At 39.9% G+C, this 72,089-nt stretch overlaps 2 protein-coding genes across 2 annotated transcripts; both read left to right on the forward strand.

The window, feature by feature from the left end:
* The first annotated feature begins 4,320 nt into the window (after positions 1-4,320).
* NLRP14 (NLR family pyrin domain containing 14) lies at positions 4,321-42,048 on the forward strand. Its single transcript, XM_063095618.1, has 11 exons — positions 4,321-4,609; positions 6,067-6,138; positions 7,291-8,890; positions 20,406-20,570; positions 23,441-23,608; positions 31,140-31,310; positions 31,737-31,907; positions 33,353-33,523; positions 35,484-35,654; positions 41,068-41,238; positions 41,913-42,048. Exons 1-11 carry the CDS (start codon positions 4,321-4,323, stop codon positions 42,046-42,048), a joined length of 3,285 nt encoding a protein of 1,094 aa, XP_062951688.1.
* Positions 42,049-62,219: 20,171 nt separating this feature from the next.
* Positions 62,220-63,419, forward strand: RBMXL2 (RBMX like 2). Its single transcript, XM_063092447.1, has one exon. It carries the CDS (start codon positions 62,220-62,222, stop codon positions 63,417-63,419), a length of 1,200 nt encoding a protein of 399 aa, XP_062948517.1.
* Positions 63,420-72,089: the final 8,670 nt, after the last annotated feature.

Genomic DNA, 72,089 nt, shown 5'->3' on the forward strand with positions numbered 1-72,089 from the left:
TTCTTATCACATCACATCAATGACACTATCAACAGTGACATGACTGGTGATATTAACCTTGTTCATAGGACTGAGGCAGTGTTTTTCATGGTTCTCACAGTAAAGTTACTCTTTTCCTCCCCACCCAACTCCTTACTCTACTATTTGGAAGCAAACCACTAAGCAGAGTCCACACTAGGGGGTCGGAGGGGGTTAAAATCTACCTCCTGGAGGAGGGAGTATCTACTTATTTGGAATTCTTCTGTATGGGAGATTTATCTTCTTTCTCTTATTTATTCAGTCATTTATATCAATATGGACTCATGGATATTTACTTTATACTTCCGGTTATAATCCAGTACTGTGTCATTTACTTTGGCTATTGGGAGCTCTTTCCATTTGGACCCATTTTTGACTTGCCCCATCCTGTTCTTTTCCTTAATTTCTGGCATTTCAAGATGCTGTGACTCATCTTGTATATTTCCTGTCCCAGCCCTAGAACCAGCAATTTCCTGAGGAGCCCTGATTCCTCTTATTGGAGAATGACACACAGTATTAGAGACCAAGAATGGGTAGTGGGTGCATATCTCCAATTTTAGCAGTTAATACCAACAGTTTTAAAGTGGTTTTATTAATTTACACTTAAGCTCTTTATTTGCCTTATTTCCTGTAAAGATTCTTGCTGTTTTTGGTTAATGTTTGTCTTTGAGTTCTTAAGAGGTTTTAATTTCAACAAAGTTAACAATGTGTCTCCTAGTATTCAACCCAATTCTTGGTTATTTCCCTTATTGTGTCCAAACTGGTAGGTCCCTCCTCTCCAAAGGTGTGGTAAATATTCTCTGCTATTTTCCCCCCTCTGGTTTGAAGTATAAATGATTTACTGACTTACTATATCTGATTTATTCTGTGAGGATATGAATTAATTTTTGTCTAAATGGTTTACAAGGTGTACTAATAAACTTCACTGAATGTTTCCTTTCCCAGTTATGATATCTCTTCTCTTATATATTAAAATCTCACGGCAAGGTCTTTTTCTGGGCTGTCTACTCCGTTTCTTTGATTTGTTTATTATGGTAGTAGTTGTACACTCAGCAGTAGAGGGTAAGGCTTTTGGAAGTGATTTCAGCTGAGGGCAATTTGCTCCCCTGGGGATATTTGGCAATGTCTGAAGACCTTTTTGTTTGTTACAACTGTAAAAGATTGATGGTTCTAATGGCATGGAGTTGATAGAGGCCAGGAATGCTGCTAAATATCATATCACACACATACAGTATCTTCCAGACAAACAAAATTACCTAGCCAAAATTGTCAGTAATGCTGAGGTTGAGAAACTGTTATAGGAGATTCCATTAGACCAACCGAGACAGGAAGTTAGGCAGGAGTGTATGAAAAGCAGGAATACCTTGTTTCCTAGGTTAAATGTCACTTTCTCAAGACCTTCTCATCTCAGCCCTCCATAGTGAGGAATCCTTTCTTCCTATGTGTTCTCCTAGAACTTCTGTAGCTCTGATAATTGCCATTATATATTTAGAGCTCTTCCTCTTCCCCCAGCCTGGTGTTTAGCACAGGGTCTGGTATCACAGAGCATGGCCACATGCATTTCATACACGTAACTCAGAATTCCCAATGCCTAGGAAGATGAAGTGAAGTTAAAAGGCAGTGCCACATAGTAGAAAGAGAATGACCTTTGTACTTTGACAGGCCATTTGTCAACTCTGTGACCTGAGCAAGTTTCTTAATTTCCAAGTCTCTATCTGTAAAATGTGGATAAAACTAAACTTTTGGGACTATTTTAAAGACTAGAGAAAATTTTTATAGAGAATTTATACACAGTAGGTCCTGAACAAATAGTCATTGTTAATATGAACTCAATGAATAACTTATTTTGAACAAATATGCTTTAATTATGATAGCTGGTAATAATTCACGTCCAAATTCACAAATTGAAATCCCCTTTCACTATGGATTCCCATTTTAGTTCAGAACATTTTGGAATGAACGAATACCTTCATATAAGAGAAACAGCACAAAACACCTGTTTTCCTCTTTCTAAAAATGTAAGTATGAGGGTACTTCAAACAGTACATGGAAAAATAGAATTAAAAGATAATATGAATCTTTCCATAAACTTTTTGAAGACTCCTCATAAAAGAAGACCACAGAATAAAACAAATTCCTTCCAGAACAGCATAAAACCTTTGGGAAGGAGGCTAAAATATATTGTACTCCATCAGAATTGTTGATATCATGTAGTAGAAACCCAACCAGATTTAGGTATAGATTGCTGGCTCAAGGGCACACCTAGAAACAAAGGAGGAAAATGAAGAAAGTGTGGGATTATGAGAGCAAAGAGGGGAGAGAATATCAAGATGTAAGGCACTGTTATACGTATGACACCTTGTAAGTTGGGTGCATGCATTAGCTTTTTAATATTTGCAGAGGTAGCTACTCTTGTGTATTCCTGCTTACAGATGTGAAAATTGAATCCCAAAATGGTTTTTGCAACAGGGTGGTAAATGTATGAGTTATCTCAGTGGAATTGTGGTGACAAAAGTTAGGTTGCAGTGGATTGAGGAGGTATAAATAGTAGGTAAAATATAGACGACTCTGAAGAAGTTTGACTATGAAGATTAAGGGGATGTGGAGTAAGGGGAATGTCTGTAAAATACTAAATTGGATTTGGGCATGTTTAAATGCTAATGGGAAGGACACAGAGGACAGGGAGAAGTTGAAGACAGGGAAGAGAACACACTAATGGATGAAATCCCTTGAACGAGTGTTGATGCTGATGAGATTCAGATCACAGATAAAGGGATGATCCTTCCTTTGTTTCAGGAAAGAAGAAAAAGACCCACATATAGTGATGTCTGTAAATTTCTAGACAGGAAGTTCAGGGTGTTGTGTTCTATGCCTTGCTTTCCCTCAACTACCATATTCTGTATGTCTTGGAGAAATATCAGTGTTCCTTTGAGTTTCCCCAAATTTCTTCCTTTTGGCTTCTTTAAAAAAAATACTATAGAACTTTGTGTCAAATTTATCTGTAATCTAGACTATTTCTCTGTGTCATTAAAAACAACCAACCTTAAAATAGCTGATAGAGCACCAATTACTGCAGGATAAAGTCCAGATTTACTATGTAATGTTTGAGGTAATTTACCTTCCATTTAAGAATTAAGCTCTCTCTTCTGCACATTTTTATTTCCCCTATTCATCTTTTTTTTTTTTCCAATCCCACTAGCAAGAATAGTGGGAGTGTTATAAAAGACTGGAAAAGGCAGGAGTTTAGAGAAAGATCTAAGTCGAGTTCCAGCTGTACCATTTACTAGTTTTGTCTCCAGTCAAATCACTGAAGAGGAGATGAGGATCTGGAGGGTACTGGGGAGAGTCTGGTTTAAGTGATTAACTGGAGTGTCCATGCTGAAGAAGAAATTGAATAACGCTTTTAAGATGGCCGATAAGGAAGAGGAAAATGCAGGACTCAAAAAGACTAGCTAGCATTTGATGGTGTTTGAAGAACTGTTACAGTGGGAGTGAGGGTATGAAACTGCTCAATTAACTGGAAGATATTAGAAAAATGGCTTATGGGAGTTTGCAATTTAAGGTTGAGTAGTTGTTGACAAATCCTGGGATGAGAGCATCAGAGTGAAATGCTGAAGTGTAATAAGGTCATGGGTGTGAGAGAATGGCATTTGGGTGAGTTTTAACGCCAAACTCACCCAGAATAACTATGGTGTTGGGGAGTGGATGTGAAGGAACAGACTCTCAATGACTATGTATGGATTTGTGAAACCAGAGATGACATGACAAGAAGAGGTAGATGGTGGCATATTCCAATTGCATGTGCTTTAAGAGTAATAATATGTTGGCAGGGATGCAATAACAATGTTTTATAGGCTGAGATATATGTTAGGTGTGGGTGGGGGTGAGAAGGGGTGAGAAAAGTTAACCAGAACTCGGTGGGAGCCTGTTCTGTTCCACGTGATACATGAACCCTACCTCATATGATCCATACCACAGTCCTCTGAGGTTAGCACTAGTATTTCCATTTTGCAGAAGAGTGAACTGAGTCTCAGAGAGATGAATTGTCTTTATTTTTTATAACTCATAAGTGGTGGGGCTGGGAATAAGTCCTGGGAAGGTGGAAGAAATATGCAGTACTGTGGTATACTAGAGGACACTAGGTCAGTTCTGAGCCTAATTTAGTTGGCTTCAAATGCTTGTTGAATTAATCCATATTTTTATAGGTATTTTTCTTTCTAATCTTTTCTATAGGTCCCATTTATTTCGTGTTCTTTTGATTATTTTCCCACACTGATGCCTAAATACTGATCCATGGACAAGATGACAGATTCATCATCGTCTTCCTTCTTTTCTGATTTTGGGCTGCTGTTATATTTGGAAGAGCTAAACAAAGAGGAATTAAATAAGTTCAAGTTATTTCTAAAGGAGACCATGGAACCTTGGCACTGCCTAATACCCTGGACTGAAGTGAAGAGGGCCAGGCTGGAGGATCTGGCTAACTTGATGCAGAAATATTATCCAGGAGAGCAGGCCTGGGATGTGACTCTCCAAATCTTCGGCAAAATGAACCTGAAGGGTCTGTGTGAGAGAGCAAAAGCAGAAATCAATTGTGAGTGAATCTGGGGACAGATGTGGGGGTAGGGAGAAGGAAATGTTTCCTAGAGCCACTGGAATTATTATGTAAGAAGGACTTAGGGATGAAACTATTCTGTGGGACACAAGCTCCATGGTGGTCTTGTACCTGGGGAGCTTTTTGGATCATTTGAAGAATACTGAAGGGGCAGAAGTATTTTGAGTACTGTTACTCAGCCTGGCTCCTTTCCATCTTGCACCAATCAAAATGATTAAAGAAATTGAGTGATAGGAATTGTCACATACAGTGTGCCTTTGCCTAAACTACAAATAAAGTCATAGGTTAGGCTAAATTTCTAGGAATCTCAAATATGATTTAAAATATTTGAAATATGAGGAATAGGCTAAAATTTATTAAAGGATATAAGCCAACCAGTAATTTTAGTCATCCCAGGTATGAAATATTATAGACATCTAAAATTCCTTACTAATATAGAAGGCTTTACAGCTACAAATTGTATATCTGTTATCTTCTTTGAGCCTTATCATATATCCCTGTGTGTCACCTCTCCCAGGGTGATGGAGACACAAAGAATTACCCAAAGCCCATTTCTCCAGAGCGATGAGAGGGCAAAGGGGTTAATCCCAGGAGGAATTCCTTCAAGGGAGAAGGATTCCTAGGAGTAACCCTGAATCAGGTTTTCTCCCAGTTTTTATTGTCCAGGCAAAAAGTTACAGAAAAGAATACAGGCAGTTCATCAGTCATAGTAGGAGTCAAAAAACTAAGCTATGTGAAGTACAAAAAGAAACAATGAGATGATCACCATGGAAACACTTAGTTCCCCAAGAAACTTAAAGAAACAACTGAAGGCGAGACGTGGAACATCCCCCAACCATTAACCTTGAAGCTTTTAGCTCACATACTTTCCCATCATAAGGTTTAGCTGCACCAAGGATGACTGCCCTTAGAGCAAGCACTTTTGCTGTATTACAATTTTTTTTTTATCTACAACAGAATTTAGTCCTGAGAAAGTTTTGTTTTTTCCCAAACTTAGCATTTCTATGTGTAAATCTAAAAAGTTAGGCTATTCCTTAAACTACAGGGCTTTGGCCCTTCTAAAACTAAGGGCTGTGGCCCTACTAAGCTAAAGGTTAAGCCCCTGTGAAATACACGTGCTTTATTAATGTTAGTATCCTCCCCAGCTGTGAACTCAGGTATAGACAAGGAAACTGAAGCTTACACTACACCAGTTGCCCTAGAGTTACAGAGTGGAGGGCATAGCAAGAGGTCTCCTACTTCAGTGCTCTTTGTACCACATCACTTCTTCCCTCAGCTAAGCTGGCATAGTCTGAGGCTCTGTTGCCTCTAGTTTTCTTAAACCCAAATGGTCACAGAATTGGACCACTGAGGAGAACATTGGCCCCTGTTTTGGCCATCACCAAAGCTCTCCATGCTTTTGGTAAGTCTCATGATCCTGCCGGAACCTGTTGTAGGGGTGGCCCAGACCATGGAACCAGAGGATGTCAAGGCTGGAGAGGCACAAGGAGGTCAGGAGGCAGTGCTGGGTGAGTAGAAAGGCTTTTTGTCAGATTTCAGAGGCTTTTGAATCATAACTGTTATTCAACTCTTGTTAATAACTTCTTCTAATATCTGTTCCCTGAATATTATTCAAAAAGAGTCAACAAAACTGGGTGTCTGGCTGAAGTCAGAATCAAGGTCATGTTAATTCAGGGCCTCGAGAGCAGTGTTTGGAAATGCCCAGTTAAAGGTTGACAACCTGATGAACAAAGGTATATTCATATTTGTGTGTTATCTTGGTGGGGACCATAAGGCCTATCACATCTATTCCCTTCCTTTAGAGACGTAAATAAGTTCCAGGACTGGTGACCAACTAGTCCACATAAAATCTAATTTCTAGAACCAGGTCTTCTTAGTCTTAGTTCAACATCATTTCCATTTCCCCCCATTTTGTTTTGAATTCTACATAGTTGAATTCCAGTTTATATAAATGGAATTACAGTAGAAAGAAAACTGGACCAGGTGAGAAACCTTTATTCTTAACACAGCTATACTGCTTTCTAACAAACCACATTATTTCATTCAATAAATAATTGGAATGAAGATTCCAATCACTAATAAATATTGCTTATTATATTAAATGACCTTAATTTCCGATTCAGTATAAGGAAATTTATTCTTATGGTATGAGGGAAAACTAATGGTTATTTTTATTTTATTATTTCAAATCTAATGGCTGTTTTCCTAATATGGGTGGATATTTGCACACAGCTAACTAAATATCTCCAAATTATTCTTTGGTCATTTGTGGTCAAATAAAACTGTACTTATTATGGAAACTTTATCCAGAGCTCTGTTCTTCATATCTATCATCTTTTTTCTTGGTAGAGGAAAAATATAAAGAAGATAAAATATTTTTAGTGAATCTACTTTTTATTCTCCGTTACAATTTTTGTTTTGCATTATCAGTTCTGTGTGAGGGTGGTTTTTGTGTGTGGTTTTGGGGTTTTTTTTTTTTACAGTTTATAACACAGTTTTAGATCTACAGGATTTGTTTTTATTCTAAATCAGCTTTGATGTTAGCCTAAATTATTTCTTGTTCCTAACTCAAAGTCCAATATTATTAACATTGCAATTCACAGAATTTGTTTTGATCATGTGTGTCTTTTTTTTTTTCTGCTCTATTCTAACTGACTTAGATGATAGAACAGAATACTTGTACAAAATTCGAATAAAGGAAAAATTTTGCATTATATTGGATAAGAACTCTTTGCTTAGCGAATCTGAAGATTTCCATCATGAAATTGCTCAGGAAGATCGAAAACTTTTGGAACATTTGTTCGATGTGGATGTCAGAACTGGTAAGCAGCCACAGACAGTGGTGCTTCAGGGAGCTGCTGGAGTTGGGAAAACAACCTTGGTGAGAAAGGCGATGTTATATTGGGCAGAGGGCAATCTCTATCAGCAGAAGTTTACCTATGTCTTTTTTCTCAATGGGAAAGAAATTAACCAGCTGAAAGAGAGAAGCTTTGTTCAATTGATATCAAAGGACTGGCCCACCACAGAAAGCCCCATTGAAAGGATCATGTCCCAGCCAAGTAGTCTCCTTTTTATTATTGATAGTTTTGATGATCTGAACTTCGCCTTTGAGGAACCAGAGTTCGCACTATGCAAAGACTGGACCCAGCAACACCCAGTGTCCTTCCTCATGAGTAGTTTGCTGAGGAAAGTGATGCTCCCCAACTCGTGCTTATTGGTGACAACAAGACTCACAGCTTCCAAGAGACTAAAGCCTTTGTTGAAGAGTCAGCATTATGTAGAGTTGCGAGGAATGTCTGAGGTTGCAAGAGAGAAGTATATTTACCAGTTTTTTGAAGACAAGAAGTGGGCCATGAAAGCAATCAGTTCACTTAGAAACAATGAGACGCTTTTTAGCATGTGCCAAGTCCCCCTAGTGTGCCGGGTCATTTGTACTTGTCTGAAGCAGCAAATGAAGAAGGGTGGTGATGTCACATTGACTTGCCAAACGACCACAGCTCTGTATACCTGCTATATCTCTAGCTTGCTCACATCGAAAGATGGACGCTGCCCTAGTCTACCTAACCAAGCCCAACTGAGGAGCCTGTGTCATTTGGCTGCCATAGGAGTATGGACTATGACATATGTGTTTTACAGGGAAAATCTCAGAAAGCATGGGTTAACTAAATCTGATGTCTCAATTTTTCTGGACATGAATATACTTCAGAAGGACATAGAGTATGAAAACTGCTATGTATTCACCCACCTACATGTTCAGGAGTTCTTTGCAGCTATGTTCTATATGTTGAAAGGCAAATGGGAAGCCAGGGGTGATTCTTTCCAGTCTTTTGAAGACGTGAAGCTGTTACTTGAAAGCAAAAGTTATAAAGACACCCATTTGATGCAGATGAAATGCTTTTTGTTTGGTCTTTTGAATGAAGATCGAGCAAAACAACTGGAGAAAGCATTTAACTGTGAAATGTCACTGGAGATAAAATGGAATTTACTTCAGTGGATGGAAGTATTAGGAAACAGTGAATATTCTCTATCACAACCAGGATTTCTAGAGTTGTTTCACTATCTGTATGAGACTCAAGATGAAACATTTATAAGCCAGGCAATGAGATGTTTCCCAAGGGTTGTCATTAATATTTGTAGGAAAATCCATCTGCTTGTATCTTCGTTCTGTCTTAAGCACTACCAGTGTTTGCAGACCATTAAACTGTCTATAACTGTGGCATTTGAGAAGATGTTAAACACAAGCCCAACAGCTGAAACTTGGTAAGTGTGTTAGTTCAGTTCCCTGGAAGTGACCTGTTGGGAGGGTGAAGGAAGTAGATTTTTGTCAGAGAGGAGTTGTTTAGTTGAGGTCGCAGAATCAGGATAACTCTTCAGAGTTATCCCATCTTGAGGCAAGGAGGCCAGGCATTTGAACCCCTTATTTTCTAGTCATGGCTGCTGGTGAGGAATGGGCGAAAACTTGTCTGAGATGGCTTTCTTGGCAGAAAGGCAATCCCAGGAGAGGGACTGGGCTGAGAGCTCTGAGTTGTCAGCACTCCCAACAACTCAGGAGAATGTGTGCTTCAGTTCTCAAAGACAGATGTAGTGTTATGCAAACCTGCATTCATTATAGTGAGTATACTTAATTTTTAAAAATACTGCCCTCCAGAAAAATAAGGAACCGTAAATTTCTTGCTCAACCAGTGTACATAGGTCATCTATTTGTACTGTGTCCCTCTGTACACTACTGACCTAGCTCACCTTCCCTATTGCTTAGATGTAGATTGGCGTTTGTTTTGTAGTTTATGAAAGTTCTCTCAGCTCTTTAACGCCTATTTGGAGACTGTCAGAGCTTATTAAGAAATAATAAGTGCTGAATGAATATTTTTGGAAGAAGAAATGAACCTTCAGCATTTTATTCATATTAATTTACCCTGTCCCCTTCCTCAGGTTGTCTTTTATGTCTCTATCTAAATCTGGGGAAAAAATTGAACTATGGAATTCAGTTTCATATTTAACTAAAATTAATTAAGCGTTTACTATGTGGTATACAGTTGTATAGTGAATCAGATATTTAACATATTATCCAATTTAACATTGGTGGCAACCATATCTATATTTTTAAGATTACAAAACTGAGATTCAGAGAGGCTTACCTAGAAAGTAAGTATACAATTCTTGATTTAACATATCAAATAATAGCTAACATTTGCTGAGTGCTTACCATATACCTGACAGGTCTTCTAGGTCATTTAACTTATTTAGTCTTCAAACAGTCCTATGAAGTAGGTGCTATTATTTCTGTTTTAATAATGAAAAAGTTGAGGTCAAGAAGCCATGTGACTTGACTGAAGTCACACATTTTATTGTAAGGACGTGATTTTCCAACTTTACCCAAGCTGTTTCATTGCCATTACATACAATCTCAGAAGGATTCTTATCTTCTAAGAATGTATATTTCATTTGTCTCTGAAATGTGGGAGTAGAAATTATAACTGGGATGCTATGACCATTACCCTCCTTGAGGAGTTCTGAAAAATTTTCAGTCAGTTTTCTTAATTCTGACTTCATAGTTATATTTAAAGAAGATGTGAATGAACCCAGGGCATGAGAATGCCTTTTATGCCTAATAATAATGTTAGAAAGGTATTCTGGCCACTAGATTGCCAGTCTTTGTGCTAACTTCCCTCACTGATGTTGTAGAGTTAATATTAGCATTGTTGCTAAAATAAAAAAGGAGTCTAAAAAAAAATCCTGGTATTTTAAAAGGAACATTATCTGTGACCTCAGTCTCTTCTGCAACATAACTGCATTGTAAACTTCATGAGGGCAGGATCTCTGTCTTCTTCACCACTTTATAGTGTTTGTACATAGAAGCACTCAAATGTTTGAATGCATAATTTATTATGTTGTTTTCATAAATTTAAGACCTCAAGTGATAGACCATCACTAGGCAGTGTCATTTATTCCAATTTAAGTAAGGTATGGGAACTAATACTTATTGAGTATCTATTATGTACAAGGCAACATGATAGAATTTTATATTTTTTAATATAAGTAATAGCTACCAAGTTTAAGAGGTCTTACATGAGACATTTGCTATAGGATTTTCTATGGATTGCCTTACTAAACCTTCATGGTAATCCTAAGAAATTAGATACTATTATTTTCACTTTTTTTAAGATAATGAAATTGAGGCTTACATTGGTTAGCAAACTTGCCAGAATCACCCAGTTTAGTGAATGGCAAAGCTGGATTATGACTCAGGATTTCTTCATTCTAGAGTTTATGCTTATACTCAATAGGCTATTATATATTTTATTCCTTGTTACCTTTTATTTGTTTATAATGAGTCTACCGATAATGTATCTAATAACTGAATCATACAGCAATTCAGAGTTTCCAAAGTGCTTTTGTGTCCCCACTAAAATTGACGTTAAATCTTCACAACTCTGTGAAGAGAGATGACATTTCCATTTAATTGATGAAGACAACTTGGATCTTACAGAATTGATATGATTGCCTAAAATATTATAGCTAGTAAGTGGTAGACCGAGGGCTCAAAGCCTGTGGTTGTTAATCTATACCACATTATACCTAATGTCTACCCACTAATCCTAGTCTTACTCTTTGAGGTCATATGTTATTTTTCTTCTTGATATTGGCTCTTTAGGTATTTGAAGACATCACTGTTGCCCCTCCTGAGTCTCTTCTCCCAATATGAATTCTCTCTAGTTTTTATTTTGTGTGTGTTGAGATGAAAGACTCCCAAAGTGGGTAGTCAGTCAGTTCAGGGAGACCCTCCCAAGGAACAGCGAGACCACGAAGACGGATGCAAACAGCAAGAGGTTTATTTGAACACACGGGTACCCGGGCGACACAGTCTTTTGGAAGACTGGCGCGCCGAGTGAAGCTCCTGGGTCCTTTTTATAGCAAAAAGCGCGGGTACAGAAGCGAGAAGCGAGTTTAATTGGTCAGTTCAAATAAGCGCGGGTACAGAAGCGAGAAGCGAGTTTAATTGGTCAGTTCAAATAAGGCCTGGGGTGAGCTTCGGTTATGTGGGAGTCCTTGAAACAGCTGAGGGGCACCCTGGAAACTGGTGGGAGTCCTTGAAACAGCTGAGGGGCACCCTGGAAACTGTTGGGAGTCCTTGAAACAGCTGAGGGGCACCCTGGAAACTGTTGGGAGTCCTTGAAACAGCTGAGGGGCACCCTGGAAACTGTTGGGAGTCCTTGAAACAGCTGAGGGGCACTCTTGAAACTTTAACTGACTTGTCTATTTCTGGGAACTATCCGCCCTTTGCCTCGGGCCGGGGCCCAGGTGCATAACCACAGATATCCTGTTCGTTATCTGGTCTCAACCTCAGGCTGTACTTTTCCTATGCTAGGGACTTTTAACCAGGGTAATGTTTTGTGCCTTGCAAAATGGCGTTACTACGGCTAGCTTAAAAAGTTCTTTCTTCATTCCCCCATTTCTTTTGTGGATAGCTCTAATCTTAGAGCGGAGTTAAAAGTTATTTTCATTATCTATAGTCTGATATTTTTGTCTAAGAACCAGGACTTTAATTGTACTTATTCTATCATTGATGAATTGGACTAACCTGTTGATGACACAGGGCCCCAGAATGAGCAACAGAAGAAGGAGTACTAGGGGCCCGGCGATGGTTGATAGTAGGGTAGTGAACCAAGGGGAGCTATTGAACCAACCTTCAAACCAGTTTTGATCTTTTTGGCGCTCTAACTGTCTTTTATCTAGTCTTTGTTTGAGTTTGGCCATGGTGTCTCGTATCACACCTGAATGGTCTACATAAAAACAGCACTCCTCTCTGAGGGCCGCGCAGAGGCCTCCCTCTCTTAAAAACAGTAAGTCAAGGCCTCGCCTATTTTGGAGTACTACCTCAGATAGAGAAGTCAATGAGTCCTCTAACTTGCTGACTGAATCCTGGAGGGCCCGGAGGTCAGTGTCCATGGCAGTCTGGAGCTCGGTTAGGCCCCGCTGGAGGTCTATAGGTCCTTTAATCAGAGCAGCCGAGCCGGTACCTATACCTGCCACAATTCCCAGTAGGACAGCTAGGGTAAGTGTGAGAGGTTCTCTCTTAAACCTGGGATGAGGGTTGTCATAGGCCTGCAACAAAGTTTCTTCAGGATGGTAATAGATGCGAGGAATCAGCTGAACCTGGACACAGAAATCCTTAGACTGATTAAAAACTGAGAGGGAAACGCAAGGGGTGAGACCGGTGCTGCAAGCCCACCAGCTATGGTTGGAGGGGAGAAGGTACTGATGGTCCCCGGAGGAATTGATGGATAGGGTCTGGTTGCAAAGATGTTGATGGGTAGAAGGTATTGTTCCTATACATAACCCTTGTCCTGTGACCTCTGTGAGAGTAAGCTTTCCCTGGGTCCCCCAACGGCAACTCTCGGCGCTGGTATAATTGGCCTCTCCCAAAAAGGCTATTCCTTCATAGTAGGGGGGGCTTATGGCCAGACAGAGCCAGCAATGCTCTGTGGCGTTCGGGTTGGTGGCATTTAGAGCTAGGAAGGCCCCCTGTACAAGACCAAAGAGCCTGTCACCCGTGGTGGGGGGTAGAGTGCCTGGTGATAGGAGGCTCTGTGTAGCAGTGCTCCTTTGTGCCGCGGGGGGTTGCCTGCTAGTCATTGGGTACAGCTTGTTGCTAGGAGGTCCCTGTTCTGCAAGGACGGGGTCGGGGCCCACTGCCACAGTTGGCATATTGGTGATATCTAGGCGAATGGTGAACAGTACACCTGGATCGTTTCCCGTCAAATAGAACCTTAGTCCCCAGGTTCTTCCTTGTGCCCAATCTCTGGAATTTTTTCCTTTCTCTGTGAATTTTATTTTAAGGGGGTTACACCAGCCGGTGTTGTCACAGTTTTTACTGCTATCGTTACGTTCTACAGTTATGAGGTCCCATGAGGAACTAGGTCCCCAGTAGACTGTCCCCGTGGTTTCACAACCCCATTCTTTGCAATATAGGGATTCCAGCCCTCCGCACCTTCTAGCTTCTGAAAGGGTCCGGCCATCCCGGGGGCACACGTAGAAGGGGGAAGCGGCAAGCCTGTTTCTAGCTCGGGGATAGCTGCACCCTGGGACCCCCCAGGTGATCTGATTATAAGCTTTTGTGTAGTCTGAATCAGGGGGTCTGATCTGGGCCTAGCCCGATGCTATGTATCCCGGGATATCCCAGGTCTCAATACCCGCCGCCAGGGCACATACATCAGGTTTAAGATCGGGCCACCAAGTCCAAGGCGGCTGGGTAGCCTGTTTGGTCCAGACAACTTCTCCAGTTTGGGACAGTACCTTCCAGGTGAGGATCACAGGCCGGTGGGGGTTCTTACCCGGTGGACTCATTTTTCCGCCGCCGAATACGCAGCTTAAGAGGATGATCAGTCCTTTCCAGCTCCCAGGTCTCGTTTGGTGCCGGGGGTGGTGCAGGCTTGAGATGGGAAGCATGGACCCAGGCAGCGATGCCATCAACTTTTACTGCGGTCGGGGTGGTCAGCAATACCAGATACGGGCCTTTCCACCGAGGCTCAAGGTTGCTGGGTCGATGGCGTCTGACCAGCACTCGGTCTCCGACCTGGAACGGGTGGGGGACAGCTATGGTACCGGGCTGATATGTCTCTTTGATCTGGTCCCAAATCTGGGTCTTCACAACTTCTAGAGCCTTTAAGTGGGTAAATAAGACAGGGAGAAAATTATCATCGGGACCCAGTGTTTCTCCCAACTCAAGTATGGGGGGGGGTCCCCCGTAGAGGATTTCATAGGGAGTTAGACCGAACTGGCCAGGGGTATTCCTGGCTCTGAACAGCGCTAAGGGAAGGAGGGCCACCCAGTCTTTTCCACCGGTCTCTAAGGCCAATTTAGTTAAGGTCTCTTTGATGGTTCTATTCATTCTCTCTACTTGACCTGAGCTCTGGGGCCTATACGCACAATGTAATTTCCAATTTATCCCCAGTTGTGTGGCTAGTCCCTGGCTTACCTGAGCAACAAAGGCTGGGCCATTATCTGACCCGATCACCTTAGGGATCCCGAAACGGGGCAGGATTTCTTCTAGTATCTTTTTACATACAGTCAGGGCCGTTTCCGTTTTGGTAGGAAAAGCTTCTACCCATCCAGAGAAAGTATCTACAAATACTAGCAGATACTTGTTTCTATACCGGCCAGGCTTTACCTCTGTAAAGTCTACTTCCCAGTATACGCCGGGTCGATCTCCCCGTTGTCTTTTTCCGGTCTCTCGGTAGGTGGTAGCCGCATTAGTCATGGCGCAAGCTGGACACCGATTGGCGACTTCTTGAACAGTGGACCGGAGGTTCGGGATGGAGAGGCTGGTGCGGCTTGCCAGTTGAAGGAGCTTTTCTGGTCCTAAGTGTGTTAGCTGATGTAACCGCTGAATGAATTCTTTTCCCTGGTCAGGAGTGAGCTCTCTTGGCTTGGTCCTAGCTTGAGCAGGCTCGATTGGCTCTTGAAGCTTTGTAGTTTTTGTTAGCACCTTGACCGACAGGGCGGCTTGTTTTGCAGCCTCGTCGGCCCTCCGGTTCCCGGCCGCCACAGGGTTATTTCCTCTCTGGTGGCCTGGGCAGTGGATAATGGCGACCTGCTTAGGGAGGTAAATGGCCTCTAGCAGAGCCAGAATTTCTTGTTTATTTTTAATGTCTTTTCCAGCAGAAGTGAGCAGTCCCCTCTGTTTATATATTGCCCCATGAATGTGAGCAGTGGCAAAAGCATACCTGCTGTCCGTGTAGATGTTGATGTTTTTTCCTTCGGCTAGGCGTAATGCCTGCGTCAAGGCTATTAGCTCGGCCTTCTGGGCTGATGTCCCTTCTGGCAGGCTGCTTGCCCATACCGTCCGTTTGCCATCTACGATGGCGGCCCCTGCTTTCTTCTTACCTTCCGCAATGAAGCTGCTACCGTCTGTATACCAGGCAGGCACTCCGGGCAATGGCTGGTCCTTCAGGTCCCGTCGAGTCCCAGCTTCTTCAGCAAGGATTTCTGAGCATTGGTGTACTGGGGTGGATTCTGACTCGACTGGTAGTAGGGTAGCTGGGTTCAGGACAGCAGGGGGCGCGAAAGATATTCTTTCGTTTAGCAGCAAACTCTGGTAATGAGTCATTCTGGCATTGGTCATCCACCGATTGGGGGGCTGCCGCACGATACTTTCGAGGCTGTGGGAAGCAATCACAGTCACATTTTGCCCCAAGGTTAACTTATCAGCGTCTTTGAGGAGGAGTGCCACTGCAGCAACCGCTTTTAGGCAGGTTGGCCACCCACTGGCCACTGGATCCAGTTTTTTTGATAGATAAGCTACTGGCCGTCGCCATGGTCCTAGGGTCTGAGTAAGCACTCCTCGGGCTACACCGGCTCTTTCATCTACGTACAGAGTAAATGATTTGGTGAGGTCTGGGAGAGCCAAGGCGGGGGCAGACAGCAAGGCTTTTTTTATGTGGTCAAAAGCCTTTTGATGCTCCTCGGTCCAGGTAAAAGGAATGTTTTCCCTTGTCAGGGGGTACAAGGGTGCAGCCAGGGAAGCAAACCCAGGAATCCAGAGCCTGCAGAATCCGGCAGTACCCAGAAATTCGCGGACCTGCCTGGGGGTTGTGGGAGTAGGGATCTTCATAACTGTAGCTTTCCGGGCCGGGGTCAGCCATCTTTTTCCCCCTTTGAGCAGGTACCCCAAATAGGTGACCTCTTTCTGGCATAACTGGGCCTTTTTAGCTGATACCCGGTACCCCAACTTACTCAGTTCCTGCAAGAGCTTTTGTGTCCCTCTTTTGCAGCCTTCATATGTGGGAGCTGCCACTAGGAGGTCGTCCACATATTGGAGTAATATGACCTGGGGGTTGAGAGCCCTAAAAGGAGCTAAATCTCGGTGGAGGGCCTCGTCGAAGAGAGTGGGAGAATTTTTGAACCCCTGTGGCAGCCGTGTCCAGGTCAGCTGACCTGTGTTACCTTTTTCTGGGTCTCTCCACTCGAACGCGAACAGTGGCTGGCTGTTGGGGTGTAGTCTGAGGCAAAAAAAGGCATCCTTGAGATCCAGGACTGAGTACCAAGTGTGACTAGGCGGAAGGGAACTCAGGAGGCTGTATGGATTTGGGACCGTGGGATGAATGTCTTGCACCCTTTTGTTAATTTCTCTCAAGTCTTGGACTGGCCGATAGTCATTGGTCCCTGGCTTTTTTACTGGTAGCAGAGGGGTGTTCCAGGGCGATTGGCAGGGCACTAAGACCCCTAGGTCTAAGAACCTTTGGATGTGGGGTCTGATGCCTTCCCGGGCTTCTTTAGTCATTGGATACTGTCGGACGGCCACCGGTGAGGCACCTGATTTCAGCTCTACTACTACTGGTGGGACGTTATTGGCCAGTCCCATACCTGTCTTTTCTGCCCATACGGTGGGAAAAAGTTGGAGCCAGGATGGGTCGATGGAGGGAGAGGCCGGCTTTTCATACAGCCGGTATTCTTCTTCTAGGTTTAGGACCAGGCACATGGTAGAGTGATCTCCCCATGTTACTTGTGGGCCCTCTGTGGAAAACTGGATTTGAGCCTTTAGTTTGGTCAGGATGTCCCGGCCCAACAGAGGAGCAGGGCACTCAGGTATGACCAAAAAGGAATGGGTCACTTGCCTATGTCCGACCCTTAAAAGTCTCTGAGTGGTCCAGGGGTAGACTTTGCTGCCGGTCGCTCCTACTACGACTGTCCGCCTGGACCCTACCTTCCCCATGGGTTGGGTCAGCACCGAATGTTCAGCCCCGGTATCGACCAGAAACTCGATGGGGGTCCCCTCCACTGTCAATGTTACCCTAGGTTCGGGGAGGGGGTCCGAACCCCGACTCCCCTAGTCATCTAGGGATAGAACCTTGGCTTCTCTGATGTTCTTTTTCCGGGGACATTCTCTTGCCCAGTGACCCTTCTCTTTACAGTACGCGCATTGGTCTTTGTCTAGAGGGGGTCTTCCATCCCTAGGTGTTTTCTTTGCCCGGTTGCTCAGGTTCCCTGTCTGCCTATCTCTAGACCCTCTTTCACCTACCACTGCGGCCAAAATCCTAGTTAAATTTTTTTCTTGGCGTTTATCACGCCGCCTCTCTCTCTCTTCTGTCTCTTTTTTTTCTCTTTCCTGTCTTTCTTCTTCTGTTTCTCTCTTGTGGTACACCTTTTCTGCCTCCTTTACTAAGTCTTGTAAGGAAAGGTCTTGGAGCCCCTCTAGTCTTTGTAACCTTTTTTTAATGTCTGGGGCTGACTGGCCGATGAAGGCCATTGTGACCGCAGCCTGCTGCCCCTCAGAAGAGGGTTCAAACGGAGTGTACCTTCTATAGGCCTCCATTAGGCGTTCTAAGAAAACCGAAGGGGGTTCTGCCGGTCCCTGCAAGACCTCTCTTACCTTGGCCAAATTGGTGGGGCGCCGGGCTGCCCCTTTGAGACCTGCCACTAGAGTCCGGCGGTAGACCAGAAGACGCTCCCTACCTTCGGCCGTGTTGTAATCCCATTGAGGTCGATTGAGGGGGAAAGCCTCATTAATGAGGTTCTCGAGTTGTGTAGGGGCCCCGTTATCCCCGAGAACGTTCTTGCGGGCCTCCAGAAGAATCCTTTCTCGCTCTTCAGTGGTGAAGAGGATCTGGAGTAGCTGTTGGCAATCGTCCCAAGTGGGCTGGTGAGAGAACATAAGGGACTCAAGAAGTCCCGTGAGACCTGCTGGTTTTTCAGAAAAAGAAGGATGGTTAGACTTCCAATTGTAAAGATCTGCTGAGGAAAAAGGCCAATACTGCAAAGGGACCAAGCCATTTGGCTCAGCTGGGGGCCCTATGGCTCGGAGGGGCAAAGCTACGGTGGAGTCAGGACCGGAGCCGTCTCTCGGACTGCGAGGTTGGCGGCTCCTAGTCCCCGCAGCCGGTCCCTCAGGGCTAGGATCACCGGGCGCTCGGCCTGGTGCCGATCTGTTTCCCTGAGGGGCCAGAGGGGGCAGCGGAGCCGCCGGGTAAGGTGGGGGTTCAGAGAGAGAAAATAGGTCATCTGGTGTCGGGAGGACGGGGGGTTGGGGAGGGGCGGAAGGCTTCCTTGTAGGTGGCCTTTGAGTATTTTCTGATCCCGAAACAACAGCGACTTTGCTGGAGGGTGGCACCCAGGGAGGGGGATTCTGGGCGAGGTCTTGCCATACCACGACATAGGCAACCTGGTCCGGGTGTCCTCCGGTCTCCTGAAAAACAATCTTTTTAACTGCAAAAATGACAGAAAGGTCAAAGGTTCCCTCTGGCGGCCAACCTACGCCGAATGTGGGCCACTCAGACGAACAGAAAGTCTGCCATTTTCCTTTTTTGATCTCCATGGACAGATTGTGAGCCCTGGCTTTGACATCTTTCCAATGATCTAGAGTAAGGGAGAGAGGCGTAAGGGCACCTTGCCCCATCTCGAAAATTTCCAATAGGGGAACGACGACGCAAAGACCTATCACAACTAAGACAAAAAGAAACCAGAAACGGCGACGAGACCGAGTGCCGTAGAAATAGAAGAAAGAGTCCGATGGCAGAACGCGCCTCCCGAGACGCGGTGAGACCAAAACACAATAATCCTCTGCCAAGGGGTCCACCAGGCGTCCCTGGTCCTCCCCTGATCCTGGGACGTCTCCCAGGATTGCCGGGTGGCGAGCCCCCGAACACGTCTGTTCGCTACCCGCACTTCGCTCCCAGAGCGACTAACCCGGAACAAACTGAAACCAAAATGCGCGCACTCAGAAAGACAGTCAGAGTCACAGGATTAGACACAGAAACGAGACACAGAAACGAGACACAGAACGACTGCTGGCCAGCTTACCTCCCGTTGGTGGGTCGGTGGTCCCTGGGTGGGGGTCTCCGATCCCGGACGAGCCCCCAAATGAAAGACTCCCAAAGTGGGTAGTCAGTCAGTTCAGGGAGACCCTCCCAAGGAACAGCGAGACCACGAAGACGGATGCAAACAGCAAGAGGTTTATTTGAACACACGGGTACCCGGGCGACACAGTCTTTTGGAAGACTGGCGCGCCGAGTGAAGCTCCTGGGTCCTTTTTATAGCAAAAAGCGCGGGTACAGAAGCGAGAAGCGAGTTTAATTGGTCAGTTCAAATAAGCGCGGGTACAGAAGCGAGAAGCGAGTTTAATTGGTCAGTTCAAATAAGGCCTGGGGTGAGCTTCGGTTATGTGGGAGTCCTTGAAACAGCTGAGGGGCACCCTGGAAACTGGTGGGAGTCCTTGAAACAGCTGAGGGGCACCCTGGAAACTGTTGGGAGTCCTTGAAACAGCTGAGGGGCACCCTGGAAACTGTTGGGAGTCCTTGAAACAGCTGAGGGGCACCCTGGAAACTGTTGGGAGTCCTTGAAACAGCTGAGGGGCACTCTTGAAACTTTAACTGACTTGTCTATTTCTGGGAACTATCCGCCCTTTGCCTCGGGCCGGGGCCCAGGTGCATAACCACAGATATCCTGTTCGTTATCTGGTCTCAACCTCAGGCTGTACTTTTCCTATGCTAGGGACTTTTAACCAGGGTAATGTTTTGTGCCTTGCAAAATGGCGTTACTACGGCTAGCTTAAAAAGTTCTTTCTTCAGAGAGAGTAGATAGGAAGTGGGGGAGCTATTGGGTAAATAAACCCTCCGGATTGCCCGGAAGGAAACTTCCTGGTGGACAGTGCCCACGGCAGAGCTGCACTGGATGCCCTTGTCATTTGCGAAGTATTACTTACTTTTACCTCAGTACCATTTTCTGAGAGTTTTCTGGGCTGAAATAGATTCACTGTTCTTTTCTAATTATTTAGGCAAAGGGATGAGGATCTTATGACTCATTGCTGGCAAGATCTCTGTTCTGTGTTTCATACCAATGAACACTTGAGGGAATTGGACCTGTGCCATAGTAACCTTGACGAAACAGCAATGAAGATTTTTTTCCAAGAACTAAGGCACCCAAACTGTAAACTACAAAAACTACTGTAAGTCTGGCATGAGAAGATTTAATGGAGTTATTCCAATTTTTCTTTTTTTTTTTTTTGGTTCCACTTTCTACTCCTACTACTTAGGGGAAACTAGTAGTAAACACATACTTAAAATCCATTGTGTAAAAGACTTTAATAATATGACCAATGGAAACCTCTGGGAACATGGAAGTATAACTAACTTGTTCTGGGAAAGATTTTACAGAACGTAATAGCCATTGACGTGGGTTTTCAAGGCCTAATTAGGAATTTTTAGATGAAGAGCACAGAGCTAAGACATTCTAGGCAGGTCAACAAAGCACTTATAAAAACACACTCTGGAACTTACTGTTTTTCCTTCTTAAGTTTTTTTTTATTGAGGAATAATTTACATCTAATGTCCACATATTATATGTACAGTTTGAGTTTTGATATGTGTAATAAACACCTGTGTATGTAACCAACACCCAAAACAAAATATTTTTGTCACCTCAGAAAATTCTTATTCCTCTTTCTGTTCAATCCTCTCACCCCACCCAATTCCAGAGGCAATAATTTTCTAATCTGTATCGCCACAGATCAGCTTTGTCTCTTTTTAGATTGATTCATACAGTATGTATTTTTTGTCCGTCTTTTGCTCAACAAAATGTTTTTAAAAATTTATCCATGTTGTATATTTCAATAGTTTGTTTCTTTTTTATGCTGATTAGCATCCCATTGTATGAATATATTACAGTATGTTCATTCTCTTGATTATAGATCCCTGGGAGTTTCCAGTTTTTAGCTATTGTAAATAAGACTTTACAAGTCTTTGTGACATATGTTTTTATCTCTTGAGCTAATGCCTGGAAATGGAATTGCTAGTTCATAGATGTATGTTTTACTTTTTAAGAAATTGCTAAACAGTTCTCTTGTACTATGTCATTTTATAGTTCCACCAACAATATGTGAAGGTTCCAACTGCTCATCTTTGCCAGCATTTGCTGTTGTCAGTATTTTAAAATCTTATCTTGATTTGATTCTCAGTACTATGTTAATTTTTAAAATTTGCTTGTTTGCATCTCTTTCCCTCTTATCTATTGGCACTACAAGAAGCTGGAACTGATTCGACTTTCCTCTGTAGTTAGTGCCTGTCAATGTGCCCAAGATCCATTTTATCCTAGTAGTATGTACTGAATGCTGAACAAATCATAAAACCTCATTTTCATTAACACTGAAAATAGATGTTCTCTTTGAGGAAATAGACTTCCCACCAAGTATTTTTCTCAGAATTTTAGTGTTTTAGTGAATTCTGACCTTAGATTTCAAGCAACTAAAGTAGGTCTGGTTTTGCATGTAGATGTAGTAAGCCAATTGGATATGTGTGATAATTAAGGGGTTCCTGGAAGTCCTTTTCACTCATCCCTAAATATTTCCCTCATATTGTTCCTTCACTAAATGTCACCAATCCAAATCTTAACAACTGCCAAGGCCTTCTTTTGGGTTAGATGGCTTCCTTTTTTAGAAAACAAGGGCTCCTTGAGGGGATGACCCCATAATGGCTGTTCTCAGTCTTTGCCACCTTACTGTGGCCTTACTTGCTCAGGTCTTTTTTTCCTTAACAAGTGAGATTATACTTTTAATTCATATTTACTGGGTGCCTTAGGTACTTTTACTAGATGAGGATGATTAGGGCTCTAAATAGGTAAAAGCCTTATTTTCTTGTGTGTGCTTTGCTGGAGACCAGGGGAGTAAGGGTAGACAGTGGATGGTGGGCAGAGGGAGGGAAGGTAGTATTACAAAGGGAGGTTTGTACAGCTAGTGAGCAGTGTTGTATTAGTCCATTTTCTGTTGCTGACAACAGAATACGTGAAACTGGGTAATGTACAAAGAAACAGAATTTATTTCTTACAGTTTTGGAGACTGAGAAGTCCAAGGTCCAGGGGGAACATCTAGTGAGGGCCTCCTCCTTGGTGGGAACTCTCTACAGAGTCCTGTGGCAATGTAGGATATCACATGGTAAAAACAGCAAGAGCACATTTCCACATGCTCACTTGCTCTCCATATAAAGGCACCAGTCTGCTCCTTGATAATCTATTAAGCCATTAACCCATTAATGCATGAATAGGTTAATCCATTCATGGGGCGTAGTCCTCACCTTTTAGATACGATAGTCAGATTTTCCACCCTCTTAACATTGTTACAATGGGGATCAAGCTCCAGCATGAACTTGGGGGGATATTCAAACCACAGGAAGAATGACCATACTGGAATTTGGGGTTAGCAGAGGCACAATAAAAGAATAAGATATATCTAACATTGACTGAGTTAGGGGATGGAAGATAGAAAAATTAGAAGATTTAACTTTATATTTTGCTTTGGGATGCCTCTATTCACCTAACAAAGTCCACAGGGAGATGTTATATTTTGTGACAATGCGTTTTTCTATTGATGCACATCAAATAGTTGATATTGACCGTGAACTCACTTTGGATTATTTAAAGGATTTTAATATTGTAAATTAATGTTGTAATTGCAGTGCTGTATTTGGAATGGCCCTGATAATTTCTGGTAGTCATTCCGGGGATTAAGAGTTAAAAGATCCTCTCTGCTTTTCCTGATATTATCACCTTCTTTTCCTTTAAGGCCAAAAAAAAATTGGGAGTGTTAGTTGTCAGGATATATGGAAATGGAAATCAAAGTTGTAACCCAGTCATCTTTCTAAGCAATATCCTGAAACTCAAATTTATGACCTGACCTGGAATACAAGAAACACAGAGTAGGACAAGAGATAAGAGTAAAATAAAAGAATATTTGTATAATACACAAGAGTTAGATTTGAAAAGAAAGGTATGCTGTAATCAGAGACAGATGATTTTGTAATCCCTCCCACATATTTTTCTTTGAAGGTTGAGATTTGTCTCTTTCCCTGATGGTTGTCAGGATATCTCTAGTTCTTTGGTTCACAACCAGAATCTGATGCATCTTGACCTGAAAGGGAGTAACATAGGAGACAGTGGAGTAAAGTCATTATGTGAAGCCTTGAAACACCCAGAGTGTAAGCTACAGAATCTGAGGTGAGTCTTGAATTTTTTATTATAATTAGTACTTTTATCTGTCCACTTAGACTTGTACAGCTTGGATTTGCCATTTATAAGGCTAGTTTAAATCTACCTTCGTGGTATTAGCAGGGATCAGTAGAATCGGGCTCATTTTTCCCTTGCAGGCCTCCTATTCCCCCACTGAAGTCTACTGATTGAATAGTGCTCTGTGTCTCCATCTCCTAAATCTGGGGGGAAAGTGAGAGCAGACCCAGAACTTATAAACACTTAACATCTTTATATTTAAATGCCAGAATATATTCATTACATTTTTGAACTCTTATAGAAAAGAATGCACTAATGGTAACTGAGGGCAGTGGTGGTGTTACAGGGCGGCAGATCCAGGTTCTTAGTCCATGAAAGAAAAATCTTTCATGGGACCAGGCAAAGGAAAGGAAGAGAAGGACAGAGAAACAGAACATAATAGGGATTTATTTCAAGCGAAGGTATGAGCCAGAAAAGTGCTTTGGCTGCTTCGCCAGGGAGCAACACATGCTCCCCTGACCTTCTCCTTTTTCCGTGCCAGGTACCTGCTCCTAATGGCCGGCTTCTGCCCCTCCTGTTCTGACTCAGTGCACAGGTGCTGGCCAATCCAGTCTGAATATTCATGAGCAGCCTCCCTGGGGCATGTCCCTATTTTGCCCTGTCTCAGTGGGGCACGCTCAGTTTGACTTGCTTTTTTTTTTTTTGATACTGAATCCTTCTCACCTTATAACTGTAATTCAGTGACCAGACCAGAAAGGTGAGAATTGGGTAGCCACTGTCAACTGCCAAGGTACTTGCTTGCTACCACACATTATTGCTCTGAGTGGTGGCCCGTTGACTGTTTTTGTTTCTCTGTAAATGTGAGAAAGCAATCTGCTTGGTCTTCACAGTGTGCAACAGGTTTTAAGAAAGATCTTATTTTTTCAATGAAAGGCAGTTAAATCCGTTTCCAACAAAACAAAAACCAAAAAGTCATTACAGTAAGTTTTTACAGTAAGTTTTACCTTACACATTTTTGTAATCCCTGGACTCAGTTCAGGGGGGCCAAGAATAAACTTTGATGCATGAAGGGCCAAGGTTGATCTGTATTCGTGGGAAGCAAATTATAATCCTGGTGTAGGAAAAAGAAGTGAAATCTGAAACTAGATCTTCGTTTTGAAAATAGGCAGATGAATTCTGTTACCATTGGGATCTTTTTAAGTTTTTCCTGTCTTTACAGGATGGAATTCCTTACAGCATGTCTGGAAAGCTGTTGGATAATTCTTAAATATGGGTTGAGTTCAGTTGTCAGCAAGCCAGTTTGAAGTATAGGTTTCACTAGCTGTGAAGTAGTTTAGGACATTATAAGGAACTATCCGTAACCCACCTCTCTATTCTGAAACCCAAGTAAGAAATATATCAGTAGTCCCTTTGTCTAAAAATAAAACATATTTGTAGCAAAAAGCTGTTAAATGGAGGAAAAGATATTTTCTTACAGTAGGAGCTGTGGATCTAAGACAAAAGGCCTTGGCACTTGACAGAGCAGCAGGATTTGATGAGATCCCTTTGAGGTTTGAATAATGTCTTCCACTAAAAACTTTGATGTAAACCCAGTTACCAGGCTTGCAAATAGGAAACCATCTGTCTGGATCAACTAGAAGGGCTTTTTGCCCCAGTGAATACAGTGCTTTGGCAGAAGTCATCAGAGCTTTATAATTATCCGACACTACATTACATAGGACTGGATGTTCTCCCAGTGTGGGTGGCCACTGGGGAATAATCAATGGTCTTGTAAGCATCCTATTAACATTTCATGTGGGAAAAGTTCCAGTTTTCTGTTTGCTTTTGATTTTATGTGGTAAGAGTCATAGACGATAGGAGTGTCCTCGTTAGTCTGGTTTGTGCATAGATCATACTGAGCTTAACTTTTTAGAATTGACTGTCCCTGATTCTAGATGATGTGGGCAGTGAAGGTGTTGATAAACTAGTAGGTCTTTGCCAGTCTGCCCTGCAAAATATGATCCCCAATTACTGTAAGAACTTTGCAAACTTAGAAGTAAGGAATTTTAGAAAACTTTAAATTACTGAGAGATATGTATCAGCCCATGTACATGACATGCTTAAAAGGTACAAATAATCACTAGTTTTCATGGGAATGTTTCATTATAATATTTACTAAAGGTTCCCCTCAAGAAGGAAAGAAAGATATACTCTTCTTGTCTTGATAACTTTTTCCACATTGTGGGCCTGGTAATAGGTTAGCTCTTAAAATACACTGTGCAAATAGGAGGAAAAAAGGAAACTTGGGACACACCAGTAATTCCTATTTGTGCTCAGGGTGAGAGAGCAATTGCTGGTTCCACCAAACAGCCACCCGAAGAGTGCCAAAATGGCATAAATGCAAAACACTCTCTACATCTCCAAAGATTTTTACTTAGAGGACTACTATTCCAGAAGAGGAGAATCTGAAATAGTAGGATAAGAGTAATGTGCTTGTGAATAGCAAGTATCCACAACCTTGGCTGCATTATTAACTAGAGTAAAATGCTGTATAACAAGCAGGTATATAGCATATGGACCAATGGAAATTTTTGCTTCTCCATAAGTGAGGAACCTTGTGGCTTATTACAATTGTTTACAATCACGAAAAGCATGGAGAAATGAGAGTACACCCTTTAAAACCAGAAGTTCTACCACTTGAGCAGATTACCCAGCAGGCGGAGACTTGAGTTGAACTAAACTACCAGTCCTCTCTTCTCCATTACAGAAATGTTTCTTTTATTTATTAACTTTCATAAACCTTGATATGTATACACAGCTTTCATAATCGTACCAAAGAAGGTTTAAATGAAGTATTATTTAAAGGTTTAAACCCTCACTTTTTAAACAGAAATAATATGGAATATAAGGCAATATGTTGATTTTACTATCTTAATTTGAACAGTGTGAAGAACAAATGGGTAACAGATTGTGTGGTAAGAATGTAATTTGTTTTCTCTCTTTGAAATGTATCTTCTTTAGAAATCTTTAGATAAACATAAATTACTAGCTAATTTTTAAAATATCTTAATACTCCAAGGCTCCAAAATCAATAAGTTTGGAAACTAAGTTAACATTAAGAATAATAGAACTACAGTTGATAAGAATGTAGCAAATGAGAATATAGCAAATCAATATGATACCTCAAAACTTGACCCAGATATTACAAGATATTTGCAATATTGGCTGATTTCAAGATTTGTAAGATTTCATTTTATAAAGATATTAGTCATTTGTTTAATTTTGTTTATATAATCATATTTACAGGCTTTTAAATATTAATATAAGTAATCATATGTCCTCCAAGGGAAGTATAAGAGATTTAGTAAATTCTTTAATTTAGACTTCTTGTTAAAGAAATACAAAGCCTTATGTGCCTTAAAATAACATATTTTCATTTTAATTTTTTTACTATGGTAAAATAAGGGAGAAGGCATATAGCTACCTTTTAAATCTCAAATTATAGAACAAATTAATTTATCTAATGATTCATCTTGATTTAGAATAGGCCCATGAAACCTGTCCTATTAACCCAAGGGCTCCCTGTCTTGGAAACACTGTTCCACTGTTAACTTTGGTACATTCATACTGATTCTTAGGGAGCAGACAGCTTCTGCAATTATATTTCTTCAGCAACAACTCTCTCCTGTCATTTCTCCATTTCTAATTCACATTAGAAAAATAATCTCACACTCAGAAAACAAAAGAAATTGTGAAATTCTTGGGCGACTTGAAAATTACACAGCAGACACTTTTAGAAGAGAAAACTACATCCACATGGCTGTTGTGAGCTCCTGTTGAGCTCATCCACAGGAGTGGCAGTTTCTCTTTACTGAGTAATGACAGCATTCTCAGGTGATGGCAGCTTTCTTATCTTAGTCTGCTAGTGGCACAGGAGAGTTTACTCCTCGGGGGCTCAACTCATAAAGAAAGCTCCAGCATCAGATAAAATTCTACCCTGACAAGCTCTCAAACCAAGAGCTTATTTTAGGTGGATGGAACAAGGGTTCCAACCTCTGAGTCAACTGCATCTGGGACCACCTTATGGACCTATATCTAATGACAGCTGGTTAGAGCCACAGACAGCAACCAATAAGGACGACAACAACAAAAAATTATAATTTTCTTACTAAAAGTAAGGAGCTTTTGGAGTTTCCAGACTAGTTTTAGTGGCACTGTTAATAGGTAGTTGGGCAGGCCCCTCAGAAGTACCTAAATGTAAGCTGTAAGTTAATCTCCTCTATTTTGCTGGCTTATATTTAAGGGTTAGTTTGAAGCCATAATCCTCAGCACTCAGCTTTCCTTTTGATTGAATTACTGATGACTGATGTTATATATTAATATAAATGAGACAAGACCTCCAGAACTCTAGAAAAACTGGAAATAGTTATATATATTTTTTATTACTTTATGCATGTGAGAGGAAAGTGCCAATTATCTTTTTTCTGATTTGACAAAATTAATATCTGTAAAAATAATAATAATAATTAGGAATTCAGAAATATCAATTTGAATATTAAGAGTAAGACATTAAAAATCAATAAAAAATATAGATTTAATAGTTAATGTTTGTTTTCACAAGACATAGCAACAATTTCTAAAGTCCAGGTATCTTATAAGATTCCCTTGCATGATAAAACAAAAATAAAACAAAAAATCATTCTTATAAAATATTTTGACTTGTAATACTATCTGCTTTTCTTTGCAGCTTCAAGGGAAAGAAGGAACGTTTTATTTTTATGAGACTGAGATTTCATTTGTCAAGAGTCAGAAGGTCCCATAGCTTAAATTCTATTAGCAATAAGAAAAAAAGGAAGAAATCTCAAATTCAAACTTATAATTTACAGCTAAAAACATTCTTAAATGTTTTCAGTGACATTTCTATCCTTTTCCTACATTGATGAAATACATTTTGTTTCATTTTTGTTTTGTGTACCAGTGTCCAGAAATTTGCAAGTAATATTGCCTGGTTTTAATTTAATTGGTGATTATTAGTTATTACCCTTCAGGTCCCCCCTCCCCAATTATGTGCTTGAATTATCAAATTCAAAATACTTAGACATTTATAATACTTTATATAAAGGAATACATTTAACATAACTCTACCATACAATTTCCAGTATGTTAATTTAATCTGGGATTACAGGGACTAGATATTTTACACTTTGGATTCTTTCAAAACTTTTCTGACTTTTTTTCATGGCAACATACATGAATACAGCAATTATTAAGGCTTAATTCTATATACTTAATTTTTATTGATGTATATTGCCAATTTTTTGTTTTTGTATTCTTAAGCTCTCCTTTTCCAATGTATGAAATCTTAATTTTGACTCATTGCATCCTTGGCTAGTGTAATTTTAAACTAAAGTTTTCATGAAATGCATGTGAACAGTACATTTTATGACCTCCTTTATATCCTTCAGTCGCCTTCATAGATATAGGTGTATGACAACTTATCTGGATCGTAGGTCTCTACTTTGTCCTCATAATGTTGACTTTGCTATATTATTACTTAGCACTTAGTGTTCTAAAGAGAAGTCAAAGGTTAGCCTGATTCATCGACTGCTTTAACACCCTCCCCACTTCCCCAGTTTGTAGGTACTTTGGTGTCATTAGTGGTTTCAGGATATTTCTCATTACTTTTGCTTGAAAGTACCTTTTGATCATCTGGCAATCTTTTTTTCTTTTCTGCTCAGAAACAATTTCTTTAAATTGGATTTCTTTGAGGGCTTCAGTTCTATTCCTCTTTTTCTCTGTTTTTCAAGAGCATCTAATAGTCATTGGTCGTGTAGCTCTTTTCCAGTATAACTCTTATTTTTTATTTTAATCTTTTCCCCCCCTTTCTTCTTGGGAAATTTCTCAAATTTATTTTCATTGATTTGATTTTGCTCTTTATTGCTTCAAATGCAGATTTCAGTTTTCTATTGTTTTTAATTTTGTTGCACTCTTTTATCTTAAACCTGCTTCCTTTCTCTCTCAGTCTGATCTCTACTTGTGATGTGCTACTCTAGCTTCATGGAATCTCCATCTTCCTATACTTTTAGAATGTGAAGCAAGTCTTTATAAATATTTTCTTCTGTTTCCTAGTTTTCTGTTTTTCATACATGTGTGCATTTTCTGTCCCTTAGTGTAATGTTCTCTTTGCATAAAACTTTAATATTTTATCCACAGGTCACATAATATTGGGATCTTTTTCTGTCTAGAAAAGCTTTATCAAAGCTTGACACCAAACACAGTGTCAAGATTTCCCTTGTTTCCCTAACTACCTACTTGGCTGCTGCTGTGATATCCTTTTTATTTAGTCTGCTCAGGCCGTTATAACAAAATGCCACAGACTAAGTGGCTTAAACTTAATTCTTTTATTTCTGGAAACTGGAAGTTCAAGAGCAAGGTGCCAGCAGGGTTGATTTCTGTCAAAACCTTCTTTCTGTGTCCTCACGTGGCCTTTTTTGTGTGTATGCTCACTCCTCCTGTCTCTTCCTCTTCTTATAAGGACATCAGTCCTATTGGATTAGGGACCCACTCTTATGACCTCATTTAACTTTAATTACTTCATTAAAGGCACTATCTCCAAATACAGTCACACTGGGGTTAGGGCTTCAATGTATGAGTTTTGGAGGGACACAGTTCAGTCCATAACACCCTTGCAGGGCAAGTTGAGGTTTTCAGCCTTAGGCAGTGTTCTGAGACATCCATTGAGATTTAATTCTGGACTGAAGAGGGAAACTTCTCCTGTTCCTACCTCTATGTAACCTGATTGTGATGAAGAGAACCAATTCTTGAGTGATTCAAGTTGATACCTTCTTGACTAAAAGAAATACTAGAGCAACTTTAAATGCCATGAATGCTGCCACTGCCTGACTCTTATTACAAATAGCTGGTATCACTTCCAGCCACGTATAAGGCACAACTTGTCTTTAAATGAGTCTCTCAAAAATATTTAGAAGCATTCTGCATGCACTTTTTCTTCTTCCCTTCCTATTTTACTTTATTTTTAGAAACTGTTTTATTTCTGATTTACTTCTTGTTTTCACTTTTAAGAACTGGGTTTCTCAGGAAACATGGGATGACTCCCACGAATAAATGAGCCCATGGGAAACACATTTTGCTCCTGACTTCCTGTCCATCTCTGTTCTGTTTCAGAAATCGGAGGATGCAAGAATACAGTCATCCTTCAATCCATCTTGTTCTAAGTTGTAGTTAGAGGAAATTCCTCCCAGATTAAAAAAATGTATAATTTAAAGATATTTTTAAATGCTTTCATACATATTTTCATAGGGAATTGGGTAGGTGGAGATAGAGACAGGCTTGCCCCCCTCCCCTCCTTAGCTCTCTATCAGAGCCTTATGATTTTGTTAAATAACTCTCATTCTATATAGGGGAGCTAGGTTTTCAGGCAGGGTCCCAAAGGCTGGGGGACCTCCCACCCTCTGGTTGGATGAGTGATGGTTCTCTTCTCTGAGGAGTGGTCACTTCTCTTTTTCTATATATTTTTTTTCAGGTTGGAGTCCTGTGACCTGACTGCAGTTTGTTGTCTAAATATATCAAAGGCTCTCATCAGAAGCCAGAGCCTGATATTTCTGGATTTGTCAACCAATAATCTATTAGATGATGGAGTGAACCTATTATGTGAGGCCTTAAGACATCCAGAGTGTTACCTAGAGAGGCTGTCGTGAGTTTTTCAGTCTTGTTTTCCATAGAGTCATTCTGTTTGGTTCTGTATAGCTTAATTATGAGCTGAATGGGGAAGTCACCTGGGTCTTGATACTAACTGGCTCACTTGTCAATCCTGGATGAGCTCCACATGCAACCCTTTTCTTCCTCTAATTCCCTTCCTCTTTTATGTGACTTTTAAACACTTTTCTTTTTGTTTGACCTTCTTCTTTTCATTTATTTCTAAGCTTCTCCTCTACCGTTCTGTTTTCTTTCATCATACACTGTACATAGCTGCCATGAAATTCATAATTGAAGTAGGTTTGTTGAGGTTGATTCTATAGCTGAGGTGTAGGGATTACAGACACCAACTAATTTCCCTGTGAAGAAGAGAAGCATGGACTTTGGGAATTGACAGATCCCTTCCCATCTGTTTCTCCTGCAGCTTAGAAAGCTGTGGCCTCACAGAAGCTGGTTGTGAGGATCTTTCTTTGGCTCTCATGAGCAATAAAAGGCTGACACATTTATGCTTGGCAGACAACGCTTTGGGAGATGGTGGAGTAAAGTTTATGAGTGAGGCCTTGAAACATCCACAGTGTACTCTACAGAGCCTTGTGTGAGTGTCTACTAGTTTTCACCTTTCTAACATATATATTGAAATATATTTAAAATGAGAAAATATGATGAACATATTCTGTCTCTTGCTTTTTCCCAACTGTTACTTAATGAAGAAAATGATGATGATGATACTAATAACTGTCATTTATTGTATCCTTATTCTATTATGGACCCTGTGCTAAATTTGTTTAATCTGCACAACAGTACCTGATGGTGTCAAATTGGCCACCCAAGCTCTGGGTGCCTCACTGTACAGGTGAGGAATGTGAGACTTAGAAAGATAATGTAACTTGTCTAATGTCTCATAAGGAAATGACTTCAGAGCTAAAGTCTACCACCTCTCCAACTCCACAGTCTGGGCTCAGGGCAGGTAAATGCATATGAATACCTTTAAACAGCAATACAGAACTGTGTGATTATTCAGTTCATTTCTGTTAATTTCCTAGACATGGAGTTAATGAGCCAAAGTTTGTATTTTGTCAGATATGGTTAAATTGCCTTCCAGATAGGTTGTTTGTATTCCCAGCAGCAGTCTAGAGGCCTGCATTTTAGTACCCTCACTGGATATCCACAATTGTTTTGATCTGATTTAATTAGGTTGTTGAAAAATAACTTTTAAAGTAATTTGATTTTGAGCATCTTTTTAAATGTTTTTGGCCTTTTATATGCTAGGCATTGCCTCTTCAGAGGCTCAGTTTTCTTCTGCATGTTTTTCTATTATATACATTATATGTTAAGGTTTTTAATATGACATATATGTTATCTTATGTGTATTGCAACTAATTTCCCCAGCATGTTGCTTTATTTTTAACTTTCTTTATGGTCACTTTTAGAATATAGAAACTTAACTATTTTGTGAACTCAAATTCTGCTTCATGACTTCTAGAGGTTTTGTCATAATTGGAAATAACTTCCTTTTTTAAAAAACCACTTATGTAATCTCATACTCTTTATGGTTTAATTTTTAACATGTTAAATTATTCCAAATCTATTTAGTCTTATTTTTCTTCATATATCAGATCTGTTCTACAAAAATCACTGATATAATATGTATGTCTTTTCCTTACTGATTAAAATGCCATTTTTATTATGTACAGAGAGTACTTACTTTATTATGATTACTTCTGTTCTTCTCCATCTGCCTGCTCCTCTATTCCATGTAGCTACTTCTGCAACAGGGTACTATATTTATTTGCAGCGTAAACAGGTTAACATTTGATTTATAGTAAGAAAAATTTGAAGAACATGCATCCAGTTTGTAGCCCAAATTGATGTCAACCTAGTTTCCCAAGTGATATGGGCTGGCAGTGAGTGAGACAGGAGAGCAATAAGATGGACTGTGGCGAATAGATAAGCGATTGTAACGTGAAGCCTTTTCAAAGATATAGATCTCTGGGCAGTAGAGCAGTGATTCCATCTCTCCTCACGTTGTCCTTCCTGTAGGCTGAGGCGTGGCCATTTTACTTCACTTAGCAGTGAACATCTCTCAGCTTCTCTTCTGCGCAACAAGAGCCTGACACACCTGGATCTGGGATCAAACTGGCTACAAGATGATGGAGTAAAGCTGCTGTGTGATGTTCTTCGGCATCCAAGCTGTAGTCTTCAGGACTTGGAGTAGGTTTCCTGTGACTTTTATGTTGTTTTAACTAGTGTCTGTGAGGGCAGGGGAGAAATGGAAAGAAAGGCTGAGAACTGAGTACCTCTCAGAGAAGAGAATGTACAGCTGATTTTTCTCATTCTGTCTGAGACAAGCTGGGGAAGTCTGTTCATCAGATTTTTAAAAACAATTAATGTAATTATAATCAGCTTCTCTCAGGTAAGGAGGACCAGAGACATCAGGCTGAGCAGTAGCCATTTTATTTTTTCCTTGTCTGTGCCCTAGTGAATTTACTGTGTGTCCTCTACTTTATATTCACGAAGCTGAAATTATTCTCTACTAGTTTTTCTTTTGAGTTTATTTAAGTTCAGATTTATAATTTGGTCAAATTTCAAGAAACTGGGAAGGGGATTTTTTCAAATAGCCTAGCATCCATTTTTAAGCAGAAACTGTATTTATATCTATTATGTTCTCTCTTAGTCTGTGAGCAGGTATATATATGCATGTTATATGTATACGTAATTGAGATTATTGTGTAGGCATGACTTTGGGGTTCCCTTTTCACTTGGTATTATTTCAGAAACACATTTAAAAAATTATTTAAAGTCATCTTATTATTTTAATGTCATTTTGTAAGATTGTGGCTAGAGTAAAGCAAGACTGAGGTGTCACTTAGCAATCTCAGATCACTTTTCCCACTAGGGCCTCCCATAGAACCGGTAGCTTGAGTGTGTTATTAAGAGTCTAAACCCAGCATAGCTTTTTACCCAAGCTCCCAGAAGTGTTTGTCTTGACTGGATGGACTGAATCATGATAACCAAACTTCCAAATCAGTTTAATAGTTTATTGTAACATCTATAAATTCTCAGGTTCACTATGCACCTGTACTTCCTTTAGGAAACTGTATGTGGTATGGGTTACTATGTGATTCTTTGAAATTTCCTTGACCATTATTCAACTCAGACACAAAGTTTTACCTAAACATTATTGTTAAATCCAACGCCTTCATTTCAGCTACACAGATACCATTTCTAAGTGACCTCTGTACTCAAGGTCTTTGCTCATCCCACCTTCTGTCCTTAGCATTGCTGTAAACACAGACAAATGTGTGCTTTCTTAGCTTCACAGCCTCTATTCAGGCCGTGCCAGTTATCTCAACCAGTATTTATGACAAATATGAGCTAGATGCCGAGGAGACTAAAGGTCACGAAGGTGATGCTGTCATCCTCAAGTAACACAAAATGATCATGGGAAATAAATATAAATCCAATTATAATATATTCCATATATTGTTATAAGGATATGGCAAAGCCCCACAGAGTGAAAAATGAGACTTCACAGTGGAGACAGTTACTTTGGGCTTGAAAGATGAAGAGGATTTTGTTATGTGGGGATGTCCTCGGCAGAAGGGAAGGAGAGAGAATAGAAGGGGAATAACAATAGTTGTGTTATACTTGGAGAAAAAGGTATAGTTAGAGAATGGGGTGGGGACAAAGTATAGAAAGAGAAAGCTTGAGGCTGGGTTGTGAATGCTCTTGAATGTCATGCAGAGGACCTGGAAGAAATATCGTTTTTTGTGTAGTTTTCTTCTTTCTTTGGACAGAACACTTTGAGATAGATTCCTGGAAAGCTTTTTCATTTCAAAACTGTATTAAAAACTGAAAGCATAGAAATCTATGGGTTTATTCGGAAAGCTTATATCCATTTTTTTTAAGTATTAGTAAAAGTGTTTATACCCTTGATTTTGAAAGCTCTGTAGATAACCTGTTTGTGGGAGAAAACAACTTTACCCACTGTTTTCTTCTCATTAGGAAATCCCATTTGTTTCTATTAGTAATATTAGGCCTTCCCGTGTGCATCCTGGATTGTAGATAGAAAAGAGTCAGAAAAGAGATTCAAATATTTGGGCATCTCTCCTAGGAAGAGACTAATTAAGCCTCACACCTGAAGGACTCACTTCTTTTGTATTTCTTGCAGATTGATGGGCTGTGTTCTCACTAGTGCATGTTGTCTGGATCTGGCTTCTGCTATTTTGAGCAACCCAAACCTGTGGAGTCTGGACCTTGGGAACAATGACTTGCAGGATGATGGAGTGAAAATTCTGTGTGGTGCTTTGAAACATCCAAACTGTAACATTCAGAGGCTTGGGTGAGTTCACCGTTCTCCACTAGGAAACTGACATCTATTTGGTGGCTGGTATAGCTAAAAGAAGTTTAGTACATGGAGAAAGAATGAAAAATAAATGAGGCTAGAAGGTGAGAAATAAGAATCCGAATTTCAAATATATGGATCAATTTATTGCATATCCTTGAATTTTTCTATTAAAGTGAAGTTTTTACTAATCATCTTCTATAAGTAAAATACTATCTATGTTCTCAAGGAGCTTTCCAGTCTAATAAAATATCACCCTCTGTTCTGCGTACTTATGTTCAATCCTATATTGTTTAGGTTTTTATTTCATCTTGAACTGATATTGGCTAGTACTCATACATTTTCTCTTATCTAACATGTATTATTGAACTCTGGGTCAAAAATTGTGCTTTACATGTGAGAAGCCCCAAAAAATGATTTCTCATCCTTTATGAACTTAACAGTCTCCCAGAGAAGTCTTTCTTGACTCTTCCAAGAAAGCACTGCTTTTCCTGTATTTCCATGTACTGTTTATATATTTTTATCATTAACCATTATGATGTTATAACTGTTGGGTTTGAGATTTACTTTTATCCTACTTAGAACCTAAAAAATTTGCCTGTTACTATTTCATGGATTCTGACAGAAAATACAAGACTCCTACCAGAGAAAAAGCACTTTTTACCTGTAGCATAGCAAGAGCATAAACATTAGCATGTTTGTGTCAATTCCCTTTGTCCCCCAGTCTTGCAGAGCTGACGCCATGGCCCAGATGGATGCCTGTACATCCATGAAGAGCAACACTGAGTTTGAGAGACCCACCATTGTATAGCAAGCAGGCAGTAAGCCTGCTCTTTGTCCTGGAACGAGATGTTACTTTACCCCTCAAGACTGCTCATTGCAAACAACCCTGGGAAATGGCCCAGGTAAAGAGTTGTCAGGGCCTTGCATTTTTGTTAGCAAAACACGTAACAGAGTGAAAGACCAATGGAAAACTGTCTCCCAACAATATCCACTCCTCCCTCTTTCTACACAGTATAGTCTTGGCTTCTGTTGAATTTTCACGTGATTATGTCATCCATTGGCCACTCTGGTTAATCTGACTAACAGAGGCTGGGACTAAATCTGTTCAGTGAATCTCATAACCATTTAATTAAGGCCACTGTCAATAAGACTTTAAGCACAGATTGAGGCCAATTTGCAGTACTGATTTCAGCCATGCCCCAAGGGTCCTGGAGTCAACCAACTGAGTAGGTCCCAGGAAGGACTAATGGGTCTTTAATTTGGGATTTGTTGTTATATTTTTGATTCAAGTCACCATTTGCATGTTTTCATGTAGGGACAGTGGGCCACTGAATGTCTCTTTATTGGAGATGAGGGTTGCTGCTTTTAGTGTGTTTTTTGCCCCCTCTTGCCAATGACACCAAAGATCAGCAGGTCATTCCAAACTCCTTTGCATGGGTCATAATGGATAAGAGTGACCTGTGCTCCTTTGGGTCCCAAAGTTGTTTAATTTGGGTCACCATTGCACTGATTTGGTTAAGCCAGGTAGACAGTCTCACTGGTAGTAGCAGCTGCCTGGTTCATCATACATGATATAACTTGACTGTTCTGACATCAAGAGAAGTTTATGAATTTGTATCAAACAATGAAAGTAGGTCGTGCTGGTTGTTGTGTTTATGCGCATGTGATAAGGGTTCACACTTGGGGGTTGCCATTGATGACATCAGGCACAGCAGAATAGTTGAGGATATTCTATGTCCACATGAGATTTTCAGTGTTCATAGCATGTGGACAGTGACAGACCAGGCAGTGTGGTCAGATTGCCAGCCACAACTGCTTCTTGGCTTACACAGACTGCATAATTATTTTGCTAGGCTACTGTGTTGAATATAGAGGGAAAAAGAGGATTAATTGTTTTCCTCAATCTCCACAGGTTTTAAAGTGTTCCTTCCCTACAGCCATGAAATCAGTGTGTCCCACCCCAGTGGCTATACCTTCACTCACTCTCCAATCATCCTCCATTTGCACGCAGAGGTGCAATGGAGCCTCCATTTCGGTCCAGAGGGATCAGGTGGGAGAGAGACAAAAGCATCTTTACAGTAGTTACAGAAACCCACTATATCCCACACATTATATTCCGTATTCTTCTTTATTGTCTCCTAAACATCAAAGGCAAATTGTGAAGCTTTTAGGCCTTAACCTTTTAAAAATATGATTGGATGTAAAGTCCAATTTAATCTTTTCTTAAATAGATACTCATTTTTTCCAGCAAAACTTGTTGAAATTTTTCTTTCCTCACCGCTTGGCAAGGACACCTTTATTGTACATCATGTTTTCATTGGTGCATGGATCTGTTACCGGGTTCTCTATTTTTTTTTCATTGGCCTATTTGTAATTCCCCAGTCCTAACAATACACTTTTAACTAACATAGCTCTATAATAAGCCCTGATATCTACTAGAAAAAGTGTTCGTATATTCTTCAAGATAATTTTGGTTTATCTTCCCCTTTGCATTTCCAAAAAAAACTTTCAAATATCAGTTTATCAAATTACATGGACATGCATGCCCCACCACCTACTTATATGTTGGCATCTTATTAGAATTGCATTGCATCTATCAATTAGTCTCCTGATACACCAAAATGATATATCTCCCTATATGCTTAGATCTATCAATAAAGCTTAGTAATTTTTCCTTGAGTGGCCCTGACTTTTGTTGTTGTTTAACTTTATTCCAAGGTCCTTGCTATATTTCAATGCTATTATACATGGTTATTTTTGTTATTTTTTCATTGTGTTTATTTCTTATATAGAAAGCGAGTTGGATTTTGTCTGATTTCATATCCAGTAGTCTGTCACATTCTCTTGTTGATTCTAATTGCTTATTTGTAGATTCTTTTGGATTTTCCAGGTATACAGTCATATCATTTGGGAATAATAGTTGTATTTTACTTTTCTGTCCTTATATTTTTTTCTTTTTATTGCCTTAGTAACTGTTAATATATGTGATATAATGTTAACATGTCTGGGGATAATAGGCTTCCTTGTGTTGTTCCCATTTGAAAGCAAACTTTCAGTGGTTCACTGTTTATCAGTTTAAGGAAACTCCTTCCTATACCTAGTTTGCTAAGAAGCTTTTTTTGTTTCTTTTTTTTTCATTTTAAAACATGAATACATGTTGAGATTAAGAAACTTGCCAAATGTGTTGAATCACATTGACTTATCTATCAACCTTGCATTTTTGGGCTAAAACCAAAATGGTTTGATATTGGTCATGATATCTCATATACATTGTGTAATTTATTTTGTTAATATATGAGTACACACATCTTTGTTCATAATGTAGATTAGGTTATAATTTTCTCCAGTTTTCATCAAGTTTTTATATCAAAATTACAGTATTTTCATACAATGAGTTCAGGAGTGTTCCTTTTTCAGTTTTCTGGGAGGAGTTTTCTAAGACTGAAATGATTTCTTCCATGAATTTTGTAATAAAATAAGTCTGAAACTATCTTATCCAGAGTTTCCTTTGTGTATAGACTTTTTTGACTTCTGATTGAACTTTAAAAAACTGTATTAGGTTTTCTCTTATTGAGTACTTTTTGGTAATATTGCTGATTTTATCTATTTCATCAAATTTTAAAACTTATTGGCAAGTATCTAATAATATTATTATATGCTTAACTTCTCCCTAAGTCATCTATAGTGATATTTTCTTTTGTTCCTGACATTGGCAATTTGAGGCTTATATTTTAATTTTCTTTTTGAAGAACATTGATTCTCTATTATACGCATACTTTCTATTTTATTAATTTCTGTTTTTATCTTAATTCTTTGCTTGTATTTTCATTGGATTTGTTTTACCATTCTTTTTCTGAATTCTTGAGTTTGATGCTTAGATCACACATATTTTCTTCTTTTCCAACACAGTTATTTAAGGATATGATTTCCCTTCAAATCATTGCATTAACGTCATCCTACAAGTTTTGATATTATATGCAGTGTTTTTGTTATTTTTGAGTCTAAAATATTTTTAAACTTCCCTTATCTTTCTTCAACCATGGGTTATTTTAACATGTACTCCTTAATTTTCCAACATAAGAGGGTTTTCTTGTTATGTTTTTATGTTTAATCTCTAGCAGTTTTTTGAAACTTATTTGCATTTGCTTCATGGCTCAGCATATAGTCAGTTTTTGCATGTGTTCCGTAGTGCACTTGAAAAGAATATGAAGAATTGTTGGTTACAGTATTCTATATCAGTTAACTAAGACTGTTAATTCTGCTGTTCAAATTATCTATATTTTTAGTAATTTTTTTTTTTTTGCCAGAATTCAATTACTCTGAAAATATGAGGGTACTTCACAAAGTTCATGGAAAGATTATTTCGATTATTTTTCAATTCTGTTTTTCCATAAACTTTTTGAAGTACCCTCATATGTTAAAATATCCCTTATAATTCTGGACTTGTCTGTCACTTTATGGTCCTGTTAATTTCTGTCCTTTGTATTTTGAGACCGTTATTAGTGACTGCAAATTTAAAGTGATTATGTATTCTGGTGGATTCTTGATAACCTTTTATGTCTTATAATGCTTTTTGCTCTAAGGTATATTTTCTATGATAATTATGTATCTTGTGTCATAATTAGTAAAACTGTCTCTCTACCACATTAATGCGAGTTCCATGTGGGCAGAAACCTAACAAAAAATGTTTTGTATGCTCAGCACCTATATAGGCACTGTTGTTCAATGGCTAGATAAGCATAAAGTGAAAATAAAATTCAGATTAGTTAGTGGGGGAACATCAGGGGCAGAAGGTTGAGTTTAACATACTTACTCAGTTTGTGTATTGTACTGTCATTGGCTTGTGTCAAAGCCCTTGATTGACTGGTTGGTTGGTTAATTGGTTAATTTATTTCCATTAGCCATTCTCCGTCTTGCCTATAGGTAAACTGATCTAATGTGTTTGAAATATATCACAGAGTTGTGCCTATTCTTGTTACCAAAAAAAAATTTTTTTTTATATGCATTTTTATTTGCAAAAATGGTATTGTGCTAGAGACCTCATTATATTCCTTGCATTTTAAACTCAACACCGTGTTTCTAAAATCTACTAATGTTGCTGTATTTTTAGTGATGTTCAAAGATTCAGCTGCTTTATAGTATTTGGTAGTGTGCTTAGATATGTTATTTATTTCCTAGAATATAATCATTAATTTCTAATTTATGATTTAGGAAGGGATATCTTCAGCCTATAGTTATCTAGTAATAAAGAGTACTATAAGTACTTATAGTCCTTGAATTTACCCCTAACTCTGCTCATTTTTAAAATTTGCTGAAATTATCCTCTACTCAAGGTCACAGATCTCTTCTGTGCTTGCTTTTGTCATGGGATAAAGTCATTTTTATTTTTTGTCTCTCTTCCCTATAGTTTGGAATACTGTGGTTTGACTTCTCTCTGTTGTCAGGATCTCTCGTCTACTCTTAGCAGCAACCAAAGACTGATAAAAATGAACCTGACACAGAATACCTTAGGGTATGAAGGAATTATGAAATTATGTGAAGTCTTGAAGTCTCCCGAATGTAAACTACAAGTTCTAGGGTAAGTCTTCATTGGCTTCGCAGCAGGAGAGATTCCTGTTATGAGGGATTTGGGTAGCCACCTATTTATTGCAAGCCTCAGAATCAACCTGATTGTGCATCCTAGGGTATTTTCTAGGCACTTATCTATCTCTCATAGAACACTGAGTTTTGAGAAACAGTGCAGTATAGTGGTTACAAGTTGAGCACTACAAAGTCAAACTACCCGAGTTTGAATTCTGGCCCTACCAACTTACTAAATGTTTAATTTAGGCTAGTCCCCTAATCTCTGTGTTTTGGTTTCCTTATCTATAAAATTGGTAAAATGATAAAATCTACCCATAGGGTTATTGTGAGGATTGGTTGAGTCAATATAGGCCAAGTACTTAGAACAGTAATAATAATGTGTTAGCTGTTTTCATCATTATTAGTAGTAATGTTTTGCTCAGATAGAAAAAGGCTCTTGGAGAATCCTTTTAAATTTCAACTTGTTTCTCTCTCTCTCTTCTATATTCCATTGCCCTTCAACTGCTGTATCTCCATCAAGGTATCTGTCTGTTCTTCCCCGCTCCCCATCCATGTTAATATTCTCTAACAGAACAGCTTTTTTTCTCCTGAAATAAACCCTTTACAGAGAAAGTGGAGCGCTAAGAGGAAACTGAGTGTAAGAAAAGAGATGTTCCTTTGTTTTCTCAGGTTGTACAAAGAGGCCTTTGATGAGAAAGCCCAGAAGCTGCTGGAAGCTGTGGGAGCTAGCAATCCACATTTAGTCATTACGCCCAATTGCAGTGATCATAATGAAGAAGACGGGTCCTGGTGGCGGTGTTTCTGATCTGAAGAACCAGAGAACCTAACATTCCTTTAAAAATAAAAATAAATAAAACCTCACAGTGACAAGGACTTGGGTTCTTAGCTTTAGGTACTCTGCCTAGAGATATTGCACTTGACAGCTGTTAAATAGAGGTTAGTCACTTTTCTGTAAAATGTTCGTTCTACTTCACACAGGGTTGAGAGGCTGAAATAAAATGAAAAAGTTAAAGATCTCTGAAAACTGTGACATGTTTTTAATTGGATACAGAGCTTAAAACTCAGATAAGAGAAGCCTAGAAATGAGGCAAGAGGCTGGGACCAGAGAAGATTGAAGTGCCTTGTTATACTTCCCATTCCCACTGCCATGGCTTCGTTCACAGCCTCACCATCTCTGGCATGTTTTATTAGAATGCTTTTCCATGTGTGTTCTTGGAACCACCGTGTCAAAATCACTTGGGTGTCTATCTTAAAATGCATATTCCTGAGCCCCACACCAGACTTACTGGATCAGAATATCTGGGTGAGGTCCTTAGGAACCAGCTTTTTAAATGATTTCCCAGGCAATTCTTAGGTGCATTAATATTTGAGAATCACTAGTTTCAATAAAAATGAGAATCACTTCTGCAATTAACACTTTCTGTAGCATATCGTGAAAGAAAAGGAGGGCTTGATTTCTTTTAAGAGAATGTAAGATTCTTGGGGTTAGGGCTAACAGGTTTCTCCATATGGCAAAAACATGGCACAATAAAATTTTCTGTGAAAGACTGTTATGGTTATTGATTGCTGTGTAACAAACCATCCCAAAACTTAGTGGCTTAAAACAACCATTTTATTATGTCTCATGACTTGGTAGTTTCAAATTCAGAAAGGGCTCAGCTGAGTGTTTCTTATACTCCACCTGGTATCACTTGGGGTCCCTTGATAGTATTCAGCTGGCAGTCAAGTTGCTGTGGAGGCCCCAAGATAACTTTTACTTACATGTCTGGTGCCCATGCAAGGATGGCTAACAGGCAGGGTTCAGCTGAGCCTGTCCTCTTAGGGCCTCTCCACGTGGTCTCTCCGGCAGGGAAGATGGATTTCATGGGTGGAGGTTCAGGAATTGAAAGTGCCAAGTGGTAGTTGACAATATTCTTAAAAGGTAGGCCCAGGACTGGCATAAAGTCGCTTATGTTATACACCATTGTTAAACAGTCCAGGCCAGCCCAGATTCAAGGGCAATCAATTCTTGATGGGAGTTGTATCAAAGAATTTGTGGCTGCTGTTAGTCCACCACAAACTCTATCAATTGTTTTCTCCCTGTCTGTAGGATAAAGCCATTTAACTAGTAATAAGGGAAAAACACTTTCTCACAGTCAACACTCATATTTCTGGTCACCAAAATGTGTGGGGTTTTTGCACACTGAGCAATTTTCCAACACCAGGTGGGTGTCTTGTAATTCAATCTGATACTTTGTACCTGGAGATAGCATCAGATCCTACAGGTCAAGAGCTCAGTCCCACAAGACTGCTCTCCACTTCAGGATCCAGTTACAAGTCCTAGGTTCTGAACTGTGCTTCTGACTGGCTATAAATTGGGGTTCCCACAACCCCTTCCTTGGGTTCAATAATTTGCTAGGATGGCTCACAGAACTCAGAAAAACACTACTTACATTTACTCATTTATTATAAAGGATATTACAAAGGATACAAGTGAACAGCCAGATGAAAGATACATAGGGCAAGAGTCAGAAGGGTTCTGTCCCGGTAGAGTTGGGGTGTGCCACCCTCTCAGCATGTGGATGATTTCAACTGGGAATCTCTTAAACCCATCCTTTTAGGGTTTTGTGGCAGTTTCATTAGGCAGGCATGATTGATCAAGTCATTGGCCATTGGTGATCAACTCAGCCTCCAGCACCACCCCCCTTCCTGAAGGCTGAGATGGGTCTGAAAGTTCCAACCCTCTAATCACATGGTTGGTTTCCAGCCACCAGTCATCTTGAGCAAAAAGACACATCATTTCAGGGATTCCTAAGGTTTTAGGAGCTGTGTGCCAGGAAAGGAACACAATATGACACTGGTATAATAGCCCCTGGGTCAACGTGGCAGGGCTGGAGATAAGGGTAAACCACACAGGCAGAAGGACAAATGGTAATGATGTGAAAATTTATAGGTAGTGTTACTGGAGCTGATACCTACATAGAGCAATGATAACACTGATATTTGGCATAGGTGACAACAGAGAGGGGACAGTTATGCTGGTTAGAGAAAGTTAACCCGGGGCTGTCATAACACAAAAGAAAATACGCAGTGGAGCAGTGGTGCCCCTTTCACGTGGCAGCCTTGGGCTGCAAAGAACATCTCATACTGCACAGACAACATGGTTTTCAAGCTGCCCAAGGAAAACTTCAGCAAAGGTAAATGCTTCCTATCCAGGTGGTTCTACTAAACTGTCAGATAAAGGAGAATTCTTACGTTTTCAAGATCATTTCAGAGCATTATAGAGGAAGGTGACTTGCAATTTATAAAGCTGGAAAAACTCTGATAGTAGAACCTAACAAAGAGCACTATAGAGAAATGTACAGACAGATATCACTTATGACTAAATATACAAAGACCCAATATAAAATTTTTTGAAAATTCCAACATTCAATTAAAATATACCATGACCATCATAATCTATAACAGAAGTACAAGAGAGGATTAATATTAGGAAGAATATTGTAATTTATCACTAGTTGATGCAGAAAAACCAAACAATCACTTCAATACGTGTTGAAATGGCAATTAATAAAATTCAGTCTTTTTTATCAGGTACTTCCATAACACAATGAGGAATGTTTATCTCGAACTAATAGCAATACGCTAGAAATGTTACCACTCAAGTTTTGAAAACCCCTGGTGTCACTGCTATCAGATGGGCCAGGATTAGAAGGGGGCAAGTGCAGTGTCAGATGCTGTCTTTATTTAAAATTTTAATATTTTGGTCATCATGGATATTTTTGCATTAATTTTGATTTTAAAAAATATTCCATTAAAATATTATTTATCTTGGTTTAGTTTTTTGGCATCTCCTTAAGTTTTGTGCATCAGGCAATTCTCTTCCCTCACCCTAAACTCAGCCCCAGGGAAGGAAGAGTTTGAAATTTTAAATTGGATGGCTAAAGGGTCAAATAGGATAGTCACAGAATCAAACAGTGTGGTTAAAACAAATTTTAGCTTTGTGGATTCTTCACATTTATATTTGTTTTCTTTTTTATTTATTTTCTAAATTCTTATTGCATTATTTCTGTTATCTTTAAATTTGTTCTGTTATTATGCTAACTTCTTTTTATTTTATTTTATTAATATTATTTTTTTACATTCTATAATGTTGCAGAGCAGTTGGGAAGGAGGGGGAGAAGGGAAAGGGGAAGGAAATGTGACAGAAGAATAAGGAAGGGGAGGGGTGGGATTGAAGCCTGTGGCACCCCCCTCGTTCCCACAAGGGAGACGGGGTGGGGGGCTTCCAGTGGGGGCTTGGTCATTGCTGGGCTGGTGTGCCATAATCCTGCTGACGACGCCAATTGTAGAGCTAGAGCTAGGGTCTGGAGCTCACAGACCCCTCGAGCCCATTCACAAACCCTACACACAGGTCTATGAGCAAGGTAACTGGACAAAAAGGTCCTTGGAGCCTTGGTTGAAGAAGGAATAGTCAGTCTTCAGCACACACAACACTATGAGCTGGGCAGTACAAAGAGAAACTCAGAAACTCAACTGCTACAGGCAAAGTCGAAAGAAAAACTGAAACTGAGCAGCTGCCAGCAGAGTAAACATGTTCTATCTTAGAGGGAGCTCTCTCTGCACCGGCCTGCTTCACAAACTGCAGAACACACAAAAGCAATTACCTAGAAAAACACATTGGTGCATGTGTGCACCCCACCCACACACAACTTGTTTACAAAGAAATGTGCTGCTCCACCCCCCAACCAGACCTAAGCCTAGGAAGCCTGACTAAATTATCCTATTTTCCCCACAACTGGGTGCTGATGTCAGAGGGGTGTGGCAAAAGCCCTCACCCCCCACCTCCTCAGCTTAGGAACCCAGGGCCCTTTTTGCTGTGGTTAAGTGGTCATCACTGGGGTGGTTCTGCTTGTCAGGGGTGTGTGGCTGAGGCCCTCAGCCCCCATTCTCAGGATTGGTTTCAGGTGTCAGGGGGCATGGCTGAGGCCCCCAGCCCTCCCCTCTTTCTGGCTTGATAGCCCAGGAGACTTCTGGTCCTTCTAGGCATTATAGGTGTTCTTTGGTGAAATGAGACCTTTACTAGTTAATATCAAACTTTGTCTCTGGTTGTGGGTACTTTATCTTTTCCTTCAGTTCTGTGTGGATTAATTGCTGTTCCCATCACTCAAACTCTGTGCTGGAACTAATTTGTTGTCCTCTGCTTACTTCTAAAATGGGGAACTTCCTGTGAGGACCAGTACTTGAGCTCTGTGGTTGAGCTAAATTGCTGCTTTGCTGCTGCTTCACTAGGGAGGGCTTTTTGTGCAGCTCAGGTTTTAATGATTGACTTTATTGTTACTTCTGGTTCTAGTGAAATCTGGTGCACCTGGATTGTGCTAAACACTGGTCTGGGCCTGAGTCTTTTCATCAAACTGTACCCCCTGCAGTTCTAGATTCCTGACCAGTCTCCTCTGAGTGGGCCTATGCTGATTAGGGGGCAGATCAGCTGTCCTTACTGTGCCCCACTGTTCCCCTGGTGGGCCTGACTCCCCCACCATCTGTGCTCCAAACACTTCCCATGGGATGGGCTGTGCTCCAGTCCCTTGTGTTGACTCACCAGTCTCTGAGTGGCTTTTTTTTCCAGTTGTTGTGGCTCCCTGGTCCTATGTGGGTCCACAGGAACCCTATTAGTGGTATTGCTGCCTGGGGGCCCCCAGGACCCTCTTTTCCCCTGCCTCCTCCAAGAAACTTCATTTGAAGGGCTCAGCTGTGGCTTTTGCCAGCTCCTGCTCCGTGCACTCAGCAGCTCCAGCCTGGAAACAGCTGGGATTCATAATGGTCGAAGTGTTTTTTTCTTTCTTTCACCGTGGCTTCTCCCACCTTCATGCACTCCGTAGTCCTCTCCTCCTCTTCCCCTGAGCTCTAGTGGCCCCAGCTTGGCTGTCATTGCTTTTTTATAGTTGTAAGTTGGTTGATTTGTGGAAGAGAGTGATGCTGGGGACCATCTACTCTGCCATCTTGACTGGATGTCTAGAATGCTAACTTCTTAATTTGAATTCTTACCTTATGATTTCCAGCCTTCTTTCTCTTTTATTATAAATATTAAGGCTATAAATTTCCTTTTATTTACATTTTAGTTAAATTCCTATGTTTCAATATGGAGTATTTTCATTAGCATTTATGTCCAAATATCTGCTGATTTACACTGGAATTTTTTTTTCTGTGATCCATTTGTCATATAGAAATGTGTTTTTAAATGTCCAGACTTAGGAGTTTCTAAACTTATCCTTCTTTCATTGATTTTTAGTCTAAGTGAGATGTGATGAGATAATGTCTTGTATGAAAATATTTTTAAATTAACTAAAATAGACTTTACAGGCCTTGTATATAATCAGATTTCCATGGGTGCTCAAAAAATATGTATTTCTTCATAATTGGATGCTGATATATAGATCAAGGTTGGTTTTTTTTTTTTTTTGACTGGTAAAGGGATCGCAACCCCCGGCCTGGTGTGGTCCACACCACGCTCAACCAGTGAGCACACTGGCCATCCCTATATAGGATCCAAACCCGTGGCCTCGGTGCTACCAGCACTGCACTCTCCCGAGCGAGCCACGGGTCCGGCCCTTGATCAAGGTTTTTAATTACACATTTCAAATCTTGTACTGGCTTTTGCTAATTAATCTATCAATTGTTCAGAATGTTTTCTTTAAAACTTCTAATATTACAGAGACATTTTCTATCTTTTCCTGTAGTTCCTTAGATTTCTGCTTTAGATATTTTGAGTCTATGGTATTGGGTAAGTGTGGAGAAACATACCACAAGCAGCTCTAAACTTGTGTGCATTCCTCTTAGCAATCAAGGAGAAAATATATCTTTTATTCTCCTGCTTTGGTTTAAAATGTCTTCCAAAGACTCTACTTCGTCTGCCATAATCTAATGATGGAATTAAAATATAATTTTCCAAGATTTTAAAACTTGGCTCTTATACAAATACAGAATGAACACTTGTCAAAGATTTATTATCAATTCATTAATAAAGGAACTAGTAAAATGCTAGTTCAAAAACATTTGAGGAGCAAGGTTTTATATATCCATCAGAAAAGGCATTTTAAAAAAATATTGGAAGGTAGATACAAAACTGGTTAATATCTTACAGAGCAATAAATGATAACCTTTGGGATTATTGTTTCAACAAGATAGAAATAATTTGTACTACTAGTTGACAAGAATTATTTGCATTGCTATCAGATTCTTAGCAATTAATTTCTATTACAGTGTTGTAAGGTTCCTGATCAATAGCAAAATGAGAGTCAAATATAGATATAGGCCCCTAGAAAATCAGATAATTCCCAGCCTGCTAGAAAATGCCTAGCATTTCAACAAAAGAACACTCAATAATCCCTTTTGCCTGTTTTCAGGTTTTAGATAATTTTCTTAACACTGCTTACCTCTTAGAACAGTGGATCTCAACTGGGATTGGGGATTTGGCCATCCCCGGGGTCATTTTTGGTTGTCACAACTGAGAGTTACTACTGGCATCAAATGGGTAGAGACCAATGATGCTGCTAAACATCCTACAATGCACAGGACAGCTTCCACAACAAAGTATCCAGCCCAAAATATCAGTATTGCCAAGGCAGAGACAGTCGTCTTAGACTGTGGCCACAGAGTTCAGATTTTTGTGATCAGCCCACCTTGGGGAGAGAGTTCAGAATGTTATGGCCCTCTCCATAACATAGCCTATCATAGAAGAGTTGATATCTGAGCTGTGCCTAGTTTGATAAGTAGGATTACAGCAGGTAGAAAATAAAGGACCAGGAAAGAATTAGAGAAATAAACCTCTGAAGCTGGAATCAAAAGATGTGAGATTTAATCCTGTTATTACCAGTTACAAGTTCTCTGATGTTGGAAAATATAGTTAGTATTTTTATACCTCAGTTATCTATACAATGAAGACTTTAAAAATTTTTTACGTATGTCTCACTAATATCCTTGATTTCTAGCCTGGGAGAAAATGAACTTTAGGGGTGAAGAAGGAGAAAGTAGAAGGCAGGGCAACGTCTTGACCCTTCTATCATCAATACACTTCTTTAGAGCAAAAGAGCAAATTATAAGAGAAAACTAAATTGAAAAGATTTCTTTTTTTCAGTCTCCTTAACAGTTTAAGTCATATCCTATCTTGTCTCCCAGCTTCCTTTAATGTATTCTACTCTGTCTTACACACCACCTTTAAAGTTTTCTTTTAAAACAAAACAAAGCCCTCTATATATTCAAATATCTTTCCCCCGCTTCCACCTCTGTTGCGTACATCCGGCCTCATCTCACCCAGCCATGGTGTAAACCACCACCAACACTGCTTCCACACAGAACAACACTGTGTTCAACTCATCATTTTGTTTGTTTTCCTTTGCACATTTTGTTCTCTGTAATATTTTTCTCTTCCTTTCTCATTCCTTATTCATTTCTTCTGTAGATCATCATAGATACTCTCCCAGCAAATAAGTATCTTTTGTTTTTCTTAAGAGCAGAGAAAGGGGTAAAAACTAGCAGTTTCTTTATAACAATGGGGGAAGGAGAAAAATGATAAACATACATATTGTTAGTACTTTTGTCTCTTTCAGATGTAATTAGTTGTTTAATCAAACAGCCTCCCCTTACATTTGTCTTCACCGCAGAATCTCCAACACCTAGTTCAGTTCCTGCCCTATTGTAGTTCCTCAACAAATACTTGTTGAAAGAGTGCAAGAGTAAGTGGACGCTGTTAGAGCTGAGCCAAATTCTGTTTATTCTAGGTTGCATAATTTGGTTCAGCTTTCCCATATGTCTCTCTCCCCTCTCACTTCTTGGCAATCCCTTGAATGCTCTAAGTGTTCCCATGACTGCGGCCTTTGCATAGCTGCTCCATCCTCTCTGCCCACTCAGCTCCTCTTCCCGCTCGTCCCTCCTCATAGCGCTCACTCTGAACAGTCCCTTAGGCTGCAGTTTAAGTATCAGCTCCTTGGAGAGGTTGAGCGCTCTATCTTAAATACCATCATCACTTCCCCTTCCAAACAGAGCATCGGGTTTCTTTCTTTCCTCGTATTACAGAGACTTAATTATTTTATTTCTTTATTGTCTATGTCCCTCATCGTAAGTTCAGTGAGACCGTGGCTCCTTCGTTCAATGTTGTATTTCCAGCCCATGGCACAGTGTCTTGCACATTTTGGGCTCTCCTTAAATATCGAGTACATGAGTGAATGGAAGCAAAGATGTCCTCTCCTGGGAGCATTCGTACTACTTTCCAACTTCCTAGCAACTCAGTGGAGTGGGTGATCTTGTTGTATAGTCAAAAGGGGTTTTAGGAGCTCTCTACCAGGAACCTGGACAAAGACCAAACATACCTTTTTTTTTTTTTTTAATTATATCACAGGCTATACCCTTGTCTTTGACCATGGATCCTTTATAGCAAAAGGATCATATCTGTTGGAACAACATTTGGAGGCATCAGTGGGGCGTAGGGATAGGAGGCTTTTAACTAAATTTCCCAATTCATTTGCATCAATATTAGTATTATAATTTTACCAACAATGCAAGTATAAGACCTGTGTTAGTCCATTTCTGTTGCTTATAACAGAAATACCTGAAACAGGGTAATTTATGAAGAAAGAAAGAATATTTGTTGCTTATAGTTTCAGAGGCTGGGAAATCCAACGTCCAGGGAACACATCTGGTGAGGGCCTTGTTCTTGGTGGTGACTCTACACAGCAATGTAGGGTGTCACATAATGGATGGCTTGAGCAGAGAGACTATCCTACTCACTGGCTCTCCTTTTAAAACTATCAGAACCATGTCTATGACCACCATTAAACCATCAATGGGTTACTCCATTCACTAGAGCACAGTCCTCACAATCTAATCACCTCTTCAAGAACCACCTTTCAATTACCATAATTGGATTTCCCATCCTCTTAACACTGTCACAGTGAGGATTAAGTCTCAGTGAGCTTTGGGGGGACATCCAATCCACAACAAGACCATATTGCATTATGGTAGATATAACCTGAAAAATAAAAGTCAAAAGATACTGGCACATTACTAAGTCCCATTCAGTCATTAATAATTAGTTCAGTATATCATCATTTGTATGAAAATGTCTCCCAACATGAGGCCACTCTGGTTTTCAGGCTTCTATTGGAACCTGTCAGGTTCTAAAAGCAGGAGTCGTCTCAGCAACAGATTTCTTCAGCCTTTCAGGCATCTGTTATAACTCAATAAAGATAATACATCTCTTGCTCTGACCCTCTTTTGAGGTGTTAATGTACTATTGGGTTTCCCTCATTGTAGAACCTATTTATTCATTCCTTTACCCTTATCTACTATTCCTCCTTCTCTCCATTTATACCCAAACTTGTCCACCTTTGTAAGGTACGTTAGGTTCAACTATGGTGCTGGTCTAGATTGCAGACAGCAATACTGGTCTAACATGTCCCTTCCCCTCAGCCTATCCTCATCCATATACAGTAGGGATATGTAGTTACCGAAGTAGTGGGCTATTTTCTCCATTAGCCAATATACTTGCATTCACTGTTAATACCAATTTTGCTAGATGGTGGGAATGCACAACACACCGCACCAGGCCCTTAGGAATTCTGACATAAAGGTTTAAAATATATCTAGAGTTCCTTGCTTAGGAATCATCCCTGCTTCTTGCACTTGTAGTTGCAGCCCTGGTCCTGTGACCATCAAGTAGGAAAAACAAAGTTGAGTTGTTGTGGGGAAAAAAGGAAAAAGCATACTCATCAGTCATCTTCCCCATGGAAAAAATTGCATAGTCATATAAGCATTGTCCCTCACCCCACTCCTGCAGATCTACCAGAAAACAGAGGGATATATAAATAGTGGGAACACTCCCTCAGCCCTCCTTGTGTTGAGTGTGAACACATACTCATGAAGGCATGTAAGCCAGCCCTTCATTCCTTTCTCTCCTCCCATTTTAGACAATCAGTGTTCAATTGCCTGTTCTAATCTTCTACCAAACTACTACGCTGAGGAGAATATCTCTGCCCGCTGTTGAAATTATGGGCTGTAAAGTATAGTTCCTTGGCCTGAGGAAATCTGATTTGGTGGTCTTAATTGGTGAAATATCTTCTATTCCAGTCCTTTTATAGCACTCTGAACATTTGTATGCATCACTGGGTAAGCAAAGCCATTCCAGTTAGTGTCTATTTCTGTCGAGACCCATTGGTAGCCAGCATCAATCCCATTTACCAGCTATTTCCAGGGCCTTCTCCCAGGGAATGTGTAACGGACACATAGCCATCTGCAGTCTCTGTATCTTTTGTTGGCAGACAGAACAGTGGTATTGTGCCTCAGAGGAGCAAGAGGAATATGTTTAGATTCAGTCCATCGCTGCATTGCTGCAGCCCTACAATGTCCACTCATTTCATGGACCCAGGTGGCCACCTCAAGAAAGCACATTGGGATATCCACTGGTCAATTCCAATCACCTTCTGAATCTACAAATGGGTTCTTATGATGGGCATCAACATGTCCTATTTTAATGCACCCCTCAAATTTCCATGGTGATTTACATATGGGCGCCCCCAAAATTCATCTCTGCCTGACCATAGGGCCAGTAAAACCCAAACATAGGGGATTTTAACATTGTTTAATTCTTCTATCACTGCTAGAAAAACAACATGTAATTCATTCCACCAAGCTGATTTTTTTAACCTCTGTCAAACACAGTGGTGACCTTCCAAACAGGATGCTGTCCATTTATCTTGAAACTGCTATCCATAAACTAAACAACTCTTTGCTGGTCAATCAAGACCTGTTCACAGGCACTATCCATAGAACAGTATCTGGCAGCTCCTCACACTATTCCAATGTCAAAGTAGGAGAAAATAGTCTATTTGCTCATGAAGCTGCTCAACAACGCTCTGTATTCCCACAGTCACACATTCCCGTTAGGACATAATACAGACTATATAGGGTCTCTGTCCCTCGTTGCTGACATAGAGTTACTAAACCCCTTGTAATTTCTTGAGTAATAGAAATGCTAGAGTAATTTCTTGTTTTAATCCCTGGTTCCTGACACAGAGCTTCTAAAACCCTTGTAATATCCCAAGTGATAGGGATGCTAGGAGCATCTTTTGTTCTAATATTTGGTCTTTGACTCAAATTTCTGATACAGAGCTCCTAAATCCTTGGAATCTCCTGGGTTACAGAATTGTCCTTTGTTCTAACAAGGTGACTCCTGGGGTCCTGGAGAGCTTTGGGATGGGGGCTGGTCACCAGTAAGACCTACTTTCAGACCCATTCCCTATCCTCCGCGGAGTGGAAAGGGACTAGAGATTTAACTAATAATCATTTGTGCCTGTCATGAAACCTCCATAAAAATCCCTAAAAAGACAAGGTTCGGAGAGTTTCTGGGTAGGTGGCACACCTCCAACTCCATGGGGACAGAAGCTCCTGCACTCGAGACACTTCTAGACCTTGACTAGTTGTCCTCTTCATCCTTTATAATAAACTGGTAAAAAATGAGTGTTTTCCAGATTTCTGTGAGCCATCATGACAAACTGTCAAACCTGGGGAGGAGGTTGTAGGAATCCCGAATTTGTAGCCAAGTCAGACAGAAGTATGGGTAACCTGGGAACCCTGTCATTGGCATCTGAAGTGTGTGCGTGGGGTTGGGGGGAGTCTTGTGGGAATAAGCCCTTAACATGAGACGTCTGCACTAATTTCAGGTACTGTCATAACTGAGTTGTAGGACACCCAGTTGGTGCTCAGAGAGTCACAGAATTGGTTGGTGTCAGGAAAATCCCCACACATTCGATGTCAGAAGAGTTGAGCGTAGAGTTTAAAAAAAAAGTGTTTTTTGCCATTTTCCTGTACAAACCATTTTCATTTTATAACGGAACTCTTCTGGGCATAGCACATTTCTCTGACATCACTCAAGATATCATATGTATTTCACATTTTAAGATTATTATTATTTATACTGTATTTTTTAGTACAATACATACACAACATGAAGTTCACCATCTTAACCATTTTTAAGAGCTCAGTTTAGTAGCGTTAAGTGTATTCACATTGTTGTGCAACCAATCCCCAGAACTTTTTCATCTTGCAAAACTGAAACTCTATACCCATTAAACAATAGTTCCCTACCTCCCCCTCCCTCCAGCCCCTGGCAACCACCATTCTGCTTTCTGTTTCTATGAATTTGATCATTCAATATACCTCATATAAGTAAAATTATACAGTATTTGTCTTTTTTGTGACTGGCTTATTTCACTTAATGTAATATCCTCAAGGGTCATCCATGTTGTAGTACGTCAGAATTTTTTCCTTCTTAAGACTGAATAATATTCCATTGTGTATATATACTACATTTTTCTTTATCAGTTATCCATTAATGGGCACTTGGGTTGCTTCTATTTTTTGCCTACTGTGAATTATACTGCTATGAATGTGGGTATATAAATATCTGAGACCCTGTGTATTAGTCTTTTTTGTTGCTTATAACAAAATACATGGAACTGGGTGATTTATAAAAAAACGACATTTATCGCATACAGTTTCTGAGGCTGGGAAGTTCAAAGTCCATCTAGTGGTGGCAGCAGTGACCCAGGGGTCTCACATTGCAAGATGGTGGAAGCAGAAAGAGCAGAGAGAGAGGCAGACTTTCCTCTTCTTTTAAAGCCCTCAGAACCATGCCCCTGACCACCGTTTTTATTTTATTTTATTTTATTTTATTTTATTTTTTTTTTTTTTAAATTTTATTTTGTCGATATACATTGTAGCTGATCTGACCACCGTTTTTAATCCATGTACTACTGCACGGTCCTATAATCCAATCACCTCTTTAGGGCTCCACCTTTCAATTACCACAATAGGATTTCCCACCCTCTTCACAGTCACAGTGGGGGCTAAGTTTCTAATACATAAAACTTGGGGGACACAATTCAATCTTCAGGGAGTTTTGGGGGGACATAATTCAATCCACTATACCCTGCCTTCAATTCTTTGGGTTATATACTCAGAAAAGGGATTGTTGGATTATATGGTAATTCTATTTCTAATTTTTTGAAGAGCTACCACACAGTGGCTGCATCATTTTTCATTTCCACCAGCAGTATAGAAGGGTTCCAATTTTTTCACATATTCACCAACACATGTTATTTTGTTTTTTTGACAGTAATCATCCTAATGGATATGAGGTGATAAGATTATTATATGGGCAGTTTCAATTAATGTCTAAGAAAAAGCTAGTAATTGCCTCAAATGGAAACTCTCTAGTCCAAAGTCCCAGTAGTCATCAATGGGGGCCCTCATGGGCTTTTGCCACAAGCCAGTCTGTGTTTCACATAGGTCCACTATACAGAGAATTTGTCCACACTAGCACTCCAGGTTTTATTCCACACTGTGTGGACTCAGGCAATCTTATGTGTTCCCATTTAACCAATTAATATTGCTTAAAGGGCAGATCTATATGCCTTGTGTTTTACAGTATTAGGTAGGAGAAACTTTTTGCAGTCAGACACAATATCCCCATAATACAATTAGGTAAAAGAGACACAATCACTTCATATAAAGTCTGTTTTAAAATTCTAATTTTCATCCAAACTTTTACCTTAATCCTATCCACCCTTCCATTTCTATATCCTCTCAATTTAATTGTTGCTCACATTTTGTTTTTACAATATTAGGTACAGAAAATGTTTCCTAGTCACCCATTATATCTATTCCCATAAAACATTCAGGTAAGGAGAGACAACCTCTTCACATAAAGCCTGTTTAAACATTCCGATTTTCATCCAAACTTTCACATAGGTCAAACAAATACTTCAATCTGTAATAATATTTAAATGATGCTTTTAGTTAGATTTGAAAACTCGGGAGACCACCTCTCAGCCTGAGAAGTAAGTCTGCTTAAACGCGTAGAAAAAGCCAGAAGGTTTTATAGTGTAAGTCCAGGAAAATCTAAGCAGTACATAAATTCCAAACATTGTGTGCAGATGGAATGGATAACTTTCCTTGTTTGTTTTTTGGTGGTTTTTTTTGGCAGCTGACTGGTATGGGTATCTGAACCGTTGACCTTGGTGTCATAACAACACACTCTAACCCTTGACCTTGGTGTCCATACATTGCACTCTAACCAACTGCACTAACTTGCCAGGCCAGAATGGATTACTGATTGACATGTTGAACAAATGGTTTCTCAGGCTTTTTACAATGTTTATTACTATTCTAATCTAGGCTATTCAATTCATAAGTAATTCCCATATGTTTAAGAGGTTGACCCATCATGTCTTCCCAGGATTTCTCTAAACAATATTACCTATCCTTATCCATACAATGGCTTTCTTCCTGATAACAAACTTCTCAGAAAAGAATCTATCTGTCTGTCAAACAGTAAATTCTAATGAAGGGTCAGTTTCTTGGGATAGAAGAAAACAAGTCAATTAAGTTCAAAAAATGGAGTTACTATAGTTCTTTTATTCTCCTTTCCTAGCCTCTTTTATTCTTCATCACTTATATCCTATTAACCCTCGCATTTCTGTATTATCCAAATAAAAATGTAGTTGATAGGGTTTCACCAATGAGTTCTGGGACCACAGAGCATGAGGCTTTGTTTCAAAGGGTCTCAGAACCTTCTCTTCTCCACCCCCTGGTCACTTTGCCCATCCCTGTGGATAATGCTTTGAATCTCCAGAAAGGGGTCCAGCAAAGGGACCATGACATTTTTGTCAGTCTTTACCTTGATTAATCTGTTTATTCCCCCAGGATATTCCACGTTAAGTCTCTCATAGTAATCTTTGCCTTTGGGCTTTTAAAATTTCTTCAATGTGGAATAAATACAGCATACTTGTTTGGGATCTTTAAATGTCAAGGGAGCAGGAAAGAGTCCCATTGATTCACCCAATCTTAGACACTATTGTATTAAGACCTTTGTTTCAGCCCCATCAGTGTTCATTTTATTCATCCCATTTCTTAATAACCTTCTAAAGATTTCTATCTTGCTGAGACGTGTCTTTTGACTCTCCCCTCTTCCTTTCCCATTTTAATGTTAATTTTTTTATTATCATCTATAAAGCCGCTGAGAGGAAGGCCAGACAGCAAATTTACTATGAACAGGTAAGGAGCATATTCAGTGGTTATTATAAACCTAGTCCCACATGGCTTGCATAGGAAGCTGTTTCATGTGGGGTGTTCCACTGGTATTTATAATGGCAGTCAGACTGCACCTCTTTTAAGACAAACAGACTTTACTATAGCTTTTATTCAATCTCTCAGGCTGGCTGTTCCCTCAAGAATAACCTGTTGAATGCCTGGATCATGTATCTGTGATTGTTTCATAGAGAGCTGTGGGTCCTGTATCAAGCCATATGATTCCTCCACTCTGCAGCATTCAAACCCAGAGATACCACCCCTAAATTAGACACTCTGTGAACTCCCAGAAGGCACAAAGGACTTGGCTGAATACTGTATTATAACACTTGACCAAGCATCAGCCTGGCTACCACCTACACCAGGCCTTGTTCCTAAGGTGACACTAGCCCCTGTGCTGAGTCTTTGCTCAAGGAAATGCAATGTACATTACCCCAACCCACACTGCCAAACCCTTTTCAGTAATTTTCCACTTACCGCCATTTGTATTTTTCCACTTTCCCACAGCCCGCCAGTCCCTTTTTTTGTTCCTGCTTTTTCACTTCCCAATAGCCCCTTTTTGTTCCCTTTTTGTTCTATCTTTAAAAATCAGGCACCTCTATCTTAGTTGGAGTTGAGCTCAGTTTTTACAGTTTAGGTTTATACTAAAATCTATCTTGCCACTTTTAACAAATGTCTGGTGTTGGTGTTTCTCTTTGACAGTTCTATGGTTGGGTTGAAAACACCACCAAACCTTGGATGTGACAACTGGATGTCCCAGCACAAGCCACAAGACCTTTTGTCTCCTGTGTGCTTGCCCATTTGAGTATCTGGTGGTGAGTCTGACTTTTGATTCAGTAATCCGGAAGCTCGGTGAGAGAGGTTTTGATTCTTTCATGTCATAGGATTCTTTAAGTACCTTAGTTTAAGAATATGTAAGGTATCTTTACTAAGACTGTGGGAGCTACACCTTGCAGACTGTATGCCAATAAAACAGTCTGCTTTGTTTCTGGCTGGCAAAAATTTATACTAAAGACTACTGAACTGAAGTGGCTCCTTAGGGATCCTGGGTCATTCCCAAACTAGTCCACCTGAAACGAGCCCAGGAACAAGAGGCGGCAAAAATGTCCAATACACAATGTTCCTGTACTTAGTCTGGTATGACGAAGCCCAGAAATGGCTCAATCTCCAGCTCCTCTGACTTCCCGTCAGGAAGACTGAAAGTTCTAACTCTGTAATCACTGAGTTGGATACTCAGGTGACTAGCTCCCACCCCGAAGCTATCCAGGGGCCCCACCAGTAGTCACTTCATTAGCAGAAGTTCAGGTATGGTTGTCAAGAACTCGTGAATAACAAAAGACAATCATCACTCAAGAAATGCTGAGGATTTTAGAAGTTCTGTTGTGCCAAGAAGCAGGGACAAAGACCCAATATATTTATTATACCACAGGTGGTGATAGTTTGTTTGAAGGTGGTAGCAGTGCAGAAGTAGATAAGTGAATGGATTCCAAATGTATTTTAGGGTGGGGGCCAAAAGGACTTTCTGACTGGTTGGATGGGGGAAGGAGCATTGTGGGAACTAGAGGAAACAAGAATCACTCCCCAAAGTGGAAACAGCCCCTATGTTCATCAACACAGAAAAATAGAAAAAATAAATTATGGTACGGTCATACAATGAATACTAGAAAAATTAAATAAACAAAAAATAGACTACTGGTATAATAGATGGATGAATCTCCAAAATATCATGCTGAGTGAAATAAGCAAAACACAGAAGAGTTCATTCTATATAATTCCATTTATATAAAGTTTAGAACAGGCAAAAGTAATGTATGGTTGATGTGAGTTAGAACAGCAGGTACCTCTGGGAGGAAGGTATTGTTTTGAAAGGGGCACAAGAGAATGCTCTGGGGTGAGGAAGAATGTTATAGATCTGGACTGGGTCATGATTACATGGATATACACATATGTAATAATTAAGCACTAAACTTCAGATCTTATAAATTAATTTATAAACTTAGTGTTTATAAGTTAGCACTCAATAAAAATATTACAGGTAATCACTCAGAATAAAAATAGAAGGCATAACTTCTTTCACAGTAAAAAAAGGAATAAAGACAAATCATTTGCTGCATGAAAAGGCAAGAAAAATGGAATAAAAAGTGGCAAGAAAGTCATGGTTAATTGAAAGCACACAATAAATTGGCAGGAAGAAATCTGAAAAGTACTGAAATCTGTAAGTATCAGACCAAACAGACTAAAGTATAAAACGTTATTATGAATAATGAGGATCATTACATGATAAAAGGCACTCACTGGAAAAACATAGCAATTCTCAATTTTTATATATCTCATAATATAACCTTAAATTACGGGGAACAAAAATGAACATAAAAACAAAAAGAAATTGACAAATCCACAATTATGGGAAATTTTAAAACAGTTCTTAATGATTATCAATTTTATCAACAAAGAAAAAAATTAAGTTGGGAATAAGGAAGATTTGAACATCACAAAATATAGAAAGAATTTTGCCCGAACATTTAGTGAATACACTTTATGCTCAGCATATATGGAACATTAAACACACACACATACACACACACACACACACACACACACACATTCACAGGCACATGCACTCACCACATTAGGTCTCAAAGCAAGTCTCAACAAAAAACAAAGAATGGATATAATATAGAGCATGTTAAAAAATAAACAAAATGTCCATATGTTTGAAAAATTACAAACATGCGTCTTTATTATTCATGGGTCAAGGAAGAAGTAGTGAAAATTAGAAAATGGTAAGAAACGAACAATGAAAACCATGTATCACAGCTCAGGACATTCTGTTAACCAGTACATAAAGAGTTAAGTTTTAACCTTAGATCCAACAGGTAGAAACAACAGTTTTTAAAACTCTTAATTGCTAAGCGTCCTGTCTAAAAATTAGAACAAAAATAATACAAACTGTAAATCCAAAGAATGTAGAAAGAAGAAAATAAAGACAATAGTACCAAATAAAATCAAAACACAGGATCAGCAAAGCTAAAAGAGCTGTTTCTTTTTAAATGACCAGTAAGGTAAAAGAAACTAAAGACAAAAAAAACCCCCAAAAACAAAAACAACAACCAAAAAACAACTTCTAGCAAGACTGGCCACATAAAAGAAAGAAAACAAAACAGGGCACAGCTACAGACAAAATAAATTTGAAAATGTAAACAAAAATGTTTAACTTCTTAAAAAGGTATATATTACAAAAACCAAGTCAAGAAGAAATTTTAAAAAATCTGGATAGACTGAAAAATAAAAAAATATTTAATCACTAGTTAGTTAAAATAGACTCAAAACACCAGCCCAGATGGTCTTTTAGGCAAAATTGGGGAAAGAAATATATAAGTGAATACCCTTTGTTCTCAGAAATTTAAAATTTCTAAATAAAATATGAGCAAACACAATTCATCAATTTTAAGAAAATGAATACATCCCAAACAGGTAGGATAATCTTAGAAATACAATAATGTTTTAATAATAAAAAACCTATTATTGTAATTCATCACACGAACTGATGTGATGCATTTAACTTTAACTTCCATTCATGCATGCTAAAATATCTTAAAACCTTAAAAGTGTCCTGGTTAGAGTAGCAAAACATCATAAAAATGACTGCTTTCACTAACTATTTCAGCTTTTTATAGCTACTGCAGTAAACCAATATAACACATATGTATACATATTATACATACACACATATAGACTTTTCATGACTAAAGTTAGCTTTTCTTTGTAACAGCGTTTAGGAAATCTATACCACTTTTTGAACAAACAGCCCCCAAATGCACTAATAAGTATATTTTATGAGTCTTAGATTTTATTTCTTAGATATTATTTCAAGCAAAGATATGCTAATTTACATTTCACACATTTCCATTTAGAGAATATCTAAGAAACAAATCTGAATCGTGTGACTTGTTCAGAGGAGCTCAGAAAGTTTTGCTTGGCTGAGGTGTGCTTCCTCTTCCGAGCAGGGGTGGTCTTTGGTTTGTTATGCACGCTCAAGTGCTACCTTGACTGGTGTCCAAGTGCTACTTTGACGAGTGTGCAAGTGCTCTCATGTTTTGCCTTTATTTTGCCCTAAAGATGACTTTCTGTGCTATACCATTATTTCAAAGGGCAGTTTGAATACTACAGAACTATGAACCCCTAGAAGGTTGAAAAATTGAAGAAAATGGTGCAAAATGAAAAAAATAGTGCGTCCGAAGAATGACTCCCTCTCCTTCCTATTCTACCAACCATTCCCCACCAACCAAGCCCACAATCGATTCTTTCTTTTCTTTGGCAAGTGCCGAAAAAATCTTATTTTGAGTGAATTTTACGTACAAACCGCATTTTAAACTTTTAAGTTATTATTTCATTTTTCAATTAATATTTGTTACGGTTTGGGTAACTTGGATCTGAATGTATGATATTTCTTCTCATTAAGAGAAATGGAAACAGAGTTTTTCCACCTAACGGCTTTTCATTGAGCGGCCGAGCTATCGGTAGTGAATTAAAGATGTTAAACCGGGGTCACACGAATAGTAGAGATTAATAGCCGAGGAAGCAGCCACAAACCGCCGACCTCCCTGCAGCGGGCTGACTTCTAGAGACAACAACCAATCACAGTTTAGTAGGAGCCCTGCCCGGCTGCGAAACCAGACCCAGGTGGTACAAACCGGAGCGTTCCGCCTGCGCAGCGGGGGGCCGTGACTGTGGTTCCGGGGCTCTGCGACGACGCGCCGCCCGACCAGTAGGAGCCGCCCTCGGCGAGCGGGCTCGAAGTCGCGACGGGTGCCGCCTCTTCGCCTCCCGCCGTCACTGACCACTCGACCGGCAGACATGGTTGAGGCGGATCGCCCGGGGAAGCTTTTCATTGGGGGGCTCAACCTCGAAACCGACGAGAAATCTCTCGAGGCCGCATTTGGCAAATATGGCCGCATCATCGAGGTGCTCCTCATGAAAGACCGAGAAACGGCCAAGTCGAGGGGCTTCGCGTTCGTCACCTTCGAAAACCCCGCAGACGCCAAGGCCGCCATTCGAGACATGAACGGCAAGTCCCTGGATGGTAAGGCCATCAAAGTGGCCCAGGCCACCAAACCGGCGTTCGAAAGCAGCCGACGGGGCCCGCCGTCGCTCTCCCGCAGCCGCGGTCGCCCGAGGGGCCTGCGCGGGGCCCGCGGGGGCGGCCCGCGGCGATCCCCTTCCCGGGGCGGTCCCGCGGATGATGGCGGCTATGCGGGGGATTTCGACCTACGGCCCTCCAGGGCCACGATGCCCATGAAGCGCGGGCCCCCGCCGCGCAGGGCCGGTCCTTCCCCGAAGAGGGCCGCGCCGTCGGGTCCGGCGCGCAGCGGCGGCGGTGGAATTCGCGGGCGGGCCCCGGCCGCGCGTGGGCGAGACGGTTACGAGGGCCCGCCGCGCCGGGAGCCGCCGCCCCCGCGCCGCGACCCGTACCTGGGCCCCCGGGAGGGTGGCTACTCGCCCCGAGACAGCTACTCGGGCCGAGACTACCCGAGCTCCCGCGACCCGCGGGATTTCGCTCCCGCGCCCAGAGAGTACACCTACCGCGATTACGGCCACTCCAGTGCCCGGGACGACGGTCCATCGAGAGGCTACGGCGACCGAGACGGCTACAGGGGTCGCGACCGTGACTACGCGGATCGCGACCGTGACTACGGGGATCATCCGAGCGGAGGCTCCTACCGAGACCCCTTCGAGAGCTACGGGGACCCGCGCAGCGCCGCTCCCGCGCGGGGCCCACCGCCATCTTACGGAGGAGGAGGCCGCTACGAGGAGTATCGGGGCTGCTCCCCCGACGCCTTCGGCGGCGGCCGCGACAGTTACGGCAGCGGCCGGAGCGACCGCTATTCGAGGGGCCGAGACCGTGTCGGCAGACCGGATCGCGGGCTCCCCGCGTCCATGGAAAGGGGGTGCCCTCCCCTGCGTGATTCCTACAGCCGATCGGGCCGCAGGGCGCCCAGGGGCGGAGGCCGCCTAGGAGGGCGCTCGGAGAGAGGAGGAGGCCGGAGCAGATATTAAGCATAGACTTGGGACCAAAATTCGTTTTCAAAGAAACTTAACGAAAAGAAGAACCCATTCTATGGTAACTACCCAAGGACTAGTACTAGGAAGAATTGTTTTTGCCTTTTGAATGTTTCCTGTTAACTTCTTCTCCATAATTTTTTTGCTTTGGGGAGGAAAAAGTTAAAACTCGTTTAATTTCGTTTTGGAATTGTTAACGTTTCTTTCAACAAGCTCATGTTAAAAGTCTAAGACGAACCTGCGTACTAGTCTTCTTACATTTCCAAGTAGAAATTTTCCTAAAGGCTTCTTCCCTTCTAAATTTTCCTGATAAATGAGGCAAACAGTTCTAAGATCTTTCACAAACATCTCCCCACCTAAAATGGAAAAATGGATCATTCTGCCCATTTCAAATCAACTAAATTTTTGAGGGGGAGAGTGGGAGGGATTGGTCTTTGCTACTCTTAAGATTTCAGGTGTCTTTCAAAGTGAATCTCAGTGTTCCCAGCATTAAAAGCCAACAACAGCAACAAAAACCTTTTAGATCACATATTTACGTAAAGAAAGTTCTATTCACTTGCTAAAACTTAAAAAGCAAATGGATAATGCTGGCCATATTTTGCCTTTTTGCTTTTTCTTTGGGAATCTGCAGAATCTCCTTCCCCTCAGTTCTCAAAATACCTTTCATTTGTTTCAAACACCGATGGAATACTAAATTAAAAATTTGGCCAACAACCACAAACCACAGAGCTGCAAAAAACAAAACAAAATTCAAAAAAAAAAAAAAAAAAAACCCAGAACATCAATTGGTAGCATTCATTTTCACTACCAACAAATTATTTTAAAAAAAACAAGTAGAAAATACACCAATGGTGGATTTAGGGATCATAATGGCTTCTATTCAAAGCTACTTGCACTTGGCTGTACAGCCAGCTACTGGCTCCTGTGGAGAGAATTGGGCGTGTTCCCCTAGGGGTGAAGGAATCTAATGTGAACAGCTTCAGAGCTCAGAAGCAGAGGTCAGAGAATTCCTGAAAGAGCTTGTCATTTCGACCTCTAAGGATCTCAAACTGGTATGAAGGGGCTGGCTGGGTCTTTCTGTCCACAAAAGGCCAGGGGATGGTTGAGTGTTCCCTATTCTTAAGGTGGGGAGAAGGGCTTGAGAGAGAAAGATCAGAGAGTCTTCCTCCAGGATGTTTCAGGAGGGACATAACAGTCATCTCTTTTCACCACAAGATTAGGGCAAGAGACACTTTTTTCATTCAGCACCTGTGGAATTCTCCAACTTACCTGAGAGGAAGGTAATTGTACAGCTTATTTTAGCATCCAGAGAAAAAATGATCAGTTTAAACTATTAAGACCCATGTTCAGTGTAATAAGTGCTGGAGGAAACAGATGAACACTTGAACAACAAAAAAAGTACTTAAAGAGATCTGAATGCAACACACTAACATACACAACTCTAAAGACATGACTTTTTGACAAAATAATTATGTGAATTACAGGAAAGGCCACACTAGCAGCCCTGAAGATCAAATGCAAAAAATAGCTAAAAAATATCCAAGAATTTATCTAGCAAAAACGTGTAAGACCTTAATGGAAAATTTTTAATCTTTGTTAGAAGACATAAAAGAAGAACTGATAAATGGAGTTTCATATGTTCATGGTTGGGAAGACTTTATCATTACTATTCTCAACCTCACCAAATTAATTTGGAAAAACAATACAACTTCAAATGAAGTCACAACATGATTTTTTCTCACACAGCTCCCCTCCCCTCTTTCCTAATAACACCATTTATTTGTGTTGATCAACGATGGAATACTAAATAAAAGATTTGTTAAACCAACCACAAAACAAAAAAAAAATTGATAGCTTCATTTCACCACCAACAAATTGTTAAGAAATAGGTATTCTAAAAAAATAAAAGATACTAATGGGAGATTGTAGCTAATCTTATAATGCATATGGTGAATGAACGGCCAAAGCAATGAAAAGCCAAAGCAATTGTGGAAAACAATAATTAGGAAGAACTCGCCCTACCAGATATCAAGACTTAACGACAAAGGTTTACTAATTTAAACTGTGTGATATCGACAAGGATAGACAGACCAGTAAACCAAAATCATGAGTCTAGAAACAGCCCACTTGTATATGAAAACATATGACAGAGGTAGCTTTAAAAATCACTGGTGTAAAATGGACTTTAAAAAAAAAATGACTATCTTTTTGCAAAAAAAAAAAAATGAGGTTCTCTAACAGCATACACAAAAATATAGTCTAAATGGTTTGAAAGTGTAAATGTGAAGAGGAAGTTTTTTAAACACTTAGAAGAAAATAAAGAAGAAACAAACACTGGGGTAGAGAATTCCCTTTTAAGATATAAAACGCACAAACCTAGAAGGAAAACGATAAAATTTTCCACATTATTAAGATTTTTTTTTATGATAAAAGACACTTAACAGTGAAGTGTCAAACTGTAAATTGGAAGAATATATTAGCACTGAATTAACTTCCAAAAGAATGCTTAGAAATCAATAAGAAAGAGAAAACAAAAACAAAAAATGTGCAAAAGAACAAATACCTTTCTGTTAGATGTGTAAATTGATACAACCGCTTTGGAAATAATTTTGGCAATGCCTAGTAAAGATGGAGGGTGCATACCTTATGACCCAGAAATTTCATTTCAAGGAAAGGACTAAGAGAAACTTGCGCATGTACACAAGGAGATAAGCACATGATGGTTCCTTAAAGCACCCTTTGAATTTTAAAAAAGTAGAAACAGCCTACCTGGAGTGGATCAACTGAGGTTTATTCTTATGAAGTTCAATGTAGAAGCTAATGACAATCAACCAGATCCATATATATCAACATGGGTAAATATCAAACTAAGTAAGTATTTGGTGCAAACAGCAAATTGCATAAATATAGGTTTAGTAAAAAAAATATGGGAGTGATACACAAAAATCAGGACATTTAGTGTGAGGAGGAAAGGAGGAGATGGGGTGAGAAACGGGCTTTAGCTGAATCTGTAATGTCATTTCTTTAAAAGTGACAAATCTTAAGCAAAAAATGACAAGTTAAAGTCTTGCATGTTTGTGGCCTGTACATTGGCAACTCATTATTCTAAGTTCAAAATATTTCATAATATAAATTTAAATATGAAAAATAGGGTTTAACACAGCACCCATCATATAACTACTCAAAAAATGTTTATTGTTATTTTGAAACTCTTTCAGATGCAACACTCTTATCTTGACAATGATTCTCCTTCCTGGCTTTCTTTTATCAATATGGGTGATGCTTTATTCTAGTTGACTCCCTTTCTAGAACCTTCCTATTATGGACTGTGCTTACAGCTGGCTCTCCATAGCCTAAAGGGTAAAAGTTGCATATCTGAGAATCAAATGTTAGAGAAGGTGCAGTTTTTCCCTTTGACATTTGTTTTGAAATTAAAGCGTAATAGCAATGAAAACTTTTTCCACATAACAAGAACCTATATCTGAACAGTGTTCTCATGAATATTGAACTATTTAGTAATTTTAAAAGCAAAGAAGATACAAACATTTGGAAATAAAGATTCATCTGGAGCTTAGATGAATTTAAGAGATCATAGCATACAAAGGCTGGATTTCTCATGTACCTTATATAATACAAGAGCCCCAATATTATTTTTACTGGAAATTATTAAAATTAGCTTTTTAGGAAAATATGCCAGAGGTCTAGTCAATTGAGAGCTCTTCTTTATGATCACTTTCATAATTATGAGAGAGAGCACATATCAGGTGTTTCCCAGTACTCACCCCCTGAGTAAAATTTCAGGAATTTGCATCTCAACCAAAACCTTTAATTTTCTGTCTTGGGTTTTTCTCAGCCTACTCCTGAGACCCCATCTCCTCCACATTTCTTCTGTCCAAAATGGTTCCAGGAGCATCCAAACTATCCACGTGGCAACTGAAAGCATTATTGAACATTTCCCCAGTGGGTGAGGCCTAAACATCTTCCATTTCTGGTAACAATCTGAATCCTACTGTGGCTCCTGGGGCTATCTTAAAGAGTGCTGGAGGCAGAATTCTTTTTTCCTGTAGGGTAATAGGTCCTTTTTCTCCATTGCCTCAGGCCAGATGAGATGGAGATGTTTCTGCCTGTATCCCTTTGAACTGGGCCCTCTATTAACATTTCTTGGCCTTTAGATTAATGGTTTCCATGCTGCTTCCCTTTTAACCTTCACCTTATAGGTGATGTGACTTTCCTTCTCTTCCTCCACAGGAATTTCCTTTTCTGGGGTCAGTTCTCATAAATGTTTTCCTAATTTGGGCATATTTAAGAACTCACCAAGCAGAATCAGGCTGTGTTGCTGTACGCACATTGAATCCAATGGTAGTGGGAATTCCTTTCGCTTATTCTATTTTCGTGAAGTTGATTCTGAAGCTAATTTCTCTTCAATGTAGAGAATTCCAAGAACAGTGTAGTGCATTCCAAGAATGATTCAAAATTGATTCTGAGTCTAGATATTTTGTGGGTGATATTGAACGTGGGCATCAAGTGCAAAAAATTAACTCTAGAGAAACATAGTAGTGGTGACCCTATTCATGCATCCCACTATCCATCATATTTATTGGAATGGTCAAGGAGAATGAAAAACCTGATGACCTATTATAAAATTTTTAGGGAAAACATTAGGAAGAAGAAGTGAAGCTTCCCCATAATGTTTGGAGGCTACTCGTTATAGTAGAGAGGTCATTAATCTTTTGGTCATATGTATGGGTCCTCATTCTGTTACTATTATGTTACAAATAAATAGTGATTTGGACAATTTTCTTAAAAAAAAAATTTACCTTCAGTTTTTTTTTTTCACCTAAATGGTGATGATAATACCATTTCATAAAATTGGTGGAAGTTTTAAATATGATGCCTATAAAATATCCAACACAGTACCTGGAATGCAGTGGGGTTCATTAAATGAAAGTACCATAGCATTCTGTATACCACAGTAGGACAGACTTTCCTTTGGAATTTATTGTTTCCATTCCCAGTAAAATTGACTCTCTATTCAAAATCTTCAGAAAATTGAAAAGTTTTGTTGTATTTATTGAAGCTGTACTCACCAGCTTGAACCCTTGGAGACATATTTGACTTTTTAGAGCCCCCGTTTATTTTCTGCTGTCTCTGCCTTCTCCACCTCTTGGCAGCTAGGGGGAATAAAAACTTTCACCAATAGTTTCAGTGCCCCATTCCTAACTAGTCTGAAGTAAGGCGGATAGATGTTATTATCAAGGCCTTGATTCTTTTTTTTTTTTTTTCTCTTAAAGATGACCGGTAAGGGGATCTTAACCCTTGACTTGGTGTTGTCAGCAGCACGCTCACCCAGTGAGCTAACCGGCCATCTCTATATGGGATCCGAACCCGTGGCCTTGGTGTTATAAGCACTGCACTCTCCCGAGTGAGCCATGGGCCGGCCCCGGCCTTGATTCTTTCAAATCTAGTAGGGTTTAGAATGATTACTCTCTGGCATAATTGGCTTAGACTCCATTTTACCCCATAAATAAAGTACATAGTATAGTGCTTGGATTTTTAGAAGTATGGATATTATTGTTGTTATTGTTATTTACAATTGACCCAGGGCATGGAGCACATAGGGAAGTCCCTGAGTTGCAGTAGAGTGTAGTGATTTAGAATAAGTAATATGGAATCTGGTAGTCCTGAATTCAAATCCTCTATCCACCATTCATTAATTGTGTGGTCTTGGCCAGTCTACTTAATCACTCTCTGCTTTGTTTTCCATGCCTATAAAATGGGACAAGAATGTTCACCTCATGAGATTATTTGCCCATCTATCTGTTTACCCAGTGGCTCTAACATTGAGCATATATTTATTTAGTAACCACTAAATGTCAAGCACTGTGCTAATATTATGCCTACAAGGCAAACAGCAAAGCAGTTCACATACTTGTCTACTAGATTCATGTTTTTTAAGGAAGATTCACAGAGACAGAGCAGTAGCAATTGCTGGTTTCCCAGATGCATTCTACAGGAATACATGGAGATTTAGCAGGCTTGGACGTCAACTTTGGGAGAGGAACTACTTCATTTGGACTGTGGGCCTTTTGAGTTGCATAATATAGGAAATGCCAGCCCTTACCCTAGAGTAATTAGGGGTTAGGATACAATAGCAATATGTGATGGCAGAATCATAGCTCTAACCCTCCTGTCATTCGGCACTCATGGCTGGGGATTTGAAGGAGTAGAGGCCTTGGTGACATCTGTGTGCCTTACTTCAGGGCAGTTAAGAATGGGACACTGGGTCTCCCAGTGGAAGGTTTTGGCCAGCCCAGCTGTCAAGAGCTGGAGAAGGCAGAGGCACTGGAATGTAAATGGGGGCCATGAAGAAGATGTTACTGTGAATAACAACATTTCTAAGGTGTTGGGAGGCTGGGGTCAAAGTCTTGGATTGAAGGAGACATAACAAATTAGTGACATCACTAATTCTGGTACATCATATTCACTACTGGGAATGCACTAGCCCTTCTCTAACATCATAGCTGTGGGGACAACTGTGGCCCAAGCTGAGTGGATGACCACAATTGATTTTCTTAAAAAGTGGGCCTTAACTAGTTTCCAGTGAACTTTACAGAAGACCAGTCCTTTTCTGAAAGGCCAATTTGGTGGGGATTAGTTTGGGACACATTAATCCTAACTCTTAGCTAAGCAAAAGAACCATATTGGTGAACGAAAGTATATATTAATCCTCAAATAGATGAATGTTCAAAAGGGAAGATAGACTTTGTTAAATTATCATACAAAAATTAAAATTTTAACTATTATAAACACTATGAAAGGGAGATATATAGTGCTATAAGGTATATTAATAAAGGTTTGGTGTAGTATAGGACATCAGAGAATATATCCTTATATAAGTATTTGAATTAAGATGTGAAGGATGAGTGAGCTAGATTGCTATGAAATGAAATGAGGTAATATATAGAAAGTATATAGCACATAGTAAGCTCTCAATGTAGTGACTGGTTTTCTTATTGCTATTCTCTTTTAACATCAAGACTGTTTTTGTTGGGAGTTTAAGCTATATAGACTAGGGTGAAGGAGCACAGGAAAATCACTAACAGATACTAATTTAAAAGGGTATACCTTGAGATTGATTACCAAGAGAGCAGAAATGAAGAACACCAAAACGTGAATCAACCAAAAATAAGAAAGGATGAGATCAGATTAAGGTTAAACTAATAAAAGAATGAGCAGATAAAATCGTAGATTCTGGGAAACAGTGTGGATTAGCGGGAATGAACGGTGTGCACTGATATCCTGGAATGAATTGTGTGCACTGATACCTCCTGTAAAGTCTCAGCGCAAACTTCACAGAGAAAGTCACTCTTTAAAGATGTCAGGGGTTTTGAATCTGAGACAAACCGGACGTTATCTTTATCCTTAAGTCACTCACAGTTTACTGTGGGCAACATTTCTGCATCATACTACCTAGAGTGCAAAACACATAGAGAGAAATATTAGGAGATAGGCATGGGCAATGTGCCAAGCAAATGAATTAATTCTAATCAGGAGAAGAAGGCTTTCCAGAGGAAATGAATTTCGAGATTTTCGCTGAAACGGGGAAGCTCTTTAGTGTGTGTATGTTATCCATTTTAAATAAAGCTAGGCTTATTTGTTTCAATTTGTAGTTAATTTTAGGATTGTCTTCATCTTTGTTGATTTTATTTCCCATCTTTGCCAATTTACATGTACTTTATTCTATTGCTAATTGGAAGCCATCGAAACTTCTGAAGACGGGAGTAATCTGGCTGCACTTGGCTATTGCATCCCCAGCACCTGAAATATGGACTGGAGAGAAAAGTTGGAGGCAGAGGCCCATCCTATACGTATAAGGCTTACTTTTTTTATATTTAAAATTTGCCCTAGTTGATTAAGAAGCTGGGTGGCTGGGTGGAGGAAAGTGTACTTTCTGACACTGAACAGAAGTTACTCTGTGGAAACAGTCCACTAGATGTCACCAAAAGCTTAAGGATTGTGGCTTTATGTTTCCTTCCAGGCACCTGCCCCCTAGAACTTGAGCTCCAAGGCTTGGGTCTTTACGTCTCGGTGGTGCTTATGCCTTCATTCTAGATATGATGAAAATGAAAGTCAACTGAAAATCCTTATCTAATCATATATCGAACATTGTATACAGTTGGAAAGACCAGAAGTATGTCCAAGTGTATACAAGTATTAAAGTTGGTAGAGAAAGATGGATAATTCAATTAGTGATACTGATTCAATTGGCTAGTTACTTTGGGGGAAAATATATATGTTCTCATCATTGTACATAAAATTGAGTTCCAGGTGGATTAAGTTTTTTTAAAATAGGATTTAATACAAATTTTAAAAAAAAATTGTGGTAAATACATATAACAACTTACCATCTTAACCATTTTTAAGTTTGTGAGTTCAGTGGCATTAAGTACCTTCCCATTGTTGTGCTACCATTGTCACCATCCATCCATACAACTCTTAATATTTTTAATGTGAAGAATAAAAACAACAAAAATCTTAGAAGAAGGTATAGGTGTGCTTTTATATAATCTTGAGTTTGGGAAAATCTTTCTAAGTCCAACAGCAAAGGAGGTATCAAGAATTATGTATTGGTACATTTGATTGCATAAAGATTAAAACTGTTTTCAT

This window comes from Cynocephalus volans, chromosome 4 (assembly GCF_027409185.1).
Source record: "Cynocephalus volans isolate mCynVol1 chromosome 4, mCynVol1.pri, whole genome shotgun sequence".
Taxonomy (NCBI): domain Eukaryota; kingdom Metazoa; phylum Chordata; class Mammalia; order Dermoptera; family Cynocephalidae; genus Cynocephalus; species Cynocephalus volans.

What these genes read in the sequence shown, in the direction of transcription:
- NLRP14 (XM_063095618.1), top strand. Translation starts at nt 4,321, where the DNA reads ATGACAGATTCATCATCGTCTTCCTTCTTTTCTGATTTTGGGCTGCTG. An exon ending in AGGTCAGGAGGCAGTGCTGG is followed by an intron (nt 6,139 to 7,290) that starts GTGAGTAGAAAG and finishes TAACTGACTTAG; the next exon opens with ATGATAGAACAGAATACTTG. An exon ending in TGTAAACTACAAGTTCTAGG is followed by an intron (nt 41,239 to 41,912) that starts GTAAGTCTTCAT and finishes TTGTTTTCTCAG; the next exon opens with GTTGTACAAAGAGGCCTTTG.
- RBMXL2 (XM_063092447.1), top strand. Translation starts at nt 62,220, where the DNA reads ATGGTTGAGGCGGATCGCCCGGGGAAGCTTTTCATTGGGGGGCTCAAC.